This window comes from Sorex fumeus, unplaced genomic scaffold, assembly GCF_029834395.1.
Source record: "Sorex fumeus unplaced genomic scaffold, SorFum_2.1 ptg000047l, whole genome shotgun sequence".
Classification (NCBI taxonomy): Eukaryota; Metazoa; Chordata; class Mammalia; order Eulipotyphla; family Soricidae; genus Sorex; species Sorex fumeus.
In genome coordinates this window covers 5,684,589-5,736,122 of record NW_026606104.1, presented here as the reverse complement: position 1 = coordinate 5,736,122, position 51,534 = coordinate 5,684,589, and the positions used below count along the sequence as shown (strand labels likewise).

The following is a 51,534-nucleotide window of genomic DNA, read 5'->3' as shown; positions in this document are numbered from 1 at the left end:
AAAACCCAATAGCAGAAAAACACACACACGACATTCAGTGACTGATGAACTTGGGGAGTTCCAGCTGGGACCAGTTTCAGGTGTGGCTGGATCCAGGAACTCAAATAAAGTCATTAACTGCTTCGTCTGCATCCAGCCTGCTCATCTCCATGTTTTCTGTGCATTCAGTCCTTCACATCAAAGTTTTCTTCAAGTTAGAAGAAAAGTGACATTCTCCTAGAGCCTGCATCTTCTACATCCCAGGCACTGGTTGAGGGTGTGTATATCACATGACCTCCCTGGGCCAGTTGCTGTTGGTAGGACAAGAGGCCAGAAGGTTGACCAGGCCTGGACCTCATGCGACATCCATGCCAAAGGCCAGCCAGGCACTGGGGTGGACAAGCCCGCAGACTTCTAAGGGGTGGGAAGCAGCAGATTTCGTTTTAGTTCAGGTCCTGTTCTATGTAATAGCTATTCTAGGTAGGGTCGGAGGGACAGGACGATGGGAGGGCACTTGCCTTGCACATGGCCGAGCGGGTTCAATCCCCGGCACAACATATAATCCTTCAAAACGCCTTCAGAAGTGATAGATCTCTGTGCACAGAGGCGGGATTGAACTCATCCCCAGCACCCCATATGGTCCCTCCAAGCCCACCAAGAATAATCCCTGAGTGCCGAACTAGGAGTAAACCCTGAGCACCACCAGGTATGGCTCCAAACTCAAAATAAATAAATAAATAAAAGAGTTAGCTAATATATTTAACACCTACCTCATGAAGATGTGTATGAGTTTAAGAAACAAATCTTAGGGGCCAAAGTGATGGGACAGTGGTGGTACTACTTTGCATATGGCTGACTTGGCTTCAATCCTCAGCACCCCATATTGTCCCTGAGCTTTCCAAGAGTGATTCCTAAGTGCAGAGCCAGGAGTAAGCCCTGAACACAGCTTGGTGTATTAAAAAGAAAGGAAGAAAGAAAGAAAGAAAGAAAGAAAGAAAGAAAGAAAGAAAGAAAAGGAAGGAAGGAAAAAAGAAATCTCATTCATTATAGAACACCCAGAATTACTAAGTCCTCAACAACTGCTGTTGCTGGAGCTGAGAGATGGCTCAGAGGGTGGTGAACTAGCTTTGCATGCAGGAACCTGGGGTTCCATCCCCAGTACCACATGGTCCACAGAGCACTGGCCAGGACCACCCCCTGAGCACCAAGTATGAGTAACTGTTGAGCACTGATGCTGTGATGTAAAAAAAGCAAACAAGACAGGAACCAGAGAGATAACACAGTGGGTAGGGTTTCTGCCTTGCATGCAGCTGACTCAGGTTCGATCCCCAGCACCCCATGTGGTCCCCCAAGCCCACCAGGAATAATCCCTGAATGCCAAACCAGGAGTAAGCCCTGAGACTGCCAGGCGTCGCTCTCTCCAAAGAAAAAAATTGAATTGAAGAAATAGTACAGCCGGTAAGGCCCTTGCCTTGCATGTGGATAACTCAGGTTTGATTCCCAGCACCCCATAGGGCCCCTGAGCCTCCACCAGAAGTAATCCCTGAGCACAAAGTAAGGAGTGATGCCTGAGCATCACAGAGCCAGGAGGAAGTCCTGGGCACAGCTGGGTGTCGACTCTCTCCAAAAAAGTTTTTTTTAAAAAGTAGCTTAAGGGGCTGGAGCAATAGCACAGCGGGTAGGGCGTTTACCTTGCATGCAGCCGATCCGGGTTCGATTCCCAGCATCTTATATAGTCCCCTGAGCACCACCAGAGGTAATTCCTGAGTGCAGAGCCAGGAGTAACCCCCTGTGCATTGCCGGGTGTGACCCAAAACAGCAAAAAAAAGTAGCTTAAAAGTAGCTTAAGCCCCTCTTTTCAGCTAGAATAAAGTACAAATGGAAATTAGAGGCCTTCAAGACGTGGCCTGCCTCCTGCCCGCACACGCTCCTCCCTGGCCTCTGCCTCTGCCCGCCTGCCAGTACCTGCACCTGAGCTGCTCCAGAGACAGCTCCTCACCCAACGGAAGCAGCCAGGCCCTCAGTCCTGCTGACAGCCAGCAGTTGCGTCTCGGTCAGTCGGTCAGTCGTGCTTTCCAGCCTCTGTCCAGGCCCAGGGCCCAGCCTCCTGCAGCTCAGGCAGGCAGGGCCAGGGAGTAGGAAGGAGAAGGCTGGAGTTAGGGGGGTGAAGGCGCTTCCATCAGCTCCTCCAGTGTTGTCGGGGGCCTAAAGGAAGGTCCTGGGACTTAGAGCAGATGGATGGGGACAGCCCTGCATTGGAGTGGGGGGGGGCCCTTCATAGAGAAGGAAGGATGCACTTTTTATTTTTTTGCTTTTTTTGGGTCACGCCCGGCGATGCTCGAGGGTTACTCCTGGCTTTGCATTCAGGAATTACTCCTGGCGGTGCTCGGGGGACCCTATGGGATGCTGGGAGTTGAACCTGGGTCAGCCGCGGGCAAGGCAAGCACCCTACCCACCGTGCTATCGCTCCAGCCCCAAGGCTGCACCTTTAAATGGCACATAGCATGCTGAGGGGTTGCAGGGCTCCAGCCAGGGCCCCCCAGTGCGCAGAAGTGCTCGGGAGGACACTGGGTTTAGGTGGCCGAGCAGATGACGGGTACTAGAGAGGGGACCATGGGGAGGGCCAGGACAGCAGGGCAGGCCTTCTCCTGGACTGCTGGCACAGTTGGAATGGGAGTCAGGGCTGTACCCACAGAACCCAAGGCCTTGAACCCAGGATGCTCTCTTTGTAAGAGCCCAGAGAAGCCAGGGAGAAGGTTTTTGGTTTGGGGGCTACCCTCTTTGGGCTCAGATTCACTCCATCTCTGTACTCAGGGTCACTTCTGGCGGGGTTCTGGGAGCCATATGTGGCGTCCAGCTGCTGCAACTGTCCTTTCTCTCTGGGCCAAGGGGAGGAGGCTGACACTGTGACCTCCATTCTTTTCAGGTGTTCCTTCTGATGGGGAGGAAAGGGGCAAAGAGGAGCCTCGTGAGTTGCTCCAGCACAGGGAAGATGAGGAGAGACTAAGTGGGGGGTGTGCAGAGGTGGGGTGCAGGAGTGCTGAGGTGAAGGATGTAGGGGTGGGTCCGGAGTGGAGTGCAGAGGAGGGGTATGGAGGGGAGTATGCAGAGCTGGGGGCAGGGGTGGGAGTAATGGGTGCAGGGATTGAGTTCAGAGGTGGGCATGCAGAGGTGGGGTATAACAGGATGCAAGAGTGCAGGAGTGTAGGAGTAAAGAGGTGGGTGCAGGGGAGTGGCTTCAGGGGTGAGGTGTAGAGGATACCTGTGGGGAGTAAGGTGCAGGGCAGGGGTTGACGCAGGGGTGAGGTGTCGGTATGAGGTGCAGAAGTAAGGATGCAGGGGTGAGGGTGTGCAGAGGTGGAGTATGGTGGTAGAATATTGAGGCAGAGAAGCAGGGGTGGGGTGAGGGTGCAGAAGTGGGGTGTGAGGGGTAGAATGTAGAGGCAGGGATGCAGGGGTGAGGGTGCAGAGATGCAGGGGTGAGGGTGCAGAGGAATGCAGGTGTGATCGTGCGCAGTCTCAGTGGAACACAAGGCGCCGAGCAGAAGCAGGGAACAGGAGGGCAAGGAGGGCCCTGGGCCTGGGCCCTGAGGGGGACCCTGTCAGAAAGGGGAGGGAGAGTCAGAGGAGGCTCTCTATGGGCCGCTGGTTCTCCTCTGAGTCCAGAAGAACCAGACTCAGCCTGGCCGGCCTGAACCCTGCCTCAACCCTGGGCCTCCACACAACACCAGGGCTCTCCCCCTTCTCTTCCGCTCCCCAATCCATAGCCTGAGAAGACAGGATCCATTCCAGACCCAGGGATGGACAGGCAGGGACAGCGTCATTCGCTCCCAGCAGACGTCCGCCCAAGGCTCTCATGCCCCCCTTCAACTACTGGGCAGCTGCGGGAGGTGGAGGGGGCCCCTCACAAGAGAGAATGACAGAAACTTTTCTGCTCCATCCTGCACACTGCACCGGCTCTGTCTTGGTGGTCAGTGATAGAGTGCAAGTTTCCAGAAGCCCACCCATGGGGGCGGACTGGCCCCCAGGGGCAGCGGTGGGGCCTGAGCCCCCAATCATGAATTCAGCAAGGGTCCAAGGACTGGAGCTTGAGGGAGAAGGGCAGAACAGAGAAGGGAACCCCTGAGACTCTTCCCTGGGCTTGAGGTCTCTCAAGGCACTGGCAGAAAGGGAGAAGCCACCTATATCTTGGGGAAACTGAGGCACACACAGGCCCAAGAGCAGAGCCTTGGAATGTTCAAAGCAAGAGATTGCAGTACAAGGGCTGGAGTGATAGCACAGTGGGTAGGGCATTTTACTTTGCACGCGGCCGCAGCCGAGCTGCGTTTGATTCCCAGCGTCCCATATGGTCCTCCAGCACTACCAGGAGTAATTCCTGAGTGCAAAGCCAGGAGTAACCCAAGTGCATCACCGGGTGTGACCCAAGAAGCAAAAATAAATAAATAAATAGAGATTGCAACACGGGCCAGAGCTATTGCACAGCAGGTACAGAGCACTTGCCTTGAACAGGGCCCACCTGGGGTTGATATCCTATCTGGTACCCCATAAGCCCCACCAGGAGTGATCCCTGAGTGCAGAGTCGGGAGTACCACCAGGAGAGGGAGAGAGAGAGAGGGAGTGGGGGAGAGAGAGTAAGGAGAGAGAAAAAGAGAGGGAGGGAGAGAGAGAGAGACAGAGGGAGGGAAGGAGAGGGAGGGAAGGCAAGAGAGGGTGATATTGCAGCACTGAGCCGGGGAGGGGAAGCACAGGGTACTTGTGAGTCCCAGAACCCAGTCCTGGAGTCTGCGTCCAGGCGGGAAGGACAGAGGAAGTGGAGCCACTGAGGAGCAGAAGCAGAGAGGGAGAGAAAGAAGAGGGCGGGAGAGGGCAGGGGCAGGGAGCGGTCCCAGCGGGAGCGAGGGCCCCAGGGTGGGAGACTGGAGGCTGAGGGACCAGTGGCCCCTGCCCTCTGACCCGTGTCCCACCAAGGGCCGCGCAGACACTAGGCAAGATAGATGGGCTGGGGGCCCCCCGGCCCTTTGTGACTGGAGATGACAGGGAGCAGCTGGAGGAGGGTCCCGTCTCCTGGCCTGGGCGGCTGCCCTACCCCCCACCAGCAGTGACCTCGAAGCCCCCAGTCTCGGAGGTGGGGGGAGGGGGCAGCGGAGTCCAACCAGGTGTTTCTCCCGGCTGGGCCTGTCGCACCTGAGAAGGACAGACGGGGTGGGCAGGGACGGGAGTGGGAAGCTGATGGACACTGGGGAGAGGTGGCCTGGGGGCCAGGGGAGGGGACCCAGCCCGTCCTGGGCAAACGAGGTGCCAGGCCCCAGGAGGCGCCGTCAGGCTGGGCTGGGCAACCCTCCTCGGAGGGAGGGTCCCGGGTCCCGGTCGGGGCCCACCGCTGCCCTCCTGACCTCTTGGCTTCTCCCTGCCCCTGTCCCCCTTGGCGCTGCCAGTCGAGAAACCAGTTCTGTTCCCTCCCTGGATAAGGATCTCCGGGTTGGGTTCTTCCCAGGCAGCGGCAGAAACCTGGCAGGCACCCCACACCCCGCCCCCTGCAGGCTGCCAAGTTCTCCCCGGCAGGCCCACTGAGGCAGCCGGCCCATCTGCCCTGCTGGGGATGCTCCCCAGGGGCCCCCGGGGGGAGCCCCAGGCAGCGGCCCCCAGGGTCCAAATGCTTCGCCCTGGCCACCTGTGGCCTCTCCTGAAGCCTTCCCCAGCCCTCTCCACCCAGAGACGGCCTCGTGTTGGGGGGCTCCCACCCCTAGTTGGTTCCCTCCTCTTCCTCCCTCCCCCATCCTCTGACAATAGCTCCCCACAGCTGGGCGGCCTCTTGCCCTGAGGCTGGCATGGCCCGGGCAGGGTAGGACAGGGCTGACCCCACTTAACCCGGCCCCTGGGGTCTCCTCTGAGCCATCCTTCATTTCCCCTGACACCCCGTCCTTGTCCTTTCTTCATTCCTGGGCACCCCAGCCCCCTCCTCCGCCTAAGCTGGCCAGCTGTGGAGAGGTCACCGCCTCCTTTGTCCCACCCCTCCTGCGACGCCTGCCTGACCTCTGGCCCTGTTGCTGCCCCAGAGACCTCACGCTGCCCCTTGCCACTGCCCGGGGCCCTTCAGTGCTCCCCACTGCCTCCTGCCCATGTGGAAGGGGTGTGGGAGAGTGGACACTGGCCGGGAGGGCAGGCCTAGCCATGGCCACGGGTGGGGGCATGTGGGAGAGACCATCCTGGCCGCCCCTCCTGGACGGGGCTCCCCGCCCAGCTCCCGGGGACAGCAGGCATGTGGGCCCGGTTGGGGCTCCCACCATGGTGACTCAGGCCCCGGCTGACAGCTGCATGGCCTCTGCAGCCCTCCCTTCCGGCCGCAGAGCACAAGCTCGGGAACTCGAGAAGCCGGGGGAACTCGAGAAGCCTCTCCTTTGTTTCAGAGGAAACTGAGGCCCACATAGGGGCGTGACCCGCTTGCGGGAGGTGAAGGCTTGGCCCCCAGGGAGAGGGGCTGTCTGTCGGGTGCTTGGGTTTGGGGCACCCACCTCTCTCAAGGCCTTCTATTCCTCCAGGGCTGCAGAGGAGGGGCCTGGGCAGGTCTTGGGGGGCTTCAGGCTCAGGAGGTGCATTCCCTGCTGCCCTGACACCAGGGAGTGGACTTTCACTCGCTGGCTTGTTCTGTCTCCTAACATTTTCCTAAGCAAAATTACTTACTTTCAGAAAAATAAAATAAGATGTGGGCTGGAGAGGAAGTACGCAGATGGGGTGCTCCTTGCAGGTAGCTGACTGGGTTTTATCCCTCCCCCGGGGACCCCATATGGTCCCCCCAGCGCTGCCAGGAGAGAAACTTGAGTGCAGAGCCAGGCATAAGCCCTGCACACACAAGGGGCTACAGCCTGAACACCCGCCCCAAGAAAAAGAAGAAGAAATGTCAGTAGGAGGCTCTAGTTAGGGGACCTGGGCCCAGGCCAAGCTCCTAAGGAGGACAGTGGACACTTGGAGGCCCAGGGCAGCTCCGAGCCCTCTCAGCTGACCAGGGAGCAGCCTAGGGAGCCAGGGTCAGGCCAGGCATACTCTGGGTAATGCATAGGTGCAGGTGTTCCTATTGGCTTCAGGGGGTCTCCAGCAGGGATAAAGGGGGTGTTAGTCCCTCCACAGACATCAATGGCACCGGCACTCCAGTCCCACCTCAGGCCCTCAGGGAACAGGCTGCGAACCCCCAGACTGCAGCCACTCCCATATCCCCTTCCAGTCATGCAGGAGAAGGTGCTTGGGGCCCCTCTCTTGCCTAGCCCGGCTTGAGTTCCCGGTCCTGCCCTGACAGTCTGCTCTGGAGGTGACGGTGAGGTGGAGACAGGTGCTGGGCCACACAGGGGGGGTGGGGGGGGAAGCCTTCCTCACAGCTGTGGGGCACAGCTGAATCTGTGACTGTCCGATATGTCCCCACAGCCTCCCGCCAGGGAGGGTGGGACACAGGGACAGAGAGCTAAGGTCTCCTGCTCAGTCCAGGCAAAACTGGAGCCACCACCCAGCCCAGCTGACAGGGGCAGGGAGAGTCCTTCCAGGGGCCCTTCCCTAGACTGCTCCTGGGCTCTACAGGGGTGGAACCTGGGATGTGCCCCCCCCCCACATACACACACAGGAAGGGGCACCCCGGGAGACCCTTTCACCACCTCCACTCTCCTTGCTCCTTGCTCCTCTCAGCCTTTCTTCCCTCCTCGCCTCGGTCCCCCACTCCCAGCTGCTGGCTGGCAGCCAGCATTGTTCCTGCCTGGCTCCCCTCTCCCCTCCTCCCCTCCGCCTGCCCCCCCACAACCAGCCTCTGGGGCACTCGTCTGCCCAGTCCCTGCCCTGAAGTGGCCCCAGGCTAGGGGTGGGGCCCCACAGACCTTTCTGGTCCCATCCTTGCTTCCTCCTTGTCCCGCTCATGGCCTCCGCCCTCACAGCGGAGCTTGGGTTACTCACTCGGCCCCTGGTTATTTTTAATGCCACCGGCTCTGGGAAGATAAATATACCTCCCCTCCCCCAGCTGCCCTGGACCCACCAGCCCTTCGAGATTCTTCTGCTCCTACCCTTCTCCCAATCCACCCTCTCACACCTGACCTGCTGCCCATGTTTCTTACGCTCTCCCAGTGGGGGGGGGGGGGTCCTTGGGGACCTGGCAACCTCTCCAGGATGTTAGATGGATCCCTACACCAAAGCCCCCCAAATGATGGGGAGTGGGGGGAGCTGCTGAGTCTGGCTCCACCTCGTGTCTTATCGCGAAATTACATCCAGCAAAGGGCTGGGGGCGCCTCCCTAGTCCGGCTCAGAACAAGGCCCTGGGCAGTCCAGGGTGGGTCTCAGAGAGCCCTGGACTGGGCTCTCCGATGCCCTGCTCAGCCTTCTGGACCCTAGCCTCTGCCCCCAGGACCTCTCTCGGGCCGGGTGAGGAACCACAAGTGTGTCTTCCTTTATGCCACTTCTCTTGTTGATGCCACAATTCTGGGAAATAGCGCCTAAATTAACTTCCAGACCTCTGCTTGACGCCCCAAACCTGCTGGGAATAGATTAGCGTAGGAACTTCACATCCCCAGGGAAGATAGGAGAGGGAACCTGGGATCCATATCGACTATGTTCGTTTCTCCAACACTTCACCGTTGGAGTCCAGGGGTTGCGGGAAGTCACAGGTCTCGCAGGACCAATGCCCCTGCCTTGGAGGGGAGAGCCAGCCAGTGCCTGCGTCTCTGGACTTGCTCCCTCTGGCGGCAGCCTGTGGGTGGTGCAGGAGCAAGGACTGGCCTGGAGCGCAGGCTCCAAGTGTGCGGGCGCTCTAAGTTTGATCCCCAGCAATTCTGTTCCCCTGAGCGCCTCCAGGTGTGACCTCATCCAGTGAACTGCACTGGAGCACTGTCCTCCCGTTGCTCATCGATTTGCTCGAGCGGGACCGGTAACATCTCCATTGTGAGACTTATTGTTACTGTGTTTGGCATATCGAATACGTCACAGATAGCTTGCCAGGCTTTGCGGTGCGGGCGAGATACTCTCAAGAGTGGCAGAGGAATCGAACCTGGCTTCGCTGGGCTGGCGCGCAAGGCAAACGCCCTACCGCTGTGCTATCGAAAGAACAAGCAAAATAAGCAAGGACTGATGTCACTTCAGTGGCACCGGCATCTGGCTTCTGGGGCTTCCACCTCTAGTTCACTTTTGTTTCCTGAATCCAGACAGAAAAATGAAGGGCCTCAGACCTGAGTCACAGTACAGGGGTGGCTGAGGCTTCTGCTTTGCACATGATCGACCCAGGTTCAATCCCCAGCCCCCTATATGGTCCCCCCATGCGCACCCAGAGCACCACAAGGAGTAATTCCTGAGTGCAGAGCCAGGAGTAACCCCTGGGTGTGGCCCCCAAAACAAACAAACAAACAAACAAAAAAAGATGAAAAAATAAAAAAAAAATGAAAGGCCTTAAGGACAGAGGAGTTGGGAGCTTTACCCAGCACCCTCAGTTTCCATCTGGAAACCTCCCGCCAATGTCCTCTCTGACCTTCTTCCTCCTGGAGGGAACAACTCCTTCATTTCTTTTATAACCTTGCCTTTTAAAATATACTTTTTTGGGGGGGAGGGAGAGAGGGAGGGAGCAAAAATATTTTTGGAGGGCTGGAGCAATAGCACAAAGGGTAGGGCGTTTGCCTTGCACGCGGCCAACCCGGGTTCGATTCCCAGCATCCCATATGGTTCCCTGAGCACCGCCAGGAGTAATTCCTGAGTGCAGAGCCAGGAATAACCCCTGTGCAATGCCAGGTGTGACCCAAAAAGAAAAAAAAAATTTTTTTGCAACATTTGTAAATATTTCAAGTAACTTTTTTTTTTTGGAGGGGGGAAGCCATACCTCAGGGTGTGCTGGGCCTACTCTGACCTCAGTACCTCAGTGGTGCAGGGGAGCCAGGGACAGTTCTGCAGAGACAGTATATGTCCAGCCCTTTGAGTCATTTCCCCAGCCTGAACCCAGCTTAAGGGTTGGTTTGTTTTTGTTCGGGGGCCACATCTGACATAAGGGGCCAAAGAAATATACAGAGGGCAAGGCACTTGCCTTGCACATAGTAGACCTAGGTTCCATTCCCAGCATTCATTTGGTCCCACTAAGCACTGCCAGAAGAAATTCCTGAGTGCAGAGCCCAGAGTTAACTCCTGAGCATTACTAGGTGTGACCTCAAAGCCAAAATAAAATAAAATAACCTCCAAAACGTAATCTACTCTTCCCACCCCCCCCCTTCACTCCCTTCCTTCCCTGCCCCTTCCGTTCTCTTTTCCCTTCCTGTCTCGTCCTCCCCTCCCATCCCCTCCCCTCATTTTTCCCCCTTAAGTCCCCACCCAGCAGTGCTCAAGGATTATTCCTGGCTTTGTGATCAGGGATAGTTCCTGGAGATCTCAGTACCTTTTGATTGAACCCGGGCCAGGCACCTGCCAGGCTTTCTTCCTTGACTACACTTGGAAGTGCTCAGGAGTGACCCCTGGTGGTGCTCAGGGTACCATGTACAGTACCTAGTAGCTAATCAGGATTTGTTTGCAAGAGCATGCAAGACAAATAAACGCCTTACCTCTGATCCAATCTCTCCAGCCCCCTATAATTTAAAAAAAAAAAAATAATATATATATATATATATATATATAGAGAGAGAGAGAGAGAGAGAGAGAGAGAGCCCGCCAGAGCGATATTACAGCAGGTTGGGTGCTTGCCTTGCACAGGGCCTAGTAGGGTTCCATCTCCGGCATCCCATATGGTCCCATGTGGTCTCCCCAGCCCCACCAGGAGTAATTGTTGAGGGCAGAGCCAGAAATAGGCCCTGAGCACGCTGGGTGTGGCCAAAATAAAAAGACAAATAAATAAACTATTGGGAGATGGGGCTGCTCCTGGCTCCGTTCTTGGGAATCAGCCTTGGCGGCTCTCGGCCCAAAGTCCAGGCTGCAGGGGGAGGACGGAGCACCTCTTGGTGCCTGGGACTGAACCCTGCCTGGCCCGCACGAGGCCCGCGCTCACCCCTGAGGCGCTCTCCCTCTGTGCACGTTGTTAAGTCATAGCGCCCCCTGGCGGCCATGTCTCCCCTCTGCTCTGCTGTCTAGAGCCCTGAGCTGAGCCAGACCCGCCAGGCAGGGAGCTGCTTTGCAAATTGCTCATCACACCCATAGACTAGGAGCTGTGAGATGAAACAGCCGGGAGGGCGCTTTCTTTGCGGGGGTTAGGGGGAAAGGTGAGGGGGGCTGACCCTGTTGGATCGATTGGCATCGCATTGCCAGGAGTTATCCCAGATCACAGAGTTGGGAGGAAGTTCTGAACACCACCAGAGGGCACCCATAAACCAAACACAATCTGAAACCCCAGGATTCTGGCTGCCACTAAGGGCTGAGTCTTCCCTGTCCCCCGCTCCTGTTCCTCTCAGGCCCGTCAGGGTGCCCTGGGTGCTCTCCTGCTTCCCTCCTCTGCACCTCTGGCTTCGGCTCTGGCCTTGCACCCTCCTCCAGTGTGGCCGCCCTGTCGTCTTCCCCATGCCCGTCTCTGGCACTAGATGTGGAGGTGCCCTTCCACAGGGCTGTAGGGCTCCCTCCCTGGGCACCTCGCTGCCTTGGGAGCAAGGGATTAAATTCCTCCCACTCTGTGTCTCTTTCAGCCCCTGGCTCCTCCCACCTCAGCCCACCGCTCAGGGCCGCGGGTGGTCAGCCACCAACATGGCCAGGAGCCCCCCCCCCCCCGCCCCCCGGGGACAGGCTGCAGATCAGTCTCTTTGAGTCCATGGCCACATTTATTTGACATCGATTTTTTTTCTTTTTTTTTCTTTTTGGGTCACACCTGGCGATGCACAGGGGTTACTCCTGGCTCTGCTCTCAGGAATTACCCCTGGCAGTGCACTCGGGGGACCCTATGGGATGCTGGGAATTGAACTGCCCTACCCGCTGTGCTATCGCTCCAGCCCCTTGACACTGATTCTTTATCTGGCATTTAGTAGATGCTCAGTAAGTGTCGCTGAAAAAAAATTAAGGGGAAACTGGAGCTAGAAGAGTGAACAATCTCATTCTAGGCCACAGAGCAGGGGTCCCACCTGATCTCCTCATGCCGCTGCCTCCCAGAGGGCCGCACCAGGGTGTGAGGGAAGGAAAAGACAAGAGGCAACATGCGACTTCCTCTCTCTGCTTGGCTGGTCACTCCTTGCCCTTGTCCCAGCAGGGTCTGACTAGCTGGGAGTGGAGGGTACACTGGCCCTGGGCCTTTTACGATGAGGCTGGGAAGGGGGAGAGAGAACACTGCTGTGGGAGAACTCATGGGCTTCCTCCTCCCTGGCTGAGCCCCTTTGGATTCTTTGCAGGAAGGAGAAGTTCTGTGAGAGTGTGAGCGCATGTCAGTGGGCGTGAAAGAGTGTGAGATTGTGTGTGACTGAGCATATGTGTGAGTATGAGAGACTGTGAACATAAATGTACAAGAGTGTGTGTATAGTGGGTGTGAACATATGTGACCATGTGTGTAGTGTGGGTGAGTGTATGTGATGGTGTGTGTGTGTAGTGTGGGTGCATGTTGATATATGTGACATGGTGTATAGTGTGGGTGTGGGTGAGTGTAACCCTTGCCTTAATGTGAGCCTCCCTCAGGCTCGCTGCCTGTGCCTCTCTTTTAAGGAGTCCCCACGTGAACCCCACTTCCCCCTGCCCCCTTCTGTCTTGGCCTCCCCCCAGGATTCTTGCTTCAGTGGGGTAGGGGGCAGTTGACGCTCTGCTCAGGACTAGAACACCAATAGATCCTCAAGTGGCCAGGATTTGAAACCTGCCCCACTGGCATGGCTGATCTTTCTCTCACCCCAGGCACCTCATACTGGTGGCTAGTGCCCACTATCCCCTGCCACCCCATGGTCTGGCTGCCACGGGAGGGCCTGCCACTGTCTTTAGGATGTGCAGTCCCATAACGTATTGTTTTTCGTTTTCATATTTTGGCCACACACACCAAGCTATGATCAGGGCTCTGTGCTCAAAAGTCACTCTTGGCAGTGCTTGGGGGACCCGGTAGGGTGATGGAATTAAACCTGGTCAGCCATGTGCAAGGCAAGTAGTGTCCTACATGCTATACTATCTCTCAGGCTCCAGAGGTATTGTTTTTAATTTCAGAATTTAGTTGTGATCTTGAAACACGAATTGATTTAGGAAGTCATTAGCAGGGCTAAAGAGAGAGTTCAGGGAATAAGGTGCTTGCCTTGGATTTGGCCAAACTTGGTTTGAGCTCCAGCTGTTCATGGTTCCTTCAGCACCTCCAGGTGTGGCCCAATCCCTGCCCTTCCCCTGCAAAACCAAGAAAGCACAGCAGATGGGGCATTTGGCTTGCACATGGCCGAGCTGGGTTTGATCCCCGGCATCCCGTATGGCCCCCAAGCACTGTCAGGAGTAACTACTGAGTGCAGAGCAAAGAGTAATCCCTGAGCATCACTGGATATGATAAAAAAGAAAAAAGGAAGCAGTCATTATCATTCCAAGTTCCTTTACCATCTGAGCAACATCTGGGAGAATCCTCAACTCCTCAAAGTCTGGGTAGATAGAGGTCTCAAAGTATAGGGTCCAGGCTGGAGCCGTAGTGAAGCAGGTGACAAGTTGGCCAGGAATAGGCCCTGTGCTCCCAAATAAAAAGTACAGTGTCCACGGGTTGAAGAGAGAAGACAGAACAAGCCTGAAATCCTGAGCTTAATCTCTGATGCCACCTGGGCACTGAGACAATCCTGACCAGCATAGAGTTTAGGTCCCAGTAAAAAAAATTGTTGGATCACAGGTCTAAGGAATGAACCCCGGGTGTGAGGGGCAAGAAGAATGTTAACACCTCTGTATTGTTGCTCCAGAGGGCCCAGTAACATTGTGAGACTTGTTACGAGTAACATTGTGAGACTTGTTACTGTGTTTGGCATAAGGAATAGTCAAGGTAGCTTGCCAGGCTTTACCCTGAGGGCAAGATACTCTCGGTAGCTTGCCAGGCTCTCCGAGAGGGGCGGAGGAGTGGAACTTGGGTCGGCCACGTGCAAGGCAAACGCCCTACCCGCTGTGCTATTGCTCCAGCCCTAACCTCTAACCTGGGCATTTGCATCTTCATGTCGCTTTTTTTTTCCTTTTTCTTTGGGGACACATTTTGGGGACACATCCAGCGGTGCTCAGGGATCACTCCTGATGGGACTCGGGGCTCTTTGTGATAACAGGGACCAAACCCCAGTCAGCCAGGTGCAATGCAAGCACCTTCCCTCTGTACTTTCTCACTCAGGCATCCAGGTCTTTAATAAGTACTTGTAACAGTCAGGACCAAGGACAGAACCCCCAGGGACAACCCCCAGAGCCGCCCTCCTCTCTCTCTCTCTCTCTCTGGTTTTTGGGCCACACCAGGCAGTGCTCAGGGGTTACTCCTGGTTCTGCACTCAGTAGTCACTCCTGGCTGTGCTTGGGGGGACCATATGAGATGCTGGGGATAGAACCGGGTCAGCTGTGTGCAAGGCAAGAGCCTTACCTGCTGTACTATCACTCTGACCCCGCCCTCACTTTCTTGAGGACATCTTTGTGGGTGCTCCAGAGTTTCGTTCGTTCCTTGGTTGTGGGGCCACACCCAGCAGTGTTCAGGGCTTATTCTTGGCTCTGTGATCAGGGTTCACTCCTGACTTGGGCTCGAACTCACGTTAGCACCCTGTAAGGCAGGCATCTTATCCATGTCATGTCTCTCTGGCCACTCTCCCGAGCATTATATCCAACCACTATGACAACCCATAGTGCTGGGATGTGTCCTGACTGCAGGGATATAAGCCGAAGAGGCCACAACCCCATATGAGCCAAGTGACCCAGGACAGAGAAGAGAACATCTTCTGTGGCTGTGCTTGGTGAGCGCCTGCACGCCAGACTGTGACTACAGGACTCCATTTCCCTGCACTTCGAGCACCTAAGGGTTTTATTTATTCATTTATTCATTTATTTATTTTTGTTTTGGGGGCCACACCTAACTGTGCTCAGGGCTTACTCCTGGCTCTGGGTTCTGGGGTCGCTCCTGGTAGTGCTCAGGGGACCACATGGTAAACCAGCGATGGAACTCAGGTCAGTCACATGGAAGGCCAACACCCTTCCTGCTGTGCTAGCACACTGGCCTCCAAGGCCTAAGTGTTTTAGACAGTCAGCCTGACTCTCTGTGGTGGCTGGGTTACACCTCTTCTCCTTCCCGCTCCCATAGCACGATCCCTGATCCCGCACTACCTCCACTTCCCACAGTCTTGTGTTCCTGTGAGGAGTCCCTGGGAGGCATCAGCTCCTTTGAGGCCACAGGGATGGTCCTCAGAGAAGCTCTGTACAAGGACCTTCTGGATAAGGACCTCCTATGTTCCTCTCGGAGGTACTGTTTCACCTCAGAATGAAGTTATGGGGATGAGGAAGTGCAACCCTCCCCTTTCACCGCATAGGTAAACTGAGGCATGGTTAGAGAAGTTATAGGATTCGCCGGAGTTAAAAGCATACCCAATCATATTTCCATGCAATCCACTGGGGAGAACGAGGGGGGTAGGGACAGGATCCCCTCCTCACCGTCCCCCACTTCCCTAGGGCACCCCCTCTAGGATCCCAGAGCATTTAAAGTGTTTTTGCAGCATCAGTCACCATTTAGGAAGCAAGAGAGGAGAGACCCCAAGAGAACAAATCTCCCAGACACAACTCCCAGGGGCCTCTGTCAGAGCCAAAAGGCAGATTGTGGGGATGAAAAAACAGGCCCCCCATACTCCCCATCTTTGGGGTCCCTACTGAGACCCCTGCAGCACACCAGCCACCTACCAGGTCTCCCTCCCACAGAGCATCAACCCCTGCCAGCGTCTCAGCCCCTGGGCCCAGTGGCCACCACACTCAGTGGCACCTGTGTCCACTAGGAGCGCCTCCAGCCAGCACAGTGCCCCTGTCCTGGGGCTCAGTCAATGCTGTAAGTTTGATCAAACTGAACTGAGCAGACATGCACCTCCCCCCCCCCCAAGTCCCAGGGAGTCCACTCTCCCTGACCAACTGCTGTGACCTTTTCGTTTGCTCCAGGCTCAGCTGGGGACCTCCAGAAAACCTCCCCCAGGGGCTGGAGTCACAGTGCAGTGGAAAGGGAGCTTTTCTTGTGTTTGGCCACCTAGGGTTTGGTCCCTCAGCGCCCAGTATGGTCCCTCAAGCCCACCAGGAATCATCCCTGAACACAGAGCCAGGGGTAAACCCTGAGCACTACCGGGTGTGGCTCCCAAACAACACACACACACACACACACACACACACACACACACACACACACACACAAAGAAGAGAAAAGAAAAAAGAAGAAAAAACAACGAACATGATCTGAAGTATCGTCCAGAGCTCACAGTATGTCTGAGCAGGTAGGTAGGTGGCCCTCGGGGAGCCGACTTTGCTAGTTTTGGCTAGTCTGGTGACCACCAGGGGCCGCCCTCCGCCCAAAATCCCGGGCGGGGAGGCCCAGGGGGGCCGGTCCCCGCCGAGAAGAGCGGGCGGGCGCGCGCACGCTTCAGTGCAGTGTCTCGGGTCAGTGCCCGCTGCTGCGCGCGCGTTCGTGTCCTGCCAGGAGGCTCCTCGAGACCCGTTGCACGTGCTATCTGCCCCGTCCAGCCTGCCAGCCGCCCCGAGGGTGTCCCTTCACCTGGCCCGTTTTCTGCGTTGCAGAAACAAGAGTCCCAGGGATGCACTAAGTGAGGCGAGCGGAGAAATCGGACACGGGCAGCCCCTCGGCAGGCTCTGGGCCCCGCGGCACGGTCCGCACGGGTCCCGCCCCGCGCGGGGCGGAGGCTGCGCCGGACGCTGCGCTCTAAGGGGTTAAGGCCTGCGTCCCGCCCCCTTCCCCGCCAGGCCGGCGGGAGTATGAATAGCCTCGCTCCCACTCCCGGCGCAGTCGCTCGGGTTTCTCCGCCCGCTCATTGTCCCCTGCGCTCGGCTCTCCCTCTCCTCCAAGAAGCTTCGCCAGCCGCGGGCTTCTCCCAGCGCCCCGCGCCTTGACGCCCCGCGCGGTGCATCCGTCGAGCAGGATGGAGGGCTGCCTGGGAGAGGAGTCTTTTCAGATGTGGGAGCTCAACCGGCGCCTGGAAGCCTATCTGGCCCGGGTCAAGGCGCTGGAGGAGCAGAATGAGGCGCTGAGCGCGGAGCTCGGGGGACTGCGGGCCCAGTCCGGGGACGCGTCCTGGCGTGCGCGCGCCGACGAGGAGCTGGCGGCCCTGCGCGCCCTGGTCGAGCAGCGCTGGCGAGAGAAGCACGTGGCCGAGGTGGCCCGCGACAACCTGGCCGAGGAGGTGGAGGGCGTGGCGGGCCGGTGGCAGCGCCAGCGCGAGGCCCGCGAGCGCGTCGAGGCGGCGGCGGCCCGCAGCCGGCGCGAGTTGGACGACGAGCAGCGCGCCCAGGGCTGGCTCCGCGCGCAGGTGGCCGAGCTGCAGGGCGAGCGCGAGGCCCTGCGCGCCGCGCACGACGAGGAGCGCGCGGGGCTGAACGCGCAGGCGGCGGCCCGCACCCCGTGCCGCCCCGCGCCGCCCCGCGCGCCCCCCGCGCCGGCCCCCGAGGTGGAGGAGCTGGCGCGACGGCTGGGCGAGGCGTGGCGCGGCGCGGTGCGCGGCTACCAGGAGCGCGTGGCCGACCTGGAAACGTCGCTGGGCCAGGCCCGCGAGCGGCTGGGCCGGGCCGTGCAGGGCGCCCGCGAGGGCCGCCTGGAGCTGCAGCAGCTCCGGGCCGAGCGCGGCGGCCTCCTGGAGCTCAGGGCGGCGCTGGAGCAGAGGGTGGACAGCCAGTGGCAGGAGCGGCTGCGGGCCACCGAGAAATTCCAGGTGAGCCGGGAGGGCGGGGCTACCGAACCGAGCACCCGCGGACCCCCCGGGGAAGAAGGCAGTGGGCAGTGCGGGGGGGGACATACTCCCCCCCACTCGGGCCAAAAATTGGGGTTTCGGGCCCCCCCGACGGGCCTGACGCTGGGGGCCCTCCCCTGATGGCCCTGCAGAATCTCCAAGTTCCCCGCACCCACCTCCCCCAGAGTGGTCTGCCGTCCTGTCTCCTCGGCCCCACGCCCACATTCCAGGGGCCAGGGACAGCTGTCCCCCCTCACGAGCAGATGTGACCAGCAGCTGAGAAAATAGCCCTCCCCGGTCTCCCTCCCCACGCTCCCCTTGCTGCAGAGATTCCAGAGCGTGTGGGCAGGGCAGGGGGCGGCCCCCAGCCAGGGCAGCGGGCAGCCCGACCTGCTGCTTGGCCCCGCGTGGGGCCCAGGCTCCTGCTGAATCATCTTGGCTTCCGCTGGCCCCGGGTTCCCTCTGGAAGCCATCTCCTCTGCGTCCTCCCGAGCACTTCCTGTGGGAACCAGATTCTGGCAGCATGTGTAACCTTTCATCAGCGTCCTCCGAGGAGGAGCTGGTGGGAGAGGGACTGGGGCCTTCTGGAAGGTTCCCCAGGGCCTTCTGAGGGCTGGGAGTGGGGTCTAACTGCCGCCTGCTACCCTGGCCTCTGTCACTCCACAGCTGGCTGTGGAGGGCCTGGAGCAGGAGAAGGAGAACCTGCAGAGACAGATTGCTCAGATCCTGGAAGGCCGGCAGCAGCTGGCCCACCTCAAGATGTCTCTCAGCCTGGAGGTGGCCACCTACAGGTACCCACGGGGCGCCCCTGCTGAGCCCGCAGCCACAGCCATTGGACACCCTGGGCTCCAGCTGGTCTGGTTCTCAAGGCTGTGACTTCCAGACAGACTTCATCTCACCTGGACCCCCCTGTGGGTTCAGAGCCTAGAACTGTTCTGTGCCCTGGAAACCACCCCCCCAACTCTGCCTCCAAACAGGGAGGGACTGGTGTGGACCCCACCTCCATCCAGCCCCCCTGATGGAAGGTGATCTTGTCTGAGAGAGGGGGATGTGCCAAGTGACACCCCAGGTCTGGGCACCTGTAAATGACCAGTGGTGGGAGTCTGCAGAGGGGTCCTTAGGGAGGGGCGTGTGTCCCCAGTTCACAGACTGGACATTTGAGGACAGCAGTCCCAGACGCCACAGGTCAACCAAGACTGGGGCCCTGAGACAGGTGGGGAGATCTGGAGAAGGGAGTGAAGGAAGGGGTCCCCCTCACTCAGGAGCATAAAGCTGCATGGGAGGGAGTACCCCACAGCCTGCCCTTTTAAGAGGTCCCCAGAGCAGCGGTCCACCTGCTGAGAGTGAGAGGAAGGGTCCTGGCAATCTTTTGAGGCACAAAAAGCATTTGCAGAGTGGGGAACTGGATTCCTTTGCTTTTTTTTTTGTCACTGAGCAGGGTCTGGGGGCAGGAGGGTGAGGGGGCAGGGAGGCTATCCCATGGGAACCGCCTGAGAATTCCCACTTCCCCCGGGAAGCCCCCTCCTCAGACCCTCCAGATGGCGCAGGGACAAAGACAGCATTACCATGAGAATCGACCCCACACGGGGGAGGATGAGGTCATCCCATCTCGCTGGGCTGGGAAGGGGCCCACCGTCTAGGGGACACACTCTGTGCATGGGAACCCGCAGCAGCCGTGGGCCGGGATGCTGTGTGTCAGGCGGCAGTGCCCCGGGCCTGAGGGCAGTGGACTAAGCCTCCTCCCTCCTGCCTCTCCCCAGGACCCTCCTAGAGGCGGAGAACGGCCGGCTGCAGCCTCCTGGCCTTGGGTCCAAGGCTGCTGTGTGCTTCCCAGGTAAGGAGGGTTGTGCCAGTCCATCCTCACTGCCTCTCAGCCCCGGGCTAGTCCCCTCCGGAGGGGCACTGGTCCTGCCTGCACCTTCACCCACCCGCCCTGCCAGTCAGTTGGAGACTCAGCAGACTCAGGGTGCCCGGGGGGTGGCAGCGGGAGCCTCCCTGCCTCAATGACCCGTTTCTCCTCTGCCTTTCCAGGCCCCAAGCTGGAGCTGCCTTTCCCTGAGACGCCAGGCGGCCGGCTCACGGGGCCTCTGCCCCCCAGCCTCAGCCCCTCCATCCTCTCCTCGCCCTTGCCTAACTCCCTCGACACGCCCAGGCCAGCTTTCCTGAAGAGCCAGGAATTCCTCCAGGCCCACACCCCGACCTTGGCCAGCACCCCCATCCCCCCCACCCCCCAGATCCCCTGCCCTGCTGCAGAGGCCCTGCTCGGAGCCCAGGGCGCCCCTCTCTCCCTGCTGCAGCCACAGTCACAGGTGGGCGAGCAACAGGCACCAGAGGCCCCACAGGCCGCGGTCTCTGCCAGCCGCCTGCCAGGACCAGAGGAGCCTGGGGGTGAGCCTCAGGAGGCCAGAGCAGGCCTGTCCCCCACACACTCCGCGGCCCCATCCCTCAGCCCGGATGCCCCCAGTGCAGAGGCCAGAGATGAAGAGCCCAGTGGGGTTAGTGTGTTCAGCAGGGTGCAGGAGGAAGGGGAAGGGCCGTTGTGGGAGCTGCCGGAGAAGGAAACAGTGCTGGAGGCCCAAAGGGCAAGCAGCCTACAGCGGGAAGTGTGGGGAGATGAGGGGGGGCTGGGCCTGAGGGAAACCGGGGACCCCCAGGAGCCCAGGGAAGAAGAGGCCACGGGGGCTCTGCAGCAGGAGACTCCGGGGAAAGAGGACCACGAGAGCCTGCGGTCCCCAGAGGAGGAGGAGGAAGAGGAGGATGAAGAACCACTGAGATTTTCAGATGGGCCCTTTGAAACACCGCAAAGTCTGGGAAATGACAGTGGGGAGCCGCCGGAATCCTTAGCAGAAAGGGATGGAGGAGGAACGAGTCCTCCAGAAAAAGGGACACACGAACACTTTCAGGAAACGCACATGTTTTCAGGAAACGAGGCCCCACCGGCACCGCTGCTTCTTGAGGAGGATGAAGAAGGAATCAGATCTCGTGAAAGTGATGGAGAGACACGCTGGGGTCCAGGGACGGAAATGCAAGAGGCAGGGAGGTCTCTGGAAGCGGAGAGCAGAGAGGCCTGGAGACAGCTCGAAGAGGGGAGTCAGGAGTTGCTGAACTGCCCAGAAGCCGAGAACCAGGAGGCTGATTTATCCGCAGACAAAGAGAATCAAGAGCCACCGAAGGAGGCGCTCGAAGATGCACCGCAGGAGACGTGGGGACCTGCAAAGGAGATGCAGGAGCCCCTCAGCACGCCCTCAGGTGGGGACCCAGAGACCTGGGCAGCGCTGGAGAAAGAGAAGCAAGAGCCACTGAGGGCTCCTGATGAGCAGAACCAGCAAGATGAGGGGGCTCTGGAGAGCGGGGCTGGGCAGCCGTCGGGGGTCCTGGGAGATGGCAGAGAGCAGGCGTGGACAGCAGAGCCACCGGCCTCTCCTGGGCAGGACTCGGAGCCACTGAACCCTCTTGAAGAAGTGACTCAGGAGTCGTGGTCCCAGGAAGAGGGGAGTGCAGAGACCGTGAGAGCCTCGGGAACGGAGACTCACGGACTGCTAGGGTCTGCGAGAGAAGAGCTGGGCATGGCTGCCCCTCCAGAAACACCAGAGCCCACGTGGCCTCGAGAAGACCTGAGTCAGGAGTCGGCAGAGCCTCTGGAGAAGGGAGCTGAAGACTCCCTAGGGTTTGTGGAGGAGAAGCAGCGGCCACAGAGAGCACAGGACGAGCAGAGCCAAGACTCCCTGAGCTCACCGGATGAGGCAGACGAGGAAGGGGCCGGGGGCCTGGCAGAGAAAGTGAGGCTGGAGCAGGAGGAGGAGCAGGAGTCACCTATGTGTCCACAGGAGAAACTGCTCCAGTCTGCAGCTGAGGATCTGCAGAGATGGGCAGATGGGGGCGGGAGAGAACAGGCAGCTTCAGGGAGGGCCGGAGCGGACAGTGATGATGAGCCGGACCTGGGCTTGAGGGAGAGCCCAGCAGGGAAGGAGTCTTTGGGGCAGGAAGGGGTGCTGCTGGCCACCGCAGGAGGCACCGGGCCCACTGAAGAGGGCCACCCCAGCAGCCCGGGACCCGAAGAGCAGGCCCCAGCCCAGGGCGCCCTCGGGGATGGAGGCGCTGAGGGGGCCCTGGGGGCCTCAGACCTGGCTGTTCCCCAGGAAGGGCCAGAGGGCGTAGGGCCAGTGTGGAGCAATGTAGAGGCTGCCCCGTGGGGCTGTCCACAGGTCACCTGGGGGGCAGAGGCAGCTATGGGGACCTCTGCTGTTGGAGAGGGCCAGGAGCAGGGGCTTGGCGACCTGGGGGATGCAGGTCACCAGGCCAGGGAGGAGGTGGGGGAGGAAGTTTCAGAGGAGGCGAGGCTACAAGTCGCGGAAGAAGCCAGGGAAGGTGTAGGGGCGACTCTGGAGTCGGGGTTCTCACCACCACTTGGGAGGGCCTGGGACCCCGCAGACACGCCCACGAGCTGGGAGGAGCCCATCCCTGGGCACCAGGAGCGGGGTGACACCCCTCAGCCCGGGCTCCCTGGGGACCAGGAGCAAAGTGACACCCCTCAGCCTGGGGTCCCTGGGGCAGTGATGAAAACTGCTGAGGCTGAACCCCCAAAGCCCCTGTCTCCCACTGAGGTCCCCCAAGACAGCCTCAAGCCCCAGCCCTGGGCAGAGGGAGGCCAGGAGGCCTATGGAGGGCTAGAGGACAAAGTGGGAGCTCTGGGGGTGGATGGTGAGCAGGAGCTGGGTTCTGGGGGGCTCCTGGAGGAGGAGGAGGAGGAGGAGAGCAGAGACGAGAGTGAGGCTGACGAGCTCAGCGAGACCCTGCCGGACTCCACCCCTCTAGGCCTCTACCAAGGCTCCCCAGCCTCCCCAGTCTGGGCCCCAGCTGGAGAGCAGAGGCCCTCCCCTCCGGGTGACACCCTGGAGGAGCAGCCCCCCACTGCCCTGGCCCATGAGGGCCTACAGAGCCAGCCTTGGGCGGAGGAGCAAGAGGAGGAAGGGGGCCGTGAGTCTGAGCTGTCAGAGGAGTTTGAGGACCTGGCCACTGAGGCCTCTCTCCTTCCTGGGGCCCCCCGGGGGCTCACAGACCCCCAGGAGCAGGGGTTCCCGAGGGAGCCTGCAGCCTGGGAGGGCGAGTCTGATGGGTTTGCTGATGAGGAGGAGAATGGGGAGGATGGAGAGGAGGACAGTGGGGAGGATAGAGGGGAGAATAGGGAGGATAGAGGGGACAGTGGGGAGGATAGAGGGGACAGTGGGGAGGATAGAGGGGACAGTGGGGAGGATAGAGAGGAGGATAGTGAGGAGGAGGGGGAAGAGGAGGAGGATAGAAAGGAGCTCGCAGCCTCTACTGGTGGCCCTGAGAGAGGATGCCCCCTAGAGTCTGGGGACAAGGACTTGGGTATCCCAGGGGACGCAGGCTGGGGGAACACTGAGACCTCGAGCTCTAAGGAGGACTCTGACTCTGTGCCCTCGGGGAAGGACCCCCTGCTCCTTCTCGGGGTGGGGCAGGTGGGCCTAGATGCGGGGATGCCTCTGGGGGTGAATGGCCAGGGCCCCAGCTTGCAGGAGGAGCTGGAGCACGTGAATGGGGGAGTGATGAACGGGCTGGAGCCAGCCGAGGAGGGTGGCCAGGGGAAACTGGGGACCACGATGGGGGATCAGCAGGGCCCCCTGGAGGAGGTGGCAGGCACCCTGAAGACCCCTTGGGCAGGGGCTACCCTGAATCTGGGCCCAGGGCAGTTCCTACAGTTTACCCAGGGGGAGGGGGAGGGCGACTCCTGGTCCTCCGGGGAGGACTGAAGCAGGTCTTGGCCCGGCCCTATGCAGGTCTGCACCCAACATGATCTCTTGACCCATGGCTTCTGTCTGAGGGGCCTGACCGGTCAAAGTGAAATGGAGTGTGGCCAGAGGACCGTTCCAGGCAGAGGGGACCCTGAGACTAGAGGCTGCCCCCAGATCCCACAGAGTGGTCTCACAGCACCTGAACCCCTAGAGTCAGCCCTGGCCCCTTCCCGACAGGTCAGCTGGCAAAGGCCAGACCTGGGGATGCCTGAGAGGTGTGGGGGGCGGGTCTTCCTGCCCCGTTCCTCCTGGGCTGTCTCTGATGTCAGTGACCCTCTGGGTGCACTGTGTTCTTTGTCTCCCCTGACCATTCCTGCCTGAATAAAGGAGTGTCCCCACTGCCAAGTCTGATTCTTCCTTTCCCAGTCCAGGGGTTGCCTGGGCTGCCGGGAGGGGCTGGGGTGTGGGGGGAGAGGAGGGAAAGGCAGCCCGTCCACTAGGGACCGGGCATGCAAGGGTGCTGCTTGTCTGGGGGCCAGTCCAGGTGACCTCAGCCTTAGAGCCACCCTGTCATCTGTCCCCAGTGATTATAGCCATTACCCACCCCATCCACCGTGTCCTCCCTGCAGGCCCCTCAGTGCCGCCAGTGTAATGAGCCCTTTTGCCCCCCAGACCCAAACAACTGTCTGGTCTGGTCAGTGATGTATGTGGACGAGGTGGGAGGGGCGGCAGGGTGCTTGCCCAAGTCAGGCTGTGTGGCTTCGGGCTAGTGATGAGCCTCTCTGGACCCTTGGTGAGGGACCCTAGGCCAGGAGAGAGAGCAGGAGGGACTGTGGAGGGGCTTCAGGCCTTGTCTCCCAGGAGTGTCTCTGAGAGGCTAGCAGCAGAGGGGCCAGTGCAGCAGGGCTCGGAGCAGAGTTAGGGTGCTTCCAACTAGGACCCTAAGGATGCACACCCAGCCACAGCTCTCTGACAACACCCCCCCATACACACACACACACACACACACACACACACACACACACACACACACACACATTCATTCTCTGGGTCCCTGGGTCAGGCTGGAAGCTCTGAAGTCAGGGTCCCCAAATAGAAACCGCTCCCAGCTCAGCAGCAGGGAAGCATCTGGTGACACCTCCCGCCAGCCCAGTGGGGGTGGGGGGTGCCGGACAAATGTGCAGGCCCTGGAGACAGTCTGTCAGGGATTAGGCCCTTCCGTCCTGCGGGGAATGCCACGCTGCTGTCCGGCCCCTCGGGCCTCCTTCCTGGCCCCACTGTCTCCTGGCCACTCCCTTCTCTGGCCAGAGGCCTTGGCTGCCCAGACCACCCCCCCCCCCCCCCCCCCCCCGTTTCCCAGTCACCCCACCCTGGGGGTCCTGGTTCCTGTGTCCTCACCCATCACCCCTTTCTTCCAACAAAGCCCCGGGCTCCCTCCCGCCCACACTGAGGAAGTGCTGAGCACCCAGGCCCTGGGGCACCCCTGCCTGGGAGAGGGACCAAGGACAGAGGCTCTGCCAAGCCTTCCCGGGATCTGGGCACCCATCCTGGCCCTCAAGGCACCCCACGCCAGCCCATTCTTCAAGCAAGGAGGGACATGCAGTGGACAGGCCGGCCTGGAGCCCAGGGTTTGTACCCCCAGCCAGGCAGGCGGCAAGGGCCCAGGGCTCTGGCTGGGGGCTTGTCTTTTACCACCCAAAGACTCAGCTGTTACTGCAAGCCCAGGGGACAAGGACTTCTGAGAAGAAACCATATTCAAAACCAGGAGAGGGCCAGAGAGAAAGGACGGCAGGGACATACATGGCTGACTGGGGCTCAATCCCGGCACCCCCAAGAGTGATCCCTCAGCACAGAGCCTCGAGTCCTGGGCACTGCCAGGTGTGGCTGAAAAACCAAAATATGTGAGAAAGGAATGGAATGGGAAGGAGGTGTAGGGTTGTGATCTGCTGTGGGGGGGGGGGGGGAGGTGAGTTTGCGGAGGGGGCGGCAGATTCTGATCTATGCACCTCTGGGCGCTGCAGAATCCAGGGGCACTCTAGTATCTCCAAGAGGAGTGGCCCCAGGGTGGAGGGTGGAGCTCAGGCAAGGGGACCAGGTAAGGGGAGCTTTTGGGCTGGGCAGGAGAGGACGGTAGGGAAGACACTTGCATTGCCACATTCAGCCCAGCTTTGCTCCCTGACCCCCCCTCCCCCATAGGGTCCCCTGAGCCCAGGAATGATTCCTGAGCACAGAACCAGGAGCAAGCCCTGAGCACCACTGGGTATGGTCCCTAACTTATTTATTTTATTTTCAAACATTGTTTAAGTATTTGGGGGCTCACTGGGCTACAGGGGCCCAGAGAGCTCCTCCTAGAGGGGAGACACCTGGGCAGGAACAGGACGGGCATCCCCAGAGCAGGGCGGGAGGATGGGGGTCTCCTCGGGAAGCGGAGTCCGGGCTGGTGCTGCAGTCAGTTGGGCTCCGGTCGCGCAGGATGAGGTCAGAGCAGGAAGCACTGGGGAGAGGAGTCCCCACAGGAGTCGCCGCCCACTCGGCCCCCAGCAGCAGGACCAGGGGGAGGTTATTCTGGGACCTCCTCCGGGTAAATATAGTCCGGGTGGGGGGCCGAGGTGGCTTCCTCGATTTGTTTGGGGCTCTTCCATATAAGGCCTGCAGGCTGCGGCGCCGCCGCCGCCGCCGGGGTGAGGTCAGAGCTGAGTCCGACTCTACCCGGCCTGATGCGGCCGCCTGCTGGGGCTCCGCGGCGGAAATCAAAGTCCAGCACTTGGGGCTCGGGCCTCTAGGGGCAGAGGGGCTTCTTAAAGGGGCCGCAGCCTCCGGCCTGCACTGGGCGGCCAGGCCGCGGAGTGCCGCGGCGGAGGGACCTCCCCCACCTCTCTCCCACACCTCCCAACCAGACCCCATCCTGCGCCCCTCCGGGGGCGACCAGCTGCTGCCCCTAGCCCCATAGGGTGCCAGCTGCCGCGGGCACGGCCGACAGGCGGGGCAGGAGGAATGCAGCTTTATTCGGGCTGGAATGTGCCCTCTGGGCGGTCTGAGGAAGGGCCGGGACTGCCCAAGCCCCCAACACTGGGAGCACTAGGGAAAGGTGGGTGACGGCCCCACCCCTGCTCCACAGCAAGATTCAGAGCCCAGCAAGCCGGGCAGGAAGCCAGGCCTGGGGACCCCCGGGGAGGCAGGGAAGAGAGGGCTTCCGGTGCAGACAGCTCAGGGGATAGATAAGCAGACCCTGGGCCCCCCAATCCTAGCCTGCAATAACCTACAATAACCAGAGAGGGGCTGGAGAGCACAGTGGGTTGGGTGCTGGCCTTGCGCACTGCAGTTCCATCTGCGGCACCCCATAGGGTCCCCTTGAGCCCACGGGAAGTGATCCCTGAGTGCAGAATCACTCAGGAGCAAGCTCTGAGCACTGCTGGGTGTGTCCACCGCAAAAAGTAGAAATAAAAAACGAAGGTGAGAGGCACATGGGAGAATGCAGGGCAGTCTAGGAATAGGGGGCCTAGGGGGCACAGAATGGGGACCCCGACCTGGGAGTTAGGACAAGGTGCTCTCTTCCCCTCTCATCCAGCACCCTGCGTCCACTTCACTCAGGCTGGACTCTGTCTGAAACGTGGGGCGCTGCCTCCTGCACCCCCAGTCCTTCCCCCTGCTGGGGTCGCCTGTGGGTGCCCTGCCCTCCTCTGCTCCCCTCGGGATCCTGGTCCTTAGACCCCAGCCCAGTTCTAGAGCTTTCTTCCTCTCTTCCAGACTTCTCATTCCTTCACAGACACCCCCGCTTTCCCCAACCCCCGGCTTTCAGCTGTGGTTCCAGAAATAAACTGGCAGGTGCGGTGGGTATGGGGGGCACTGTCTAGGAACTGGCAGCTGGTGGTCAGCTGTCTTGGGGACCCCAGGGAGGCCCTGGACCCCTCTGGAGTCTGGGGCTCATCCTCTGGCTTAGGAGGGACACCCCTCCCTGCTAGGTCCTCTCACCACTCGCCCTGCTTGCACCCGTGCCCCCCCTTTCCACTCCTCCTCTGCCCTTCACCTCCTTAGGGATCACTCCTGGCAGTGCTTGGGGGGCTGTGCTTGGGGGGCCCTACGCAATGTCGGAGCATCAAACCCGGGGTTGGCTGTGTGGTGGACTAAGGCCTGCACTATCTCTTGGGCCCCTCCGCTTCCTTTTCTCTCTCCTTTATCCAATTATTTGCTTCTCCTTTATTAGGAAACTATGTTGGAAGGAACTTCAATATGTCTCAGTGGGGAAACTGAGACAGAGTGACACACTATGTGAGTCATACCAAGAGTCCCTGGAAGCCACTTTTGGTTCCATAGAACAGGGGAAGGGGCTGTGAACCACTCCCCTTGGAAGCTCCCGTCACGGTGGTCTACGGTTCCCCTCAGTTAAGAAGAGGAGGGCAGGAGAGGAAAGACAGCAGGCAAGGCACGCGCCTCGCACATGACCAGTCCGTGTTCAATCAATCCCTGCATCCCACAGGGTTCCTGAGCCCCCCAGGAGTGACTGCTGAGCTCAGAGCTGGGAGAGAGCCCTGAGCACCACTGGGTGTGACTCAAAAGCCAAAACCAAAATCAAAAAAGGAAAATAGGGGGACTAGAGCGATAGGACAGTGGGCATTTGCCTTGCATGCGGCTGACCCGGGTTCGATTTCCAGCATCCCATATGGTCCCCCGAGCACCGCCAGGAGTGACTCTTGAGTGCAGAGCCAGGAGTAACCCCTGAGCATCGCCAGGTGTGACCTCCCCCCCCAAAAGAAAAGCAAATAAAAGTAAAGTAGGGGCCATGGAGACAGTGCAAAGGGCCAGAGAGCATGTCTGGTATGCATAGGATCCCCAGCACCCCATATATACTCCCACATGCTGCTGGCGTGGCTTTGGTTGCATGCTGGACCCAAGCACCAAACGAGTCAACCTAGCACCACTGGAAGTGGTCCCTGGTACCCCGGCACTGCCAGGGAGCCCCCAAAGACGAAGGGAGAATTATCAGAGTGGGTCAATGCTGAGGTGACAGCATGTGGGGGCCCAGTCAGAGCATGGCCCATCATGGGGGCATCCTCAGGCCCTGCCCTCTTCCCCGGAGGGGCCCCACCCCACACTCAGCCCAGCAGAGGGCCCAGTGCAGGAAAGCCCTCCACCCACAGGCCGGGTGCTGAGCATTTCTGGGAATCTTGGGGAGCTGCTGTGTCTGACAGGCAGGCCGCACAATGGGGCCCTTTCTCTGCTGTGCATGGACAGGCCCCCAGAGAGACCCGGCTGGAACAAAGGCCCAGTGAAGAGCCACACTGAGCTGGGTGGGACGGTGGAGAGTGCCGGAAGGAACAGGGAGATGGCAGGACACGGGTTGATGGCGACCCTGGGAGGTTCCTCTCACTGGGCCCTGACTTTTACCTGGGTAGGTCTCCCCATTCCACAGACACAGGGCCAGGGAGACCGGACAGTGGGGAAGAAGTTTGTCTTGGACACAGTCAACCTGGGTTCAATCTCCGACATCATATAGGGTCCCCTAAAGCTCGTCAGGAGTGATCCCTGAGCACAGAGCCAGGAGTCAGCCCTGAGCAATGCTGAGTGTGGCCCTCCCCACCCAAACCCATCCTAGACGCTGCCTACTCACAGGCCTTCCTCTCCAGGGAACGGGAACCTGGGAAGCCTATTCTAGACGTGTGAGACGGACACACATGGAAACATAGGTCAGGTCTATGTGTGCTCTGGAGGCGGAGGGCAACATGGTGTTCCTAACTCAGCTCTGGCCAATGGCCGTAGGGTTGATGGGCCAGTTCCCTTCCCTAAGAGAGGTCAGACACGCACACTCATGCACACACAGAGGCAAACATGGACACAAATACACGAGCACACACATGCACACACAGACAGACTCATGGACACAGATATACGAGCACACACAGACACACATACTCATTGGCACACTCAGGCACACACATGGCCAGGCTGGACTCTCCAGGGTGCTGCGTCATCCCTGGCCAGCTCTCCCTCCGCAGGAAGTCCCACAAAGCCAGGAGAAGCTTGGGTTTCCGGCCCGCAGCCCAGTAGGTGAGCAGGTCGGGGCGAGGATCAGGAAGGAGCTTCCCCTCCCTGCACCCCACTGCTGTGGCAGCTGGTGAGAAGGTGCTGATGACAGACCCCCTGTTAGCACCGGGAATCCCAGCCTGCCATCAAAAGTCCATCTCTACTTCCCCGAGAACCCCCAAACAGACACCCACCCCACTCTGCCTTTTCTTCCTCAGACTCTGCCTCCAAAGGTCCATGTTAGTCTTTTTTTTTAGTTTGATTTGGGGGTCACACCGGGGGTGCTTGGGGTCCTGGGGGCCAAGGCTCCCACATGCATGGCATGCCCTTCAACCTGTTGAGCCCCACCTGCTCCCAGTCTACTGCCACTCCAGCTAGATGCCTCAAAATTCCTAAACGTGTGATTGCAGAGTAGCTTAGGATAAAAATGGGGTCCACTCTGGCCCCATGACCACTGTCTTAGGAAACAATCTTATTCCCTGGCCTGGCTGAGCTATGAGGAGTGGGCACAAGTGGACCCGGAGAGCTTGGGAAAACACAGAACCACAGCAAGAGGTGGGGCTGGGAGGTCAGTGCTGTGGCTCAGAAACAGGGGCTTGGGGATTAAATTGAGAGAGGTCAAGAGGGTCAGAATGATAGTACAGCCAGAAGGGCATTTGCTTTGTTCATGGTTGACCGGGGCTCAATCCCTGGCATCCCATATGGTCCCCTGAGCAACACTAGGAATAATTCCTGCAGAGCCAGGAATAACCCCTGCACATTGGTGGGTGTGACTCAAAAAGAAAAAAAATATTGAGAGGCCATGAGCTGGAAAGATGCTCAGCCGGCTGGAGCATGCGCCGTTTGTGCAGGAGACCCAAGCTCAATCCCTTGCTCCGCCTGGACCCCAGAGTACCACTAGAACCAATCCCCAAGCACTGAGCCAGGAGAAGCCCTGAGCACTATCAGGTGCAAACCAAAAAACAAACCAAAAGAAATAAGCAAAATATGGAGAAGTTCCGCGAGCTGGTCTCAGAGAGAGCCTGGGCCTCTTCACACCACTCTCAGCTTTGCACTCTGTATCATCTCTTCATTTTAACAGGTTTTATTGACTTCTAGGAAAAGGAGTAACTGCCCATGTGGGGGCTGTCCGGGATAACTTAAAGGACCAGAGCTCAAGTTTCACAAGTGGGAGTCCCAGTTCCATTTCCAGCAGTGAATAGCCCCCAGCACCTCTGGGAATGGCCCTTAAGCACCAAGCTGGAAGTAGCCCTGAGCCCCATGGGATGTGGCCCCCAAGCAAACTTCCTATGTGGGTGAGCATGGTATAATGTGGCACAGGCATGATAATGCACACATGCTGTGTGCAAACGCGTGTGCCTATGAGTGTAAGTGTGAGACATAAGGTTCACCATGTGGCCAGAGAGATAGTACAGGGGCTAAGGCGGTTGGCATGTACCCCACCTGACTCAGGTTCCAACTGCCAGCATCACACAGGGTCTCCCAAGCCTAGCCAAGGGTTACTGCTGAGCCAGAGCCAGGAATAGCCCCAGGACAGGACAGCTGGGTGTGGTCCCCCATCAAAGAAAAGATTCACCCCATGAAGGAGGCAGTTTGCAAAATAAAGACATCATGAAGCCTGACCATAAGACACAAAAAGGCACAATTGTGAGCCCAGCAATAGGGTGCACAGACAACAGACACACCCAGCTCACTTATACACAGTCGGTCATTCTCTCCCCAGGTCTGGGAGTGACCTCATCATCCCGACCTCCGCTGACTCACAGCCTCCGGCCAGCTCAGCCGCCCAGAAGTCTGACGCTCCCCTCCACCTCGCCCCGCCCCCATACTGCCCGGGGCGCCCCCGGAAAAAAAGGGTCTCAGCACCCCCTGGCGGCTTCCTGGGGCATCGCACTCTCCTCCCCGGCCTCCAGGCACGCACGCGCACACACACAGAGGTCCCACCGTGGTCGGGTCTCCGGCGCCCTCTGCTGGCCACAACCCTTGAGTGCCACAGGTCTCACCCGGGGTGGGCAGTACTGGGGGACCTCTCGTCTGCCCAAATTTTATATTTATTTCCCTATTCCCGAATCCCGATCCGCGCCCGCTAAGAGTCAGCTTCCTACAGCCTTCTTTCTCACACTCTCTTGAGAGACCCCGAGCTCCTGCACCTCCCTTCTTTCTGGGGAGAAGGGGATCCCACTCTGGGTTCTTCAGCTCCTGTTCTCTGCCAGGCACTGTTGCAGTGATGGACATTGCCGCTGATACGCACGGAGGAGCTCTGCGGAGGTGCGGTCTGGCCAAACCCTGAAGGATGCATCCGAATCTTTTGGGCTCAAATGCAGCTTTATTTCCTGCGGGTCTGAAATGCTCTTTTTGAAAAATGGAGACAGGGTGGGCACAGCAGCTCAGCGGCTGGCAAGAAGAGGGCGGTTGAGGCACTTCTGGACTTACTCAGGTCCTGAGGAAAAACCTGATGTCCCAGGGATGGGGGAAGGGCCCAGATATTCCCAGAAGCCCAGCAAGTACTGCTGTCTGGACTCCAGCACCCCCCTCAGACTGTCACTTCCTGCGTGGGAAGAGCACAGGTTCCAGGGAGGGCTCAGGAGAGGCAGGCTAGGCATCCCCTGCAGCAGTCCACACTTCATCCCCAGGGCCTCAGAGGCAAACGGGAAGGAGGGGTCAGCGGCACCTTCCAGCGCCCCAGTGGCTTCTTCTGTTTGCTTTCTGGGGCCTTGAAAGGGGGCAGTGATCGGGCCTGGGAAGACACACACAACACACACACACATATACACTCAGCCTCCGCGTGGGCTCTGCCCTGCTCTCCCCAGAACCCACCCTCTGTACTTCTTGCTCCTCGGCCCCCAACCTCATCAAAACACTTGGCCTGGTTCAACCTGTAAGAACGCAGAGTTAGGCCAGAGGGAGCTCAGAGGCCTGGTGCATAGGCTTTGCATACGGGTGACCCAGGTTCAAGCCACCCCTGGGAGCACTGTGTTGAATACTGAGCCAGAGCAACCAGTAAGCATTGCCACAGGTGACGCTCCCCCCCTCCCCCCGCCAATCCAAAAGGAAAAGAGCGGCTGGAGAATGTGCATGTCCTCAGACACCAGCCCCACCTGCTTCCTTCCCTCTATCCCATGAGAGGGACAGTGCCCAGGACAGTCCCAAAGCCAGCCATGACTGGCACAGAGGACTAGGCCCCGGATTCCATGGCGGCACCCACCGTTCTCCTGCTGGCACTCGCATGGCCGCGCGGCACACAGGAGATCTGGGGAGTCTCCCAGTGCCCATCCTCCTGGCAGCGGATCAGCGGCAGGTTGCGCTGGGCCAGCCCCTCCTGGCACTGGTAACGCAGCACCGTGTCCACCTCGTAGCGTAGCTGTGGGCGGCCGAAGACTAGGGCCAGGGGCAGCTCTGGGGGCGGCCCGCAGGACACTGCAGGTGAGGGGACACAGTCAGGGGGCCTGACTCTGGAGTGATGGTCCCAGCGTTGGGGTGAAGAGGAGATGCATGAGCTAAACTGCCGTTAGAGAAAAACAGGGGTCCAGGGCCATGGTACAGGAGGTAGAGAGGGCGCTCCCTTGCACATGACCAACTCAGGTTCCATCTGTGGCACCCCATATGGTCCCCTGTGGCCTGCCAGGAATGACCCCTGAGCACAGAGCTAGGAGTAAGCCTGCGTAGTGTGGGGTTGTTGCCCCAAAGAACACTCCCAGAATGCTGGTGGAGCACTGCACTCACTGAGACACACACACACACACACACACACACACACACACACACACACTCTCTCACGTCAGCCCCCCTCCTAGCCACCTCCTGTTTCCCCTAGCCCTCACCCAGCCCCATCTTGCAGGTGTAGGACAGGTGGTAGTTGCAGGGCACGTCACTCCACTGGCCCTCATCATGCCACACCATGACCACGCAGTTCTCGCCGGACAGGAAGTAGCTATCGGGCTGTCCAGGGTGCCAGTTCTCATAAAGCTGCCAGGGGTGGGAGGAAGTGATGAGGAGCCCCAAAGGGACACTGGGGCAGGGGCTCGGGGCTGGGGGAGGGCCGGAGAAGGAATCATGGAGCATCAGGAGATAGGATTGAGGGGTAGGGGATACTCCGTGCAGGGGAGAGGAGGCCAGGGACTTTGAGGGGGAATAATGAGAACAAAAAAGGAAGAGCAAAGCCGGATCAAGAGATAGCAGAGTGAGTAAGTCACTTGCCTGTGTGTGGCTAACCCGTGTTTAATCCCTGGCACCCCAAATGGCTCCCTAAACACTGCCTGGAATGATCACTGAGAGCAGAGCCAGGAGTAAGCCAGTGGACCAGAGGTAAGTCCAGAGCATCACTGGGTATGGCCCCAAAACAAAACAAAACAAAACAAAATCAAACAAAAACAGGACCAGTACAATGGGTCTCTTGTTTTGGACACAGTTTGATCCCTGGCATCCCTTATGGTCCCCTGAACCCCTCCAGACGTGATCCCTGAGCAGCAGTAAGCCCTGAGTATCACTGGGTGTGCTCCCCCCCAAAAAAAACCAAAAACAAAAAAACCCAAAAACAAAACAAAATAAAAGAGAGGAAAGAGCTAGTGACAATAGAAGGAAGGAAGCAGCTCAGAGAAGTTGTGGCAGGGCTAAGGGAAGGAGTCAGAAAAAGAAGACGGAGACCCCGGGGCTAGGGCAGACATGCTTCCAAGACAGCGAGGGGCAGCGGGCGTCTCACCAGGGGTACTCCATCTGACCACAGGAAATCGCCTTCGATGATCCTGTCGTTGAGTCCGATCCACTGGTATTCTCGGTATCGATCTGGGAAGAACCGCACGGGTCACGCCGGGTGCAGTAAGCTCCGCGGCCAGCAGGTGGCGGCATCCCCCCGCACCGGGCTACGGTGGGCACAGCAGCCGAAGTCCGAGGCGCCCGCACCCCGACCCCGCGCGGCCCACTTTTCTTCTCCCTTCAACCTCCGCAGGGAGCGGAAGGAAGCCGGGGTATGGGATTGAGGGAAGAAGAAAAGGGAAACTCCGGGAGAAAGCGTAAACGCTCTCGGCGGCGGCAGAGCTAGGGAAGCAAAGGGACGGAGGCCCGGAGTCACCTGATGAGCCACGCGAACTCAGCCCTCCCCTGCCCGAAGCTCCCTGGCCACGTGCGGAGCGGGGGCGTGGCAGGGGGAGCGGAGGGAGAGAGACGGGAAAGCGAATGAATGCATGCATGAATGCGGGAAATCAAGTAAGAAGGGTCTGGAGTCTAGAACACAAAGTAAAGTGACACGCTCCGCGAGTCCTCGATTGGCTAGCGAGGGCGTGAGCGTGTGCTGAGAGCAGACCACCGGTCGCCCCGCCCGGCCCCAGCCCACTGTTGATGAAGTCCTGCTCCTCGGGCGTGCTGATGCTGGCCAGGTGCGCGCCGTGTTGCCGGCACTGGCTCTCTGCCTCCTCCCAACTCCGCCGCGTGGAAAAGTGCTTGTAGCAGGCGCCCTGGAAGGCGTCCCAGCCGGGGCTGCAGGAGCGGAGGCCTGGGGCACAGAAGAGCGGGCCACTGAGCTCGAGGAACCCGGGAATCTGGAGGAGCCAGGTCCCCAGGGAAGGACCGGGACCCTCCCACCCGCACAGTCCGGGAGAGCTCCCGGGCGCGGATAGCTAGAACAGGGGCTGGGGTCGGAGGGCGAGGCCAGACAAGGATGGGCGTGGTCATGACAAGAGGGTGGGGCCACACTAGTGGGCGGGGTTGTGGTGAGTAGGCGGGGTCAGCGTGGGAGCGGAGGGAGGAGGGGCGGGGCCAGACAAGAGTGGGTGGGTCGGGCAAGAGTGGGCGGGGTCAGAATAGGAGGGGCGGGGTTATACAGGAGGGCGGTGGGTTTCAGGATAGGAGGGTAAGGCCAGTTCTCTCCAGCCTGGGACAGAACTATCTGGAAGGTCGGTCGGGATTCCACTGTGGCCAGGAATGGAGTACACACACACACGTAGACACACATGCACACGCATGCGTGTACACACTCCAGAGACCCAAGTATGCTTGCGGTCCCATTTAACGGCTGAAATTGAGGTGGCCTCAAAGGGAATGGTATTTGCCCCAGAGGGGCCCCTTCATTCATGAAGAGTCTTAGCCCAGGGTGCCCTCTGCTCAGGAGCCTCTCTTCAGGCTTCCCGTGCCCCCCAGCCCACCCTCCTCACACTCACCAACATCGCACAGGTGCCCCCCATAGCCAGGCAAGCATATGCAGCGGACCCCCTCATCCTCCTCCAAGCATGTACCACCATTGTGGCAGGGGCTGGGGACACAGTCACCTGAAGGGGAGGGGAGAGAAGAGAAGGGAGGGGGCAGGCTGAGCCCTTCAGGACCAGTACAAACCCCAGCCCTGTCCCTTGTCCTGGGACAGATCTAAGTCCTGTGACTCCCCCAGAATCCCTCACTGCCCAGCTTCCCCCAGCCCAGCCCGTTGGTACTCTCCATATGGACAGCCTCAGCTCTCTGGGGATCTGAGGGGACTCAGGACACCCCCTACTGGAGCAAGGGCTTGTTTGGCAGTGCATGGCACTGGGCATCCTTTCTTCTCTAGGTCTGGGCTGAGCCAGCCCTCAGTAGTTCCTTTAGGTGAAGAGAGTAGTTGGGCCACCCCCGACAATGCACAAGGCTGACTCCTGGCTCTGTGCTCGATCACTCCTGATGGGGCTCACGAGACCCTTTGCTGTGCTGAGGATTGAATATGGGTCAGCCAAGTGTAAGGCAAGCGACTCCCCCGTCCTCTCCCCGTCTGCAGCAGTCCTGAACAGACCGATGTGTGGTGGATAGGAGAGGAGGTCCCCATTGTACCATGAGGGGTGACCTGCCCTTTACTGCTTCTAGGACCTGGTATTGGCGTGGCCTGGTGGGAGCTGACCATTATCCTGCTGTTCATGAGGCAGTCAGCTACAGAAACCCTCCCCTCCTCCTTCCCCTGCCATGCCAAGGATGAAGTTACAGGAGCTCCCAGTCCAGTGCACCCTAGCCCTGCTTTCTCTCAACACCACTCAACCACTTTGCCTCTCCTTCTTATCACCTCAGACTCCTCCTCTTTACCAAGGCCACTTCCCTGCTTCAGGCCTCAGCAGGTTGCCCAGTCTAGAAATCCCGCCTACCCATCTGGGGCCCCTCCTCCAGGCAGTTGGCTTAGACTAACACCCTCCCCGGAAGGCCTGCAGTCTGTTATATGGAACCAGCTCCATCTGGCTGGGCCATGTGACCTCCTCTGGACTCTCTGGGTCCTGGAAGGGGACATGTTTGTCCTTGAGTGCTGGAGGGTGTTGCCAGAGTCTGACCTTTCCTGTTGGGGTAACCCAAGGGGAGGTAGCGCCCTGAGCAGCAGTGAGGTCAGAGCCCTTAGGCCGGGCGTTCAGACCCTCCCTCAGCAGGGCCCTTTCTGCGCCATCCACCCCAAGGCCAAGACAAGGCCAATACCCATAATGCTTCGCTCTGGCCCAGGTCTGCCTGCACAGTGGGAGCGAAACAGAGGCTGGAGTCGATTCAGAGAAACCCTCTGGGTTGGCCTGGCTGTTTTGGGGTAAAAATCAATCAGCTGTTCCAGCCCCACTTCCAGAATCATCTCCCTCCTGCCAAGAGCTTCTTTCAAGCTGAGGTTGGTAGGTGCTCCCCACCCCACACCCCTGCAGAGTGAGGGGGAAGTCTTTTATTTAACCCATTCTGCACCAGGCCCCACAGGAGTTCTGAGCCCTGCCTGCCCCCCTTGCCAGCTCCTCCTGCGTCCTCTCCACTCTCCTCTCTAACTGTGGTGTGGGAGACAGACACAGATATAGCCCGAGTGACGGGTCCTAGATTTCCCTCCCCAGGGTGCAGGTGGCAGAACCAGAACCAGGATGATTCACGTGGGGTGAAGGGACTCTTGGCCCTTCTGCCCTCCCTCTCTCTCTCTGGGGTCAGCTGCTGTGCACGCAGGAAGCTTGTCCTCCTCTTCTGCAGCTAGAGCAGGCCAAAGGCCCTCTACCTCCTCCCCCAGGCAAGCGGGCAGGGGGACAGCTCAAGGGGATGAGCACAGGCTTGGGCTGTGGGAGGCTGGGGATCCATCCCCACTACTGCTGCATGCCGGGAGTGACCCCCGAGTACAGAGCCAGGGATAGACCCCCAAGCACCACCAGGTGGTGGCCCCCAAATCAAACAGGACTCGGTGGGCACGTGTAATGCTGCTCTCTTCCCAACAACACCTGCTCCCCACTCTGCTCCCTCCCAGAAACTCTCACAAGCTTTAAACTCCCAGGCCAGGCTGGGCAGGTTGCCAACCCAGGCAGGGTGCAGGGTCCGCTGACAGCAGGAGGTCCTAGGACTGGAAGGAGGACCCCAGGCTTCTCCAGAGCGCCCCTGGGAAGCTCAGCCTTCTCTGTGTAGGTGGGGTTTATCTTGGACCCCAGAACCTGACACCCCATTCCTCTCCTTCTCCAAGGCCATCTGCCTCCCCACTGTGTCTGCAGCTCCGGGATCTGAGATATTTTGGGCCAGGATAGGTGAAACCGTTCTTTCTAGAGACTAGGGGTGATCATTAGTGCAGGGGTTAGTGGAGGTGGGGCTGTGGTCAGTGAGGGAAAAGTTAGAGTTGGCCCTCTGAAGAGGTACAGGGATGGGGGCGGGGGCACGCCTCTAGGCTAAGGCACCGTCTTCATCACTACTGCCTGGACCAGAAACAGACGCAGTACAGATGCATCTGCCCTTCAGGCCGCTGAAGTGTCCCCCCCCCCTCCGCCAAGGAATAAGGAACCACAAGTTCGGGGCTCCCACAGATCGGGTGAGGGGGGCAACGCCTTCTCTCAGGTCGTGTATCATACATGGCTGGGGGCTTGGCAGGCAATTCTGAGAAGCGTGGAATGAGGGCAAAGTGCGGGCGCTGTTAGACCACCGGACAGGAGAAATGCTGACTGCGAATGAATAGGGAAGAGGCAAAGAGACAAAGACAGGCAGAGAGGAGGGAGATGGGGGTGTGACAAAGAGAAGCATCCGAGAGTAGCCCCTGATGCGCGCCCATGGAAGGCTGCAGACAGAGGGGGCCAGAGGTTCTGTCATAAAGTGGTTTAATAGATTTATTTCCAAGGCTTGTTTTCCATGAAACAGTCGGAAAAAATTACTTCACAGAAGTAGTCGCTTAAGGCTCTGTGGGGGGATAAGGGCTCTTCCAGACCCCAGAGGTTGAAGGGCGGGGATGGGACCCCAGAGGCTGAGGGGTGGGGACGGGACCCCAGGCTCCCCCAATATCAGTAGGGGGGGCAGCTGAGGGGATGGGACATGGCAGCGAGGAGAAAGCCACAGGAGATGGGTCTGGGCCAGAGCTCCGGGAACCGATGTGCAGTGAGTGGCGGGTGGGAGACAGACACAGATACAGGCCTGTGATCTCAGATACTGGAGAGGGCTCAGGGAGGGGGCCGCGCTGTGGGATGGGGGGCCGGAGAGCTGGCATGGAGGTCACAGGGCAGAAGATCCGGAAGGAAGGCCTGCGGCAGGCGGCCGGTGGGAGAGAGAAGGCAGAGGACAGGCGAGAAGGGACCATAGCGGGTTAAAGGGCCTCAAGCCAGGCGGCCCAGAGTTTCAGGGGCAGGAGGAGGAGGAGAGCAGAGAGAGAGGCCGAGCCCTGGACAAAGTTACCTGACGAGGGGGCCACGGCCGCTCCGCCCCGGCTGCCGCTGTCCGTGGGCAGCACTGGCTGGGTCTGCCCGTTGCTCCCTGCTGGGACTGTCCTTCCAGAATTCTCTTCAGAGGGACCCTCCAGCTCCCTGGCACCTTCAGGGGCCCGCGTGGCGGGAGGCAGGGACAGGGCATCCTCGGAGCTTCCTGCCTCTTCACCCTCTCCTCTGGGGAGCCCAGAAAGCTCAGGAGCACCCGCCTGCACCCCCTCGCTAGCCCCAGCTGGGGTAGAAGGCGCTGGGGAGGCCAGGTTCCCCCTCCTGGGAGTGGGCAGGATCGCCAGGGGTGGTCCCAGGACCCTCGGGGGCTCCGTCTCTGGCTGTTGGCTAGGAGGTGGTGAGGCGCCGGGCTGGAAAGTTGCTCTGGCCCCGGTTGGCAGGGAAGCCTGGGACAGCCACTCCTCGGGGGGCTGCTTGGTGGGAACGGGGACCCTGGGGTCCGGGCTGCTGGGCTCCCCAGGCCAGGTCCACAAAGCCTCGTCCTCCACATCCTCCTCTTCCTCCTTGTACTCCTCTTCATCCTTGAGAGTTCGGCCTTCCTCTTCTGAAGACCCCGTGGGAGGTGCCAGGGATTGACTTTCAAACTCTAGGCAAAGAAGAGAGAGTTCAGCACCAGGGACAGCGGGCACCACGACCGCTGGACCAGGAGAAAAGGAAGTGCAAGGAGAGTGAGCGGTCAGGGAGGCAGGCGCTGGCAGGGGGAGGTGTGGGGGTGAGGACTGAGCCTCCCACCTGCAATAGAAGCGTTATTTGGCCATAATTCAATATCAAGGCTGAGAAGACGCCGAGCTGTTATTGGCTTCAGAAAAGTGAAAATCCTCAGGCCAGAGAGACAGTACAGAGGTTAAGAAGCTTGCCTTCCATGTGCTCAATCTTGGCTCCATTGCTGGAACCCTGTGGGGTCCCCTGAGTCCCACAGGGAATGATCCCTGAGCACACCCAGGTATAGTCCCCACTCTGAAACAATTTAAAATTCTCTAGTCTATTTTGAGGCTGGAGCAATAGCACAGCAGGTAGGGCGTTTGCCTTGCACGTGGCCGACCTGGGTTCAATTCCCAGCATCCCATATGGTCCCCCTAGAACCGCCAGGATTAATTCCTGAGTGCATGCGCTAGGAGTAAGCCTTGAGCATCACCAGGTGTGACCCAAAAGCAATAAATAAATAAATAAATAAATAAATAAAGTTCTCTAGTTTATCTTGTAAAACAGAGGGAGAGAAAGGACCCCAAACAAGAAGCCCCTTGTTCCCAGGGGCCAGTTCCTTAGTCTAAGCATCTCCAGACTTAGAGGGCTGGGAGTGGAATTCGCTGAGAGGGTTAAAGGTTGGGAGAGGGCCCTGAAAGATGGCCAGACCTCACTGAGCTGCCCCGGAAGGGCTGGCCGGTCCCTGATAGCCACCGCCTTACCTAGTGTCCTAGGGGCCTCTGCGGGGTCTTCCAGCGTGGAGCTCCCACCTGCCCCATCCTCGGGGATAGGGATGGAGTAGATGGCGCCACGGGATTCACTCTCCATGGCCTCTGGGGGCAGCTGCAGCTCCTTCAGGGTCTCGGTCACAGTGATAATGGTCTCCAGTGCATCAGGGTCCAGGCTGGGTGCCTCGGGGAGGGCAGAGGGCTGGGCAGAGTCTGTGGAAGAAGGAAAATGTCTGGGAGGCTGAGCCTTCCCAGGCCTCGGCCACACGGAGGCGGGGGCTGAGGTCAGCCTTGATTGAGGTTTGGGGCTCTTGCAGTTGTCCCCCATCTTTTCTGTGGGGTACTCACAGGGTGCTAGGAGCACCCGGGGACTTTGTCCTTCATTCCTTGATCCTTACTTTGTGTCCCACCCAGCTTTCTCCTGGGAACAAAAGAGGGACTGGCGGGCGAGACAGCAAGTGCCCAGGAGAGACGTTTCCTGGAAGGGCTGGTAGAGACAAAGGACAGGCCACTGACTCAGAACTTTGAGCCCCTGGGCTGGGCAGAGAGTGCTGGGGTCCTGGGGACCCCTGCCATGGAGGGGGCTGAAAGCCCCTAAGGGAGGTTCCTGGTGGGGCAAGAGGGCAAAGAGGGGCCTGGCTCCCCAAGACTGCTGGGGACTTAGCGGGGAGCGCCTTGTCTCTGGGGGAGGCGTCGCATGCAGAAAACCAAGGAAACAGCAGTAACACTGGGCTGAGAACAGCCTGGCAGCCCGTCTGTGCTCAGCCACCTGGGAGAAGGGACACAGCGTCCTGCCCTCAGCGCCTGCTCTCAGGAGCCTCGCGTGTGCCAGACAGGCCACCTGTGCCCTTGTCTGTCCCTGTCCCCCAGCTGCTCCCTGCCACTGGCACCCGGCTTCTCCTCTGCTCTGGGTTCCTGGGTGTCACTTCTCCCTGGAGTGGGGCCAGAGCACAGAAGCAGTGCCAGGATGATCAACCCCCTCGCCTTCCCTGGCCCACGGGTGGCTCTTCCTATGATTTCACTCCCCTGTTCCTTCCCGGCTTTAGGCCAAAGTATTGAGAGATATGTCCAGATGGAAGAGAAGGGAAGCTCCTCTTTATTTTTTTTTTTGAAAGAGGGTTAGCTCTTCCCTCCAGCTGGGGTAAGGTGTCTGGCCCTCCCTCTGACTGGGCTTCCTAAGGTAGAAACCATGACTCAGCCCCCGCACCCCCCCCACTGATCTAGGAATGCCTGGAGGAGACTGTGTCTTCCTCTCCCAGGACCAGACCTGGGAGCTCACCATGGGGGTCAGGGGCGGGGTGGGGGGTGCCTCCTTGGCAGTCAATTACCCCAGCTCTCCCCCTCACACACTTCCTGCCCCGGACTGCCAATCTCTCCTCTGGCTGTCTTTAAGAACCTTCTCCCTGTCTGGGGGGGTGGAGTGGGATTATGGTTTATCAATATCTGGCAATTAAAGTGCTTCTCTCTTCACACAGAAGATTCTGGAAACCCTTCTGAGGGCTCTGGAGGACACTTGGTTCCTTGAAGCCATTGCTGGTGGCCTAGAGAGTATCAGTCAATTAGGAGCTCTGCTCTGCTGAATGGCTGACCAATAAGGGAGCATCCACGCCGGCCCAGTGTGAGAGAGACATTTTTTTTTTGCTTTTTTGGGTCACACCCGGCGATGCTCAGGGGTTACTCCTGGCTCATGCACTCAGGAATTGCTCCTGGCGGTGCTCGAGGGACCATATGGGATGCTGGGAATCAAACTTATTTCGGCCATGTTGGCTGCATGCAAGGCAAATGCCTTACCCGCTGTGCTATCACTCCAGCCCTGAGAGAGACATTTTGGAACTGGGGGACAGGAGGCAGGGACTGCAAGTGAGGGAGGCAAAGAAGCCCCCGAGCCCAAGCCAGCGGACAATGGGAGTTAGAACCCTAGGTGACCAGCTGAGTGTCACCAAAGGCTCTTTCAGGCCAATGGTGGGGGTGTGAGCAGATGTGGTCCAAGCAGAAGCCGGGAAGAGTGCGGGACTTCCAGCTGGGAGTCCACCTGAGCAGAGGCAGCTCACCTCGGAAACAGTAGACGTTGTAGCGGCTGTGCTTGTTGGGGAAGCCAGTCTGGTTGGGGAAGAGGAAGAGCGTCTTGACCCCGGGCAGGCCCCCGCCACAGCGCTGGCTGGGCGTGACGATGGGGTAGCGCACACTGCCGTCAGCCAGCCAGCCCGGGCTGCAGCGGTCCAGGCCATCATCCCAGGCTGCATACAGCTGACCCGTGGTGGCGATCTCTGCGCCCCGCTCCCGGCAGTACTCTCGCGCCTCCTCCAGGGTCAGCTTGTCCTCAGGTGCCCCCAGGAACAGCTCTCCTGGGAGGGGGTGGAAAAGGAGGTGGTGGGGACTTCTCTGGACCTGTGTCCCCATCTGTGATGTGGGGTCAGTGAACCCAAGTCCAGAGAGAGCCTCTGGCTGGCAATATGGCCCATATCCCCTATTTCTGCAAAACAAGGAAAAACAGAGGGGCCAGAGTGATAGTCCAGCATGTAGGGCACTTGCCGTGCACGTGGCCAATCTGAGTTTGATTCCGGGCATTCCCTATGGTCCTCTGAGCCTTGTCAAGAGTGATCCTGAGCCCAGAGTCAGGAATAAGCCCTGAGGACTGCCAGGTGTAGCCCCCAAACAAAACAAGCAAACCAACACCCCGATTGATGTCCAGAGATGCTAAGAAGTTCAGCAACCAGCAAACATCACAGCGCAAACAACCGCCAGCACTGCCCACTGTGGTCCTATTGGTTCCCGAGTACTGCCAGGGCTGTGAATCTAGGTAGCCCCAGATTTACCAGGACTAAGCACTGCCCCCTGAAGCATGGTTGGCACAGATTTCCAAGGCAAAGTCCCATGTGCCCTGCGTGCTGCCAGGAACCCCTCCTGCAAACTTCCCCCTTCAAACTCAGTCTGAAGCTTTTGGCAGGAACTTCCTCTGGGAGTGCTGGAGGGAGATCCTGGGGGTGACTTGCTGGCCCGGGAAGCTCCCTTTAATACTGAAGGGTCCTGCACCCCCACTCACCATTTAGGTCCTCGGCATAGCAGTAGACATCATAGAGGTCTTGGGGGTCCACCAGCCCATAGTTGCGGACCCCAGGGAAACCATCCATGTCTCCATAACAAGCCTCTCGTGGCGTCTGGATGGGGTACCTGGGGACAGAGCCCAGATGTCCTCCAGGGCGTGTCCCTGCAGCCCTTCTCAGTGACAACTGTGCCTCAACACAGTCATGCCCTCCCTCCTGGGGGGCCCCACCCCTCCAAAGGCTACTCTTCCCTCCTCTGCGGAGACTTCGCCCTCACCACCGTCCCCCCAGTCCCAAGGCCGACCTCATTTCCCAGAGGCAGGGGACCCAATGTCAGGGCCAGGCCATGGGCAGCCCCTGGCAGACCGCTGTCCGCCACCGGAGGGCGTACTGGAGCCCGCGCACCTGACGGTCTGGTCGGCCAGCCAGCCCGCATCGCACTGCTCGTAGCCCCCCAGATAGGCGGCGTACAGCTGCTCGGGGGTGGCGATGCGGGCTCCGATGCGGGAGCAGGCTTCCTGCGCCGCGGGGAAGGAGAAGGCGTAGCGGGCGGAGCCCTCGCGGTAGAGGAAGACGACCCCTGCGGGAGGAGGGGCGGGGAGCCAGCCTGAAGGCGCAGCCGCGCGCCCCTCCTCCATGCCCGGAAGGTTTGGGGGCGTCCCTCCCCCAGAGGCCTTTTCCCGAAGTCTGGGGCGCCCCTCCTCGACGCACCCCTCCCTGCAGCCTGGAGCGCCCCTCCAATCCACCCACGGCTCTTCCCGCATCTGGGGGCACCCCTCCCCTACGCATCCCTCCCTGCAGCCTGGGCACCCCTGCAACCCACTTCCCCGACGGCTCCTCCTGCAGCCCCGAGTGCTCACCTTTGACTTTGACCTCCACGGCGTCGCTGCTGTCGTCGATGCCATGCTGGACCTCGCAGCGGTAGATGCCCGAGTCGTTGGGCCGCAGCTCGCTCAGCACCAGGGAGACGTCGGTGAGGGACGCGGGGTAGGCGGGCAGCGCCACGCGGAAGCGGTAGGCCTCGCTCACCTTCACGCGCAGCCCGCGCGCCACCAGCACCTCGGCCTCGCGGCCGCCCGCCAGGAACGTCCACTTGACCCGCGGCAGGCCCGGGGCCGGGCGGCTGGTGGACTGACGCAGGATGTGTACGTGGCACGGGATGGTTAGGGCGCCGCCCAGCACACCCCGCAGCGGCGCAGGGCCGGCGATGCGCACGCGGAACGCGCGGTCCTCTGCGAGGAGGGGCACAGGTTGTAGCGGAGTGCTCCAGGCCGGACCCGTGCCGGGGGATCCCTCCCGCAGGTGTCCTGGACCCACCGACAGTGTCTACACACACACACACACACACACACACACACACACACACACACACACACTCATGTTTCCCAGTGTCGCCCCAGGGTACTCCGGCCCCACCCTGAGCCTGCCCAGCTCGCTCCTCCAGCTGGAAGCCCCCATCCCAGGCTCCTCTCTCCATTCCTGGGGTCCACGCTCTAGTTCTGCCTGCAATCTAGGTAGGTCCCTTCACCTGCACCTACATCTTTTATCCTTCACCTACAGACTCAGCCTTGAACCCGCGTCTCCCCAACCCTACTCCTACCAGTGCCCAGAGCTCATCTTTAGTTCTGGACGTCCCCCCACTTTGCCCACACTTCTCCCACTGTTGTTCCCCCAGGCCCCTAGGGCAGGCCCCTATCACAGGGGGGATGTGGAGGACAGAAACAGTGGCCCCAACAGGGCCCTTACCTGAGCTGTCTTCCAGTGTGTCAGTGAAGGCGGCAGGGAGTGGAGCCAGGGCCAGCGTGGCCAGCAGGCACAGGAGCCCTGGGGCCATGCCGCAAGGTGCTGGGCAGACCTGAGGAAAGGGCCAGGGCCGTCTGCACCTCCAGATCAGCCTGCCTAGACGCCCACCCCAGTGAAGGCTCTCACACTTCTCATCCCGAAAGCTCATCACTCCCAGGGACTCATCTCCCAGCCCAGAAATTCTTCCTTAGAGCCGGAACTCGGTTGCAGCCAGCTCACTGTGTGACATGAGGAGGGTCTCTTACGCACTCTGGGCCTTTGCTTATTTGTAAAAGAGCATCATATGTAGGAGTCCCTGGGATCAATCACTGGCACCAGTCACATATAATAATAATAATAATAATAATAATAATAATAACAGCTGAAGAGAGAAAGAGAGAAAGTGCAGTGGTCAGGTACCTGCCTTGCTTGCAGTTGACCCGGGTTCCACTCCCAGCAGTACCTATAGTCCCCCAGCTCTGCCAAGAGTGATTGATCCCTGAGTGCCGAGCTAGAATAAGCTCTGAGAGCAGCTGGATGTGTCCCCCAAAGTATATAATAATAATAAATAATAATAAATAATAATAATAATGATAATAAGAGTACCATTCGCAACACCCTACAGGCCATGTGCTTTGAGTGTTTTTTTTTTCTTTTATGGGTCTCACCTGGTGATGCACAGGAGTTACTCCTGGCTCTGCACACAGGAATCACTCCTGGAGGTCCTCGGGGGACCATACGGGATGCTAGGAATCGAACCTGGGTCAGCCGTTTGCAAGGCAAATGCCCTATCCGCTGTGCTATTGTGCCAGCCCCTGTGCTTTGAGTGTTTTATATCTTAAACCTGTACACACAGGCACACACTCCAGGCTCAGTAGATGCCTGGAGCATGAAAGGTGGATTCTGTTTCCCTTAGCCCTCCCTGAGTCTCACTCTGTCCCTCACCCAGAGCGCCGTCTGCCCTCCAACCTTCCTTTCCTGTTCCTTCCTCCCTGAGTACTATCCCGCTTCGACCTCCTCCAGGAGGGCCCCCCTGACTGATGCAGGACCGTGCTCTTCTCTGCAGCCCAACCCCCCGCTCACCTCCCCCGACCCACCCCAGCACCAGTGAGAAGGGAAAATCTTCACCCTCCCACCCTCCCTTGGCTGCTGGTCCCCTTCTTCCTCCCAGTCTTTCCTTTCTGCCTGGCACGGGCTTTCCCACCGGATCTGCTGGCTCAGAAACCCGCCGGGACAAAGCTCCTGTCTCTGCCGCCTGGCCAGTGTCCAGCCTCTCCCATCCTCCACCCCAGCCCTGGGGCTGAGGAGTGGGTGGGGGGATGAGAACAAGTCTGTGGGCGCCTCCCTCCTGCCCTTGGCCATAGGTCGCTTGCAGGAGCTCTGGAAGCAGAAGTTTTCGCTAAAGATCTCAAAGTATCACTCATCCTCTCAGAAGGGGGAGGCGAGGCATTGAGACACGGGACAAGGTAAAAGCCAGGTCAGGCACCAGGCCAGTGTGTCCCCAGGCAAGGAGATGAAGAGCTCATGCCCCACATCACTGTCAACAATCAGGCTGGATTCAAGAAGAGCATGGAGACAGGGCATTGCTGCAGCAAGGGGGGCAAAGGTTAGACTACAGGCAGGACTTCCCAGCCAGACGGCCTATTCCCACCTATTCAGCTTCCACTTTTCCTGGTCTCTTGGTCTCTCGAGCTCAGCTTTCATGCATGTCGCACCCCTTCCGCAGCCTGAGCCACAGATGTCTCCTCCTCCCTGCCCCTGAAGGATGCCTCCCCCAGTGTCCTCTCTCCCCTCCAGTCTGGCTGGGGCCGCATTTCCATGGAGCCAGAGACTGCAGACCCAGAGGAGTTGGCAGGAGCTGATACCCAGGGCCTCTCTCTGGCCTTGGAGAGGGGAGAGCCTGAGGGTGGGCATAGGTTAGGGGTGCTGAGCTCAGTTCTGGGCCAGGCGGGCTTGGGGAGGGCTGTTTTCAGGGACTGGGGGGATACTGGGTAGAAGTGGCTGCAGGGGTCTGGGGAGACTCTGTGCCATACAACTGAGCTGTGCCAAGCCCGGAGCCAGGATCTTCCCGGTGCCCTCCCCCGCTCTCTCGGGGCTGGAGCTGGAACAACTCACAGACCTGGCTCCTAGCCCTGCCACAGACGCCCCAGAAACCCACATAGTTGGGGCCCCTCTGAGACTGACTCCAGGCCCACCCTGTCACCTCTGGGTGAAGATCAGGTAGTTGGGGACAGAGGCAGGCCTGACTGCTAAGGACACGGAGCTGAGCCCACTGCCCAGGGAACTGATGGATGGCCCTGGTTCCCATGACCATGGTGAGAACCCCAGTCTGTCCTCCACTCCCTGACCGGTCACACCAACGTGGGCCTCATGCCCGAGACCTGAAGATGTCCCCTAGTCCTGCAGCAGACTCAGGGCCCCGGGTCCCAGCCCTGGCTCTGTCCGGCTCCTGCCTCTCCCCTCTCCCTGCCCCTCAGCTGCCTTCCAGCTCTGGCTTCTCCAATTCTACCAAACTCTCCTTCACGTTCCCTCCTGCCTGCCCTGTACATGGGCTCCTCCACAGACCTGAGACCCTGACTGCAGGGAAGCAGAAATTCTGTGTGTGTGTGTGTGTGTGTGTGTGTGTGTGTGTGTGTGTGTGCGCGCATGTGCATATGTATCTGTGTGTCCACACACCCACCGATGCCAGGACTGCCCACCACTGCAAGCCAGGTCCTTGTGGCAGGAACTGGGGAGCCTCTCGGTGGGGTGGGCAGCTCAGGGGTGCGGGCGGGTAGGGTCTTGTGCCCAGCAAGAGGGCAGCTCTCAGCTGGGCTCCATGAATGTACCCAGCAGTGGCCCGGTGGGTGAACAGGGGTTGCTTGCAGGAGACCATGCACTGAGCGTACAAATAGCCCTATTTGGGGAAGTACAATTAATAATGCCGTTAGCAAGAGCGCCAGCAGGCGACTGTAGCTCCTCCAAGTCTAATTCAAGAGCGGTTTGTGCTGGGCTTCGTGGCAAAGCCAGCTGGGCACCCCAGGCGGGTGGGGACTCGGTCCTGCGACTCACTGCTGCTCTCTGGATGTGGATAATCACCGGGCTAACGAAACTGCCCCAATCCCTTGGTTTGGGGAAGCCGCGTGCGTGGGCAGCGCTGTGGGGCTCGGAGAGGACTCCCCAGCAGCAGGGCTCAGAACTCTGTCACCCAAACCCATACGCGGACTGCGAGGAGCTAGCAGTTCAGTGTCGGTTCTAGCACTCGCGGGGAAGCCGAGTGAGGTTCAGAGAGGTCTATTAACTTGCCCAAGGTCACACTGGAGAGTAAGTGACAGCTTACTTAGCTGGGGGACTCAGCGCCGAAGGGCAGGGGCGGCGGGCAAACCGGCTGTAGCGGCACCTGCCGCGGGAGGGCGGGGCGGGGTGGACCCCCAGAAGCAGGGCTGTGTGCCCCACGGGTATAGAGTGGGGGGTCGCCGGGGACCGCCGCCCTCTCCGGCACAAGGTCAGGGTCCCGACGGCTGCAAGCGCCCAGCTAGGACCTCCAGCGGCGGACTCTGGTGGGGGGCTGCGGGGGTGCGGGCGTCGGAGGAAGGCAGCCGGGGCGGTGGGAGCGGGGCGGCGACAGGACCCTCCCGCCTCCCTGTCCCGCTCAGTCCCCGGGTCCGTGCGGCCGGGCCGCGGGGTCGCACTCACCTAGCGGCGGCGGGGCCGGCGGGGTGCGGCTCGGCCAAGTTCGCGGCGGCTCCGGGGGTCTCGGCCGGGCGCGCGGCGCGGTCCTGCGGCTGCAGTCGGGACTGCGGCGGGGACTGCGCGGGCGCAGGGAGCCGCGGGGCCCGCAGGACGCTCGGAAGGGGGCGCCGGGCCGCGGGGCGCCGCACAAAACCCCCTTTCTTCGCCCCCCCTACCCCGCCCCGCCCCGCCCTTCCCCGGGCCGCCCCCGCCCCCTAAGCCACGACGCGGGGGGCTCGGCAGGGTCACGGGACCCGCTGGTGCCCGGCGGAGGCGGCGGGAACAAGGGCGCGCGAAGTAGGACATGGTTCCGGGGCGTGAGGCCGAGCGCTCGGGGCGCACCGGGGGCGCTCCGGGAGCCGCACGCCGGGGTGCATGCAGCCGCGCCCAGCCAGCGGGCGGGGGGCCTCCGCCTCCGCAGGGAGGGAAGGCGGGGAGCGGGGAAACGACGGTTTGACGCCTGGAGAGACATGACCCCCACCCCCCCAAAAAACGGGGAAAGGAAGCGCTTTTGGAGGCGCGCCGGGGTGCAGCGACCCCGAACGCAGGCCTGCAGGGGGCGCTGGTGGGCTGGTACCCGAGCGCGCGGAGGTGGAGCTGACTTTGCAGCCCGAGGGATGGAGGTGAGACAGCAGACGCTCCGGGTCAGCAAAAGCCCGCGCGGCCTCGCCAGACGAGGACCCGAGCGGTGCTGCGGAGTGGACGTGACTGTCCAGCAGGCCAGTGTGCGGAGAGCAGGCGTTGCCGGGAGCCCAGAGGGCCTGGCGGCCCCGGGAGTCGCTGCTGAATGTGCAGCGGGGACCAGGGGGCGGGTCCTGGGCGCCGCTGGGCAACCCCGAGTGCCCAGAATGCCAATATCACCCCTTCCACAGCTCCAGAGTCTGGCTTCCCTCCGCTTTCCCAGGCTCTTTCCCCTCTCTTGCTCCTCCCCCTCCTGGGATGCCAGGCAGAGCCCCTGGCAGAGACACCGGACAGGGCGGCCAGACGCCCGGCTTAGCTCTCCTGGATGTTAGTGGTGGCGCCAAGGATAGCTTGTCAGGGACTTTGATCTCCAAGAGCACCCAAAAAATTCCCATTCGAGTGGGGTGCTTCTCTGGAGGCCGTACCCTGTGGGCCTGTGTGATTTCCAGCCTGGCGCCTGTGGAGAGGGCAGTCCCCCTCTGCCTGCTCAGCTTTCATTCCCTGTGCATGCTTGTTCCCAAGGGCTTGGAGACGCTCACAAACCACCCGCCAATCCTTGGAGATCTAAAGGTCAGATTCTGGCTGCTGCCCAGGGGCCCAAGGCAAGTGGCATAGCTGGTCCTCCTGGGAAAGGAATGTTCCCCACAGGGGGCCAGACTGAAGGATCAGAGCAAGGCTCAGGGGCGGTCCATGGAGGAGAACTTCAGTACATCTGGTTCATGCTCCTGACATCCACTTGGATCAGGCCTGGGGATGCCAGCCAGTGGCATATCATGGAGCCATTGGGGACAAATATGGGCATCAGTGGGAGAGCTTTCAGAACTCCCTGTGGCCCCTCAGACCTTGCACTGAACCTGAACTGAAACTCCCTCCTTGTCCGGGATGGTCTGCCAGGCTGTGTGTATCCAGCTGGCCCCACACAGGCTCGGTTGCTTCTCATCTAGGCGATTTGTAGCAGAGCAGGACTCAGGCAGCCACGTGGCTGAAATGCAACTCCCCCAACCCCCCCCCCCCCCCAACAACACTTCCAGAGATCCTTTTCATTTTGTTTTGTTTGGGGGCTTCACCCAGCGGGGCTCTGAGTTTCCTCTTGGCTCTGCACTCAAGGATCACTCCTGGCAGGGACGGGGTCCCTATAGAGTGCTGGGGTCAGACCCAGCTAGGCCACATGCAAGGCAAGTGCTTTCCTTTCTGTGCCATTTATCTCCAGCCTAGAACCAAAGCTCTTGCCTCCAGAGCTGTGACTGGCTGTGGGATGACAGTGACCTTCCCTGTCTCCTGCCCTCGTGATTAGAAGAGTGGGGATGGGAGCAGGTGTCCAGTCTTGAACAAGGTCAATAGCACCTGGGTGGACACAGCCGGGAGCAGATGGGCTGTTTTTCCAAAAAGCAGAGCCCTGGCAGGAAGGCAGACAGGGCAAGAGCACAGACAGCTGCCACCGGGCACTCCTGGGGAGAACCAGCTCCGGGCACCAAGGCCAACTCACCAGTACCATTTGCAGAGACAAAACCTTGGGAGGGACTTTCACACTGGGGAATGGTCACCTTTTCTGGCCAGTGTCTGTTGCACTCAGGATGGAGAGAGGGAACCTAGCTTCTAGGGTTTTTGTCTTTGCTCATCACACTCATCAGCACACCTGTACATATGTGTACACACCCAGGCATGCACACACATGCACACACCTGAACCGTAGCAGATCTTGGGCCACTGGT

At 59.8% G+C, this 51,534-nt stretch overlaps 2 protein-coding genes across 2 annotated transcripts; one reads left to right on the top strand and one right to left on the bottom strand.

Moving 5' to 3' along the window:
- Positions 1–16,877: 16,877 nt before the first annotated feature.
- NES (nestin) lies at positions 16,878–23,733 on the top strand. Its single transcript, XM_056122811.1, has 5 exons — positions 16,878–17,765; positions 18,450–18,574; positions 19,544–19,617; positions 19,815–22,943; positions 23,133–23,733. Exons 1-5 carry the CDS (start codon positions 16,980–16,982, stop codon positions 23,552–23,554), a joined length of 4,536 nt encoding a protein of 1,511 aa, XP_055978786.1. The 5' UTR covers positions 16,878–16,979; the 3' UTR covers positions 23,555–23,733.
- An 8,130-nt stretch (positions 23,734–31,863) lies between these two features.
- On the bottom strand, positions 31,864–49,317 carry BCAN (brevican). The gene is made up of 14 exons (XM_056123656.1): positions 49,106–49,317; positions 45,395–45,503; positions 44,509–44,880; positions 44,054–44,228; positions 43,648–43,775; positions 42,656–42,949; positions 40,599–40,817; positions 39,155–39,778; positions 35,710–35,817; positions 34,887–35,045; positions 34,257–34,339; positions 33,379–33,523; positions 32,784–32,974; positions 31,864–32,294 (listed from the first exon to the last, which is right to left on the bottom strand). The coding sequence occupies exons 2-14, from the start codon at positions 45,480–45,482 to the stop codon at positions 32,181–32,183; spliced, it is 2,700 nt and encodes an 899-aa protein (XP_055979631.1). The 5' UTR covers positions 45,483–45,503; positions 49,106–49,317; the 3' UTR covers positions 31,864–32,180.
- Positions 49,318–51,534: the final 2,217 nt, after the last annotated feature.

Excerpts from the sequence above, each read along its gene's own strand:
- NES (XM_056122811.1), top strand. The coding sequence starts at position 16,980 with ATGGAGGGCTGCCTGGGAGAGGAGTCTTTTCAGATGTGGGAGCTCAAC. Across the intron at positions 17,766-18,449 it reads GGGCCACCGAGAAATTCCAG|CTGGCTGTGGAGGGCCTGGA; the intron begins GTGAGCCGGGAG and ends GTCACTCCACAG. Across the intron at positions 19,618-19,814 it reads GGCTGCTGTGTGCTTCCCAG|GCCCCAAGCTGGAGCTGCCT; the intron begins GTAAGGAGGGTT and ends CTGCCTTTCCAG.
- BCAN (XM_056123656.1), bottom strand. The coding sequence starts at position 45,482 with ATGGCCCCAGGGCTCCTGTGCCTGCTGGCCACGCTGGCCCTGGCTCCA. Across the intron at positions 42,950-43,647 it reads CTATGCCGAGGACCTAAATG|GAGAGCTGTTCCTGGGGGCA; the intron begins GTGAGTGGGGGT and ends ACCCCCTCCCAG. Across the intron at positions 35,818-39,154 it reads GGCCGTGGCCCCCTCGTCAG|GTGACTGTGTCCCCAGCCCC; the intron begins GTAACTTTGTCC and ends CCTCCCCTTCAG.